We start from the raw sequence: 72089 nt of genomic DNA, 5'->3' as shown, positions 1-72089 counted from the left end.
CTTGATCTATATGCAATTACTCTTTTATATTGCATAAATACACATCCTAAACCTTCCTTTGTTGGATCAACACATTAAAATGTCCTTCTCCACATCATGAACTTTTCAGATTAGTGTGTTTCGTAGCAATTCACTGAGCTTCATAAAGGCCTCTTTATACTTATCCATGAAAATAATGTTCTTATTCTTCTTTTGAAGCTCAGTAATGGGTTTTCTATTTTAAAGAATTCCTAGAAAAATATGTAACATCCCTTAAAAATTATCTTAACATTTCTTACAAATTACTGAGAAATTTACCCCATGCAACACACATGGGACTGTAGTTCCACTCTTCATTCTTAAGTGAGACAACACAATGCTTGAATTCTCTAAGATGAGATAACTTACACTTCCTTTATTCTATTATGTTTGGGCTTCTCATCCATTGCAACTAGGACAATTCCCTAGCATGACATAGTCAAAGGCATTTGTCGTAAGATAGGACATCATATTTTTACCTTGGACATGAATCAACATGCACATACATTCTAGGAGTGAAGAGAGCATCATACTTTTACCTTGGACATGAATCAACATGCACATGCATTCTAGGAGTGAAGGTCTTCCCCTCATGCACTAGAGGTTCAGTAATGGAAAATGGGAAGACCTAGGGAAAATAGGGGATTCATAAACCTAGAGATAGGGGATCCATAAACCTGGAGCTCAAAAACCACCAATAACTTAAGTTTACCTTAACTACCCAACAAACAACTATAATAATGTAGAATTTTTGTTTATATTTTTCTAGTTTGAGCTTATTTTTATTTTGATATAGGGTTTATTTTCTTTTATTTTGACAAATGCAAAATGTTTACATGACATTACATTACAACATCTCTACCATATTAGACTACCTCTTACAACATCTCTACCATACTGGGCTAGCTCTTATGCAATTATATATAATTATTAGTTTGATGGGAGGGAGTAACCTCCGTGGAATATTCTATATGTTCCTTTTAGTATATATAAATCAAAGGTTGAGATTTATCTCCAAAATAGTTATGGCACTTTTGTTCTCTTAATTAAATTGATTATTTAAAAATTTCGTATGAAGTGAGATATGGTTTTTTGGGCATATATTATTGGCTAACTATGGTATTGTGACAAATCCTATTTAAAAATTAAGAGTTTTCATGGAAAATGGGGTAAATTTGCATGGATAGGAGTCTATCTTCACATTTTATTAAATGTATAAGTGTTTAACTTATATACTAATTACTTTAATAATTGATAATAATAATACTTCAAAATAAGATGAGATGTTTTATTAAGTAAGTTCTTTAATGTTTATTATGGATCGATGTCTATACACATTTGCAAGTCATTTAATTTATATGAGTATGCTATATAATTGATTAAAAATAATATTATTGATATAATTTTGGTCATGAATAAAATACTTCATTTTCCACCTTAATTTTACATCAACAAATATAGAGAGATAAAATAATTTTGACTAAAAGTTATTATTAATTTTCCATTATGTGTAATTGATTTTGCATGTACTATTTAAAAGAATAATATAAATATGTATATAGACACAACATAATTTTATATCAAGTTTACACATAGAAAAATAAAGTAATTCAAATTGTTAGTATTGTTATAATATTTTCAATTTTCATTGCGAGGGACATGAAATTAATATATGATATTTAAAATATACTAATAACAAAAAAAATCCTTTCTATATACATGTATAGACAAACATACATATAGATACATATAGATACATTTAAAAAAATAACAAAAATGGATATATGTTTTCTTTAGAATATTAGGTGTATATATTGATATTTATACAATATTTCATTTTCAACTATGTGTATGAAAATAAAAGAGTTTAAACATTTTATTCATGTGTTGATCAAAATTAACATAGATCCATCTTAATTCTAAATCTCACCAGAAATAAACTATTCCTCAATTTTTGCACTAAAAAGGAATTTCACATCTTGTGAAATTTTACTCCTCTTGAATCTTTGTAAATCCATAATTAAAAGAAAACTATGATAGTTTTAAATATTTAAATTTATAAATAACATAAATTTAAATTAATTTAGTCTTATAAACAAAAATTTCATAGTTATTAATATTAATATTATTAAAATAAATACAACAACCATATTTATTATAAACTATCAATGTCATATTATATTAAGAAAATATTTATTGAACTGAGACTTCTGTGATTCATATCAATTTTTTGGAGAATCTTCGGTGAAAATCACATAGAAAAACTTATGTCGACGCGTTTCGAACCATCCAGTGTGGTTCATCATCAGGACAAGTTGAATGAGCAGATCACATTTAGCACATTAAATAGATAGGGTAGAGAATCCATGACTCAATGGCTAAAAAATAACAGCTAGAAAATGATAACGGTTAGTTTGACCAAGATAAAGGGAAATTAATAATAATAATATTATTATTATTATTAAAAATATTTTCTTTTCAAATTAAAATTAATAATAAGTAAATAAAAAATTAATAATTTCAAATATGTTGAAAAAATCAAAATGAATTAAATTATATAGAATGAATTACTTTTAAAAAAAATTTAATAGTTAGTTATAATCATCAAACCTATTATTATTATTATTATTTTCTTTTAAAATTAAATTTTTTTTTTTCTCGGCAATACTAACTACTTTGTATTAATATGTACAGGTAAACTTTTACATCAAACAAACTAGCTGCCCAGGGCCAACTGTGGCTCCTTGGGTGGCGATATCAAACTTATATTTTTTGCCGCGCAGGGCACTAGTTCCAGATAGCTTGAAAAACATGACTCTGAGATTTTCCAGAATGACTTCAAAACAGCCCACGCAGGGGCATTCAAAAAAGACGCATAGCCCAAACAAACTATAGAGACCGATAACATTGCCGAGAACCGACAAGAAACAGGCAAAGACATAAAGCTTAGACCAGACATTAGACTCCGGACCCAGTGCAACTGTGGAAGCCGCGAGCCAGACTTAAGGACATAAAGGAAATAGACTATGATGCAGAACGAAAACTTGAAATTAGCCAGCACCCTGACCCCAACCTGAGAGAAGGAAGCAAAAACGAAGGAGTGCCGCTGGGAACTACTCCTCTGGTTCTTCTTCCACGATTCTGCTCCAACCTTGTCCCTCTGGAACCCCTTCCCACATAGCCATGGGATTCTGCGCGGGAGCTGGCAGCTCGGGTTCTTGAAGATGGGAGGGGGGTTGAGGCAACTCTCTTCCTGAATTGCTCGCTGCATTGGAGGGCTCCCCCATTGGGCGCTTTCCCCTCTCGCTTGCTGAACTATCCTCCGCAGGAACCAGTGACGAACTTTCTTCATTTTCCTCAGGGATTTTGGTGAAAAGCACAGAGATGTGGGCATTAACACCTGCATTGTCTCTGGAGCTACCCAGCGTAAAGGTGACGGAGCCAAATGCTGGGAGTATGGGCTCACCCTCAATAGAGCTACCCACTTCCAGAAATTGACCAGCTGAGAGTGGGGTGACTCCCGCCCTTCGATAACAGTAGCAACAGCAACAATGATGATGAACGTCAGCTGCAGGAGGACGAGAGGATTCTCCACGTCCTGGGCCTCTTTTGCTAGGCATCCTCTCGCGCAGCCGCACCATGGTATCCTCCAATTCTTTTTCCTGAACCAGAGCAGTGGAGGGCCGACAGTGGCTATGGTCCCTTCCTGTAGCTTGATGCATCCAAAATGGGTATGAACCGAATTTAACTGAGCGAAGACAGAGCCCAGAAAACACAAGAATGGCGCGGACCTCACCCAATCTTTCAATAACCAGATCGTGGTATTGGCACTCAGAATTCTGAGAATTCTTCCTGTCGCTCTGAGCTCTCTTACCCACCGATTCAGCATATTTAAGCTCCTGAACATTCCCTCTGAAATGACCTTCATTAAATGCGTCTTGCAGGATTGCCATCACCTCCCGCAGCTCCATTAAGATCGCCCTTATGCCTCTCGCGTCTTGAAGGATCGGCAGCTTGAGGCAATAAAGGCTCATGCTCATCACGTGTCAGCCCATGCCATGCATGTGGCCTCCCGTGGACAGGCTCGATGACACCCGCATCCGGGGCGACAGCCTCTTCTTGGATCAGTCTTTGACAATCCTGGAGTTGTTGCCTATTGGGGATGATATTTGTGTCTCCAGAAAGCAGAGGGTGATCAGTCTCTGTCCCAATGTTGGCTAGGAGGTCCGCAATTTTGTTGCCTTCCCGTTTAGTGTGAGTGAAGGAGAGGGCTCTAGAATTGCTGATCTTCTGAGCCAAATCATTTAACCTAGCTTCAAGCCTCCAACTGGGTGCTACTTTCCTTGCATTCGAGCCATTCTGAAGTCGGGTTGCCATGTTAATAAGAATCTGGGAGTCCCCTTCTACTATCAGTGGTTGAAGGTTGAGATTCCAAGCTAGCAAAAGGCCTTGCCATAGACCTTCCAGCTCTGCGGAGTTGTTGGTGTCCCACCCTAAGTTCCCAAAATAAATCAGGATGGGAGTTCCTTCAGAGTCCCTCAATATGCCTCCATAACCAGCTGCGCCAGGATTTCCTTTGGAAGCCCCATCAAAATTCAACTTGTATGAGTTTTGGGGAGGGGCTTTCCATTGACAGAGGTTCTTGCAATTGATGTTAGGAACACTGCTCTTAAGAGAATCCGGGGGTAACTGCAGCTGCCAATTATTTAGAATGTTGTACTCGTTATCAGTAGAAGGGAGATCATCCGCTGTCCATACCTAAAGTGCCATTGTCTCTTGTATGTTCTTGTGAATCTTGCTCCAGGTTTCTTCTAAGGGAGAGCGATTGTTTTTGAAAATGTGTTGATTACATTCCTTCCAGATGTTCCAGAGGACGATCCCTGGAAGAATAATCCATAAATGGTTGAGGATCTTGCTCTTGTAAGGAAACTTTGGCCAAAGTCTTAAGGAGTTGATTATGTCTCCCTCCCCCCTGCAATTTTTTTGACACCTGAAACTGACCTTGTCCCAAAGTTGACTGGCTAAAGGGCAGGTATCAAGGAGATGATGGAGAGTTTCTTCATTTTGAGAGCAATTAAGACAGATCGAGGGGCCATGAAAGCTCCGCTTTCTGAGCTTATCCCAGGTGAGGATTTTTTTATGACCCACCAGCCAGAGAAAGTAGGCAATTTTTGGCCATGGACCAAGCTCCCAAATTCTGCTCCATAAAGGGTCTGGGGGAGAAGGGAAGCTGCATAACAACTTATAAGCCTCTGAGGTTGTGTAGGATCCCTTGGGTAGGTACCCCCATCTGAGAATATCCCCTCCATTATCCTGCCTGATACTTCTTTTCTTTAGCTCGATCATTAGCTCCTCTTGCTGCTGCTCATTTGCGTGATTGAGTATTAGATTGCTCCGTTTCCAGATCCTGAAGCCATGCTCCATCTCCGATGACCAGAATTGGTAAACTTTTTCCTGCTGATGTTCTGGCCTTTCTGGAAGAATAGAAGGGTGAAGAATATTTTGGAGTTTAGGCAGTTGGTTCCAGGCATCGGTCCAAAATCTTGCGGTGCGTCCGTTCCTTATTTCCTAGAAGCTGTGCTTCTATATTATCTGATAGTGTTGTTTGGCCGCATTCCATATTGTGGATCCCTTTTCAGTGGGAATGAATCTGATGAGTTCCTCTTGAGGTCGATTTCCGGCATACTTGGCTGTCCATATTTTTCCCCAAGGCTTTTCTGGGCTAGTGATCCATTGCCACCAGATCTTGGCGTTCATGATGGAATTGCTGTGTTCAGGATCTCTTAATCCAATGCCTCCCTTTTCCTTGGGCATACATACATTAGTCCACTTTACCAGGGCCCATTTGCGATTGGTAGTCGCACTGCTCCACAGAAAATTGCGCTGAAGGTTTCTTATGCTTCTTAAAACCCATTTAGGCGCAGCTAAAATTGAAAACAAGTACAGAGGCATTGCCTGCAAAACCGATTTGATGAGAACGATTCGACTGGCTAGATTGAGAGATCTATATGTCCAGAGATTAAGACGGTTTTCCAGTTTCTCAAGCAAGGAACGCCAAGCGGGTTGTTTAAGAATTGAAGCCGAGAGGGGAGCACCCAGGTATTTGGAGGGTAGAGAAGCCGCGGTGAACCCCAGGATTTGAGAAACAGCAGATTTGACAGAGGGCGGAGTATGGAAGAAAAAAATCTGGGATTTAGAGCAATTGATGTGCATTCCAGAGGCCTCCGAGAAGTCCTGTAGGAGAGATTTTAGACGGCGAGCTTCTTGAGCAGAAGGATAACCATAAAGCATCGTGTCGTCGACAAACTGCTGGTGGGAGGTGGCTGGGGAGTTATGCACAGAGATGCCTTTGATCTGATGAGAGAGGAGGGCTTGTTTGATGTGCCTCCCTAACCCTTCCGCCATAATGACGAAGAGAAAGGGAGAGAGGGTGTCCCCTTGCCGAATACCCCTGGAGGGGTTGAAGGGGCGGGAGGGGATGCCATTGACGAGAATTGAGAAATGTGTGGAAGAGATCAGGTTCATGATCCAACGGATCCAAGGAGAGAAGAAGCCAAAAGCTGTTAGCATGTCATGAATATAAGTCCAGCTTAGTTTGTCAAATGCCTTGGAAAGGTCTAATTTGAGAAGCATACCTGATTGCTTTGAGTGATTGAGGGAATGAATGATTTCGTGAGAGAGCAGGATGCCATCCAATATGTGCCGTCCTTCCACGTACCCTGACTGCTCCGGGGAGATGAGTCCAGGTAACAGAGGTTTGAGACGATTTGCTATGACTTTTGATATAACTTTGTAAATGACATTGCAAAGCGCAATAGGCCTGAACTTGTCCGAGGTAATGGAGTCCTCCTCTTTGGGGATGAGAGTTATGAAGGTGGCGTTGAGAGAGGGAAGGAGCCATCGCGTAGCCCTGGATTCTTCAACTACCTGCCAGACTTCCTCTTTTAGCATGTCCCAGAAAGAGTGAAAGAAGGTGATGGAAAACCCATCTGGCCCCGGGGCTTTACCTTCTTTGAGCTGCTTCATTGCTTCATCCACTTCCTGTGGGTGAATAGGGTGCATTAGGAGGTCATTTTGTTCCTCCGTAATGATCTTAGGGATGTTGCTAGTGATTTTGCGAATGGCCTGTCTCCGCCCTTCTCTCTGCTCTTTATGGATCTGTTGGAAGTGGTTGAGGAGTTCCTCTTCAATTTCCTCATGTGTCTCTACTCTTTCCCCTGTCTGTTTTTGAATGAAGGGAATGTTGTTATGCATTCTTCTCTGAACTGTAGTTCTGTGGAAGAATTTTGTGTTACGCTCACCCTCCTTCAGCCATCTGACCCTTGACTTCTGCCTCCAATAGATTTCTTCCTGCTTCCTCCTGTCCTCCATTTGACTGTGGATGAGTCTCTCCTGCTCCAGGGTGGCTTCCGACTGCCCCTCCATGATAACCCTTTGGTGAAGGATTTCCAGGTCCTGAGTAAGTTTATGCTGCTCCTTGAAGATGTTACCAAAGGTTTCCCTATTCCACCTTTTTAGATGATCTTTGAGAAATCTTAACTTTTGCTGGAATTGATACATCTTTGATCCTTCTGGGGGAATAAACGAAGCCCACGTAGCCTTCACAAACTCCTTGAAAGTGGGATGCGTGAGCCAAAATCCTTCAAATCGGAAGGGCCATTTGATTAAGTTACCTGGTCTTTGCCATTGAAGTGTTATTGGCCAGTCGTCCGATCCAGTATGAGCAAGAATGGCTGCTGAGAAGTCTCCTCCTAAGTGGACCGCGTTGTCAGAGATGAGGAAGCGATCCAGTTTTGAGGCGATTTGGTGCTTTCCAGACCTGCGGTTACTCCAAGTATAGGTGCCATTGCAGAACGACATGTCAATAAGAGAGGTAGATTGGATGAAGTCCTTGAAGCGGCTGTCCTCATGCTCCATTCTGCGCCTACCTCCCAGCTTCTCTTCAGTTTTAGTTATCATGTTGAAATCCCCGGCAGCGATCCAGAGTGGGTATCTTCTGCTGTTTCTTAGTGCTTCAATCGTGTCGAGGAGCGCTATCTTACTTCCAGAATCTTGAGGGAAGTAGACATTTGACAGATTACTGTAAATGTTGGTGCCCAAGATGTGAAAGGTCGCCTGAATAAGGTGATGCGCCGCATGAAAATCAGAAAGGGATACCGCTTGGGTATTCCAAACTATCGCCAAACCCCCTGAGGCTCCGGAGGCGTCCACTGCTACCGAGCTGCAACCAGGCCAGGCTTTCGAAAGTATGCTACCTAGAGTAGTACTATTACACTTTGTTTCTTGGAGAAAGCACACTTGTGGCTTTTCCTTTTTTATCATATGTTTTAACATCCTGAGTTTTCCGGGGCTGTTAAGCCCTCTTATATTCCATGATACCAGCTTCATCAGTAACCGTTGATGGAGGGCTTGAAGTACTTTGTCAGCGTTGCGTATCTGCCTGAATCCACCAGGATTTTTCCAATCTCTATTGTTCTTTGCAGATCTGTCTTTCTGCCTCTTTTTTTTGTGTCTTTTGTGTGCAGGCTTCCATCCCATTGGCTGCCTGGCTGTATTCCAAGTTGGTTCTGATAGTAAGCCCGAGAGATGACCATTTCGAGCTTGTTGAGTTGGAGTGCTGGAATTGAATGATATGCTTTCTTTTTACAGGCCAGCTCCAGCTCTAGGATGTCTAAGCCATTCAGGTCGATACTCTCGGGCTCTTCCTCCATGATTTGCACTTGATCGCTTTCTTCAGTACTGATCTCCGGATTCTGGGGATGCTCTGATTTTCCATCGACTTCCATTTCTTTGATGATCTCTGGAGTGTCTTTCTGATCCCGCTTGAGGATGGAGGGAGAGATAATGGGGGTCGGAGATTTGGGAGGGGGTTGCGATGAAGAGGGAGGCGACGAGGAGGTCGGGTGATCAGGGTTGTCTTCATCGAGGGGTGGGAGATCCTCAGAGACCTGGCCAAGAATGCCAAAGCTGTTCTTGGTTACTCGGCCATGGGACTTGAGGGGCTGGGGTTTGGACCCATTTTGGGGCTTTTTGTGGGAACGCTTCCTACTAGTGACTTTAGTGAAGCCTTCCTGGGCAGGGGAATCAGGAGAGTCGGGGAAGCTATTTTGGACATTTTGAGGACAATCCCTAAAGAGATGACCTAGGGCATGGCATTTTCGGCATCGAAAAGGAACATGCTCATAATCGAGCGGTTGGATCCATTCCTCATCTCGATGGGCAAGAGTGACTGACTCAGGAAGGGCTTCATTGAGGCGAATGAAAACACAAATTCGAGCATAGGAGATATACTTACGAGACAGGGTTTCCTCCACCGTTCTGATGTATTCTCCTACCCCATTTCCAATCCCTTTGAGAATGTCCTCCTCCCAATATTCATCCGGGAGAGAATATAACCTAATCCAGATCGACGCCCAGGTTAAATCTTCCTTTTCTGGGTTAAATCTGGGGATCCAATCCCTCAGGTATAGACTAGCCGAATTGAAAAAGTAAGGCCCTCCTACTAATATTCTGTATTTGTCCTCCAAGCAGTAGAATATTGCTGTGAAAAAACCTTTCGGTCCTAGCTGTAGCGTGACATCCCCTTTTGGTTTCCATTTCGCCGCTATCCAACCCTTAAGGGCTCTCTCAGTAGGCCAGAACCCTATGAACTTTCCGATGAGAGCGTGATCTCTCATGAACTCGATCCTTCTGTCAATCTTGTCTCTTGGCAGCTCGATACGCGGTCTTTCCTTGGCAACTGGCCTGCATGTGGTTGAAGTTATCTTCGGACCTTCTTCAGGCTTTTCCGTTCCTTTCTGGGGATTACTGTTTTCCTCCTTACGCTTTCCAGTTCCCTTGTTGTCGTTCTGGGGTATCTTCCCCTTGTTCAGAATCTCTCTGTCAACTGACCCAAAGACGACGCTTTGTGCAGGATCTTGCTGCGACGGGGAGGGCTCTGACGCCCCCCCTGCGGATGAGCCATAGAGAGGCCCTGATGCGCTGCTGCTGTGTACCGCTTCTGCAATCTCTTTGCTTCAGACTGTGCTTGCCTGAGGTGCTGTCGGCGCCGTAGATGGAGCTCTCAGAACCCTAGCGCTCAGAACCCTCGTCCGTATCTCTCTTTTAAAATTAAAATTACTAATAAGTAAATCAATAATTTCAAATCTGCTGAAAAAAATAAAATGAATTAAATTAAAAATTATATAAAATGAATTACTTTAAAAAAAATAAAAATAAAAAAATTAATAGTTAGTTATAAACGTCAAACATGGTGTAATAAATGATCGAAAAAAAAAAAAGAAAAAAAAGTTAAAAAATAATAACCATTAATTTAAGGAACCCTTTTAAATTAATACAATAATAACAATAAAATAAAATGATCTTAAAAAATAATAAAATAAAATAAAATTATTAATTTAAGGAACCAAACGTATATTAGTTTTAAATTAAAATTAGATTAATTTTAAAATTAATTTTTATAAATTAAAATAAAATTAATACGCAAAGAGACTACATAAAAATAATAGGTAAAATACATAATTATAAATAAAACTAAATATATTAAGAACCATTAATAATTTAAATAAATTAACTAATATGAAATTAATTTTAGTGAAGAAAATATTTAACAAACTTAAAAAAAAAACTCATAAAATAAAACAATTATTATTAAATATCATAATCATCAGAATTAGCCTTTGGGTTAATTTTAGAAGATATTCTCCCTTTCCAATTTTCATCCTCTAATTGGATATTATTATTATATTATATTTATATTTATATTTATATTATATTTATTTTGTCCGATAATTATTAAAATTAAAATTCTTCTAATTTGATGTACAAAATTAAGATATTGTTACTCTTATCTATTAATTTTATTTTAAAATATCGTTATTATATACTAATTATGTTTAATAGTTTGGTGTTATCATCGTTTTTTATAGTTTGGTGTGATTTAAAAAATGTGAATACCATATTCAATTTAATATTTAAAGATCAAAGCTAATTTTTAGTGAACTATTAACTTCATTAACAACCAATGCCCACCAACATTTAACAACAAAAATTTGCACCTAATTTAAATTAGACTGACACTTAATATATCACACTACATTTCAACCACATCAACACTTAAGAAGACTTCCATTTTAAATGTGTCTTCCCAAATATCCTTGTATATAACCAAACCCTTAAATACAAATATGGTAACCAGATTTTACTATTATTTCTTCATTAAAATATATAAATTGAAATTTAATAAAAAAAATTAAAAAATCAATTTTAATAAGTTTTTTTTTTCAGAACGAAAAAAGCTTTATATTATATGAGAGATATAAGAGTCCAATAGAAAATACATCTGAGATGGCCTAAAATGGCCATTGGTCAAGAAACATATGCTCATAGGATCTGCAAGTGGGGATATCTATCAGCAGCAAATCAAAATTAAACTCATAAAGCCCTGTAAACTATCATGATTCACATAATATAGAGAGGCTATATGCAAAATATATAAGTAACATATGCAGATTGACATGAAGATCATCAGAAACTAGAAGTCCGAGAATGCAAAATTGTGGATCTGGAAGGTTTCTCCCTCAGAGAAAATCTGTAAATACCATAAACCTGGTGAAGAAACATATGCTCATAAGATCTGCAAGTGGGGATATCTATCAGCAGCAAATCAAAACTAAACTCATAAAGTCCTGTAAACTATCATGATTCACATAATATAGAGAGGCTATATGCAAAATACATAAGTAACATATGCAGATTGACATGAAGATCATCAGAAACTAGAAATCCGGGAATGCAAAATCGTGGATCTGGAAGGTTTCTCCCTCAGAAAAAATCTGTAATAAATTTATTGTTATGTATGACAAACTTCGTGAGTCGTAAACGATTAAAGTTATCTAACATCAAATTTAACCAGCAACCATTTACTAACGTGAAAATGCTCGGAAATAATACAAAATCTAAATTATTGGATTGTACCAACAATTTTTATTAACGGTTGATAATTATAAAGGAGCGCACTGAAGTTTGAACAGGCGACTTTCCTAAAGTAGTCGACTGAATAAAAGTCGATCCAATAACTCAAAAATGTACTAAATCTGACAAGGTTATTGTTGGAGATACATGGTTCGTCAAAACGTGGACGACACGCGTACTTGTAATTGGCTTTGCCATCTAACAGGTAACTCTCTATTCCCCGTCCGAACCAACAATCGTGTTTTCATGGGAAAATCGTGCAAAACTGTACCGCATGTAATAAATTTGAAAATAAATAAAAATTGCATGCGCAAGAAACGCTAAAGCATATTTGTAAAAGTTAAGCTAAAAGTAAGTAACTTGTTAACGGAGGGAGAGCTAGAGGTGTATATGTCTATAGTTGGATTTTGGCAAGTTTAATCTCAAAATTTAATGATGAGCATATACATAAATTTGAAAATAAATAGAAATCGCATGCCCAAGAAATGCTAAAGTATACTTGTAGAAGTTAAGCTAAAAGTAAGTAACTTGTTAATGGATATTAAAAAAGGGAGAGCAAGAGTTGTATAGGTCTATTGTTGAATTTTGACAGGTTTAATCGCAAAATTTAATAGTGAGCATATACAGCTTCTCTCATTTAATGTCCATTAGTACATTGTATATTTATTGGGTAAACGTTGTAGCAAAGGAAAAAGTCAAGATAGTATGTCCTATAAAACTTTACCATAATTAAAATTCATTAAATCTAGACTCTATAAAAAAATTGGAATTTCAAAATAGAACTTTCACACCCTAACTTAGTTTTATAAAATTTTTAACTTTATTTAACAGTCAAATCACCCCCTTGACAAACAAATTCCATCTCTGGACAGTCAAATCACCCCCTTGACAAACAAATTCCATCTCTGGATACTATAACCTTTAGAAAATAAAACCACCATGTCGTGTCCACCAAATAAGTATTTCAAATCTAAAATACCCGTCAAATTAAAGTATCTCTACAACTCTAGTGCATGTTTTGATAATTTTAACAAAGAATATTGACGGCCTGAGAAAATTACCCTCAAATTACATCCCTGCATGTCCATCAAAATTTGAGGAACAAAGTCCGACGCCTGATAATGATGCTGACGTAGAGCAAACCAGAGCCACGAAAACAGTTGCCGACTTTTCGGCTTTTTTGCTTTTCATCGCGTGTCACTGCAAAAAGTTTATCAACTCATTCTCCACATGTAAAAATCTTATCAACTTATTCCTCACATTCTATTTAAAATTTCTGGTTGTGTAGCTTTAAAAATATTTCCAAAATCTGCCATTTAAATGTTTTGATTCATTCCACTCACTCTTTTCTATACATAGTGTTTTAATATTCTTCTTTTCGTCCAATTAAAACGGTCATATCACCCCTAACTACCGATCCATACTTCTGTTTCTTTTCTTTTCATTCAAAAGTCGGCTGGTTTTCTATAGGTTGACGTCTGATTCATTTGTTGTTAAAGTCGTTTCCCCACCATGGACATAAATACTATAATGTAGTATAATGCAGTTTAAATTCGTTTAATAATGAAAGAATATGTATTTTCTTAAATTCATTCCATTGGTTCCGGTGCTTTCAGGGGCTTTGGCATTGTAAGAGAACGTTTTCTTTTCAGCGGGAGGTGTAATGGGAGTTCGGGAAAGTTCCAAGAGTTTTGAAAAATATTTTTTTTGGAGTTCCAACATTCGCTAGGGTTGGGGAATACAAATCTTGTAGAGAAATATGTTGAACTACTCACAAAACATGAGCCTATGTTGAAACCTTTGCAGGAAGAAAGGCCAGAGACATCCTTAAACCGATATCCTTAATTGAGAAGCTCGAGCAATATCTTGATGGGTTAAGGAAGCTTGTGACACCTCGATGTAAGGTCACACTGATGACATCCTTAAACCGATATCCTTAAGTGAGAAACTGGAGCTATATCTTGATGGGTTAAAGAAGCGTGTGGCACCTCGATGTAAGGGCGATCTCTGGGATGTCACACTGATGAGTAGTTCTTTAGTTGTTTATGTATATATATCGCAAAAAATTGTGTGTCAATATTGTATGTGGCAATGAATGCTTAAACATTAAAGTTGCTTTACTTTTTCTCTTAAGAATAACAAGAGAAACATATGTAAAACTGTTTGTTTGTATTTTTAAGCCAAATTGTTTCAAAGGCTGGTCATGTATCAAAGAACTAATAATGAACTTGACATTTTAATGATGATGATGATGATGGTTAACGTCCGCTGAGACCAAATAATGGTCTATCGGACCTAAAGAAACAAATTATCTATTTTGATTTAAGATTTTATTCCTATGCTCAAAAAGCTTGGAGAGAAGCCTCCCGAGCTCACTATGATTTTGACATTGTAAAAGGCTAGGAAGGTCAGTATTGTAACAAAGATTGTGAAACTGAGATCTAATGTGGTTATACACGGGGCACTCTAAGAGGAAGTGGTTTTCATCCTCGATGTTCCTATTCTCACATATATGGCAAATCCTTTCCGTCCATGGCGTTTTAGGAACTGCCCAACGACCTGTTTCACTATGGAGCTCATGAGAATTCGTTCTAATCTTTGCTATATTAATTTTCTTCTTTGAGCTAGTTAAAATAGAGAGATACTTTTGATCTTCTAGAGTGGGGTTGATGACTTTCTTATAATAACTTAATTTTCTTTTAGCCGCTAAGTCTTTCTCACACCACATTTTTTCTTTGAACTTAGAAGTAACAATATCTTTAATGTTATTTATGTTTTGCAATGCATCATTTTCGTTGATCTCCCAATAGTTTAACTAGGCCCTTGTGTCTTTATGCCACCCTCGATTGAGCCTTAGGTGGTTTTGGCTAGAATTTAAAGCTAGCTTAGGAAGTCTATGATCGTCTATGTTACTGATTTTGTTCTTGTACAACAGAAACCTAAGCATAGCTAGGCTCTCAATAGGGGAAAGACCTGCTTCTATAAGGAGAATAGGATAGGGTGTATTACTTTTAATTTTCAGGTTATAAGTTATAAAACGCTTCTGGATTTGCTCAATCTTTATCCATGATTCTCTGGAGATTCTGCAACCCCAAACCTCATAGCCATATAAGATAACAGGAGTGACTAAAGTTTCAAAGAGGAACTTCTTTTTATCCCACATTACAAGGTTTGCTATTTTACAATTATTTTCAAGACCAAAGTAAGCTTATCAACTACTGATGAATTATGGGTTATGCTGATTGTGAAATATATTAAGTAATATGAATATTCAAATATACCATTTAAGATTAATATTGAACTCATTTAAAAAAAAATTAGCGCTCTCCAAAGTGAAAAGATAATATTTTCTTTATATAAATTTGATATTTATAGTTGAAAGTGATATTTTTTTGTTATTATTCTAATTTTTTTAAATACAAAATTTCAACTACAATTTAAAAATTGAAGGAATTACATATTTTTTTGACACTTTGTTGTATTATCAACAATGAAACTAATAAAGACAATATCACTGAAAGTATTGATGTTTTATAATTCTTTTTATTAAAACAAACCAAGCATGCATATTTATTTTTGTTGTTGATTATATAGACATTGGTTTTTATTTGATGAACATTTTTCTTTTATTTGAAACAAACCAAATATGTATATTTACTTATTTTTTTCATTATAGTTACATTAATTTATTATTTAATGAATATTTTATTTTCATTTTAAACAAATTTATGTCAATTTCTAATTAAGAATGGGATGAATTACACATCTTCCTTATGCTAAGTTATAAAATATGGCTCTTTTCAATTCTTTTGTGATTAAACCAGCATAGATACATCTTAAGTATGGATCTAACATTAGTTGAGAGGGATCAAATTTCTTGACGTTCAAACATTTTTAAAGCCCAAAATATAATGTTATTTCTCATTGATTAAATTTTATTTAGAGTATATATAAGATCAAATACAATTTGTAACCATTAAACTTACAATTTTCATGATTTATACATAAAAAATAAATAAATGATATATAATATATACATAATTGATATTAAAATATTTTACATAACATGTACATCTAGACATTTTATCATTATTATAATGCAAATTGAAATGAATTTTTTATTATTAATGTCTTTTTAAGTATATGCCAATATTAATTCATATTAAAATGTTTTATTGATAACACATATTAACAAAAAAAAATTATATACAACATTAAAATATTTTGTTTAAACAATTATTTTCTATATATAGATATATATGAAGTCGATATAACATACACATTGTTTTTACTTCTACTTAATTTAAGTCATATTCATATTTTTTTTGTTATAGATGACAATATTTTCTATTTAAAATATATTTTTTTAAATTTTTACTTTTATTTGAAAAGGGGACTGATGGATGGACTGATGAACATACATACACATCCCCCCATACTTACATATCCCCACATATTGTGTTGTAAAATGACCCTCTACTCAATATCATACACATATTTATTTATATACCTACTACCCTTTCAAGCTTTCCAATTCAATTAGAGATTCCTTACAACTCATTTGTTAATATTTTTATCTATAAAATGCTTTCATACAATATGATTATCCAAAAACATATCTTATTAAAATCTTTTAACATTATTTCATATTTATATATCAAATCAATCATCCAACAAAAATCAGTAAATATAATCTATAAAAATTCAAAATTTACATTGTCAAAGGTATGAAAATGCAAAATTTTCATTCCAAAAACATGAAACATTGTCTAGATAAAGATCGAAAGCCTTCCATAGAAGAATGCAATCCTTCCAGTAACCGAACACATGCAATAATATACCTAATATTTTCATTCAATTTTTACAATTAAAATTTTATATTCTATTTAAAAATAAACAATAATTAAAATAATTGGGACAATCTAAAATTTATTGCACCAAGAGGCACTCGAAACAGGCTATCGAAGAAATAAAATATAATGAAAATTCAAATTAATTTGTTTCTTGGATTCTTCATTCGAAGAGAAGAAAAAAAACCACAGAGAATGCATGTGATGTCCCCAATAAATTCTAAATATTTAATTACTATAGGAAAAAAAATTGAATATTATTATTGAAGTCTATATTTTTATTATTTTGATTAAAAATGTGCATGAGACAAATGTCTTAATAATGATGATTATTTAACTCTCACATGTCAGGTGGATGGGATGGGAAGTTACCCAACCCTAACTATATCCTTGTAGATTTATTCTCAAGGGAGGAAATTAAGAGGGTAATGTGTACTTGAGATAAGGAAGAGAGAAAGAAAGGAAAAGGGGATTTTTTGTACTCATATGTCAGACAAAGTTCCAGGTGCTATGTCTAGTTAAGATCAGATAGATATAAACATAAGATTGTTAGTCTACAAGAGATCACCTTGCATGTGGTCACAAATAGGGGGGAGACTTCGCCTGAAAGCGAGTCTCATGGTTGGGAGGTAAATCAACGTTTCTATTTAAAAAGACAATGCATTCATTTAATTTATCGTCTAATACAGAGGAGAAATAGGAGAAGTCTTGTTCTGTATTTTTTTAAAACTTATGCTATCTTAATTTCTCATACCCCTTATATAGTACCTTCAAGCTTACTTCTAATACGAAGAAATCTATTAAACTACAAATTCTCTCTTCTCTATCTAACCTCTGTTTTGGGTGGGCGAAGGTATATATTTTGCGGATCCGTGAATACAACACATAATGATTTGATTTAAGTGTATTTAGTTCTCTCATTTGCTTTTGTGTGATAGTTTAAGGAATAAAATTAATCCCATTATTCTAATTCAAGCATGTCATAGTTGTTGAAGATGAATTTTTTTTTATTCCTTGCCCAAACCAACTTCCTTTTCCATGTTTGTATTTTTGCAATCATCATTTCAATTAGTCACTCTCAGTTATGCTATTGCCTTTCTTTATTTTAGCGAACGTTTGTTAGTATTGGATATGTGATCCCCTTTGACTCAGCTCCTGGCTTTAACCAAGATCTTTTACTTTCATGATGTGATTAGAATAGCCTTTAAAATAGCATAATTGTACACATGCGCATGTTGTAAAGAAGAAGGAATAGGACAAGAATCAACAACATAAAACTTAAGACGTTGATAACGGAGTTCGTCCAGGAGGGACTATGTCTTTGGGCCCTGGTGTCAAGATGTTGTAGGTCGCTACATTAAGTGTTGTCAATAGTGATGATGTACATAAGAGGTGATGTCTCTATCATGTAAGGAAAATTCCCTCACGTAGTAGTGGCTCCAAGGGATATTCTGCTATAGGAACTCTCAATCAAAAAGGACTCCTATTAGTATGACATAAACTCATGTATGATGATAATGAGCATCCTTCCAATATGGCATAAAAGGGATCCTAATGCAAACATACATGGTGACACATGAGTATCCCATCAACATAACGACAAAGGGATCTCAAAAAAAACATGACGAATCATGACAACAAGTACATTCCACAAATGATTCCGCATCACATCAAGTAGGAATCATGAAACAAGTAAAAAAACAAGATCGCACATCAAATATCAAACAAGGATGTATGTAGCACAATGCATCACATAGAAAGAAGAAGTACATGAACATACTGCATATACCTCACAACATAGGGCCATTTGAAGCAAAGGATGTCAAACTTCTGAAGCTAGTCATACCATCAATCTCGTTGCGTTGAATCTCATGGAATGACTACTCGCACATTGAGTGCTAACACTTGCACTCCACTTTGGAAAGTGGCTGAAAAATGAAATGAGAAAATGGAAGATCTGAATGCATTATCAGATTTTTGTTGTCGAATACGGTAAAATATACTGTCAAATTTCTAAATTCTGAGAAAGTGAAAATCTGGAGCTTAAGGAATCTTTTAGATTCCCCATAGATTCCTCAAAGATTCCCTCCTCCAGGTCATCTGAACATATGTTGCTCAAATTAGGAAACTGATAGTGCCATTAGGTTCATGCCGCTGAGGGGTGTAAGATCGACATAAAATTTTTCCAATTTGGATGCTGCAAAAATTTTACACTCTTGAGAATTTCACCCAATCTTCTCTGGGCTCATGGTTCCACCTGCAATAAATTAATAAAAAATTGTCTTGATTTCTGTGCGCACTCTTGGCTGCTAGGGCACACTGGTGAACTAAGTTTAAATATAAAAAGGTTGGCAGATTTTTCAAAAAATCCATTGGGCGAAGTGGTTAGAGATCCAATTATTGTGGAGGGTGTCGGGCGATCAAACCCCACCCCCTCCCATTTTACATAATAGAATTTATGTTTCTGGAAGGGAGGTTGGGTTGGGCCCGCCTTGGGCAGCCCGCCCACCTCACTACCGCTCTAACGGTAGCCCATATCTCTATCAACGTGGGTGGTGTTTGTTTTAATGGGGGTTGTTGTTGGGTCTGTGCCCCAAGGGCCACCGCACCACCTACTCCTCCACGTGCAATGGGTTCCACCAGGTATGGGGGGAGGGGTCAAGGGTAGTGGCCCACCCCTCCATAATACATATATGACAAGATTTGGGGTGGTAGAGTTGATGGCCTGCCACCCCCTTTTTTTAATAATTTTTTAGTTATAAAACAATATGGCCATTTTTAAAAATTTGGAATTTGGAACAAAGGAGATGATTTAACAAGGCTACAATTTCGCCTGGAATCCGGCTGGAGTTGGCCGGATTCCGTCCTCCATAAAACTTCCAAATTGTGTCTCCATTAAGCCTACTGAGTGAGCAAAAGTCAACCAAAACTTTGACTACCTCTATCTTCCTCATCTGGACTCGGATTGGAGTGTCGTTCACACCGTTGGAAATAGGGCGACGAGCACTTCGATCTGATGTCAAGTTAATCCACTTTCCACCACTTTGAATTTTGAGCCTTTTCCATTCCATTGGTGTCTAGAGATCCACTTGGATCAATCTGTGAAGCACTAAGAGGGATAAAATCTCTTGAGGTGCAAACTTCTTTTAGAGTGAAAAGAGATTTGATTCCTCTCGGTGCTAGCTCAATTGTTGATCTCAAATGGGTTAGAATTTAATCCTATCTTTATATCACTTTGGAGCATAGCGTTATAAATCTAGTTGAATGAAGAATTATAAAGAAAACCTAACGGAAGGAGAAAGACACATTACATTTGCAAGTAATTTGTAGATTTGAGAGACATTTCATCAAGCGAGTAGTGAGTGACTGAAAGGTTAAAGAGAAAGAAAATTTTGTAGCTAGAAGATTCTAGAGAAAGAAACTCAGTGGAGGCTAAGACCATATGAGTTGTTGAACACCAGATTCATAGATGTCCAAGATCTAAGACTAAGAGAGTCGTATGGGCTAACTTGTGTAGGAAGGTAGCATGTGCCGATAGTACTACTCACATTCTGCATTTGTGGATAGGTCTACACATGGGACACACGTATGATGGTTAGGATGGAGGGAGGTTGTGTGGGTGCAGTTTAGTTTTTCAAGGACCCTTCCTTATTGAAAAACCCCCTTTTACTTATGACACTTTGGGAAACATAGGCCTGGTTCCCCTGAAACATACCTCCTTTAACCGAAGGCTAGAAAAAGTAGGTGGAAATACGTAGAGAGATTATGTTATGAAATAAGCTTTTTTTCCCCTTTATTATGTAGGGGCAATAAAGTCACAAGAAGGAGCATAACCCATTTCATACCCAGTTAACTGAGTAAAAGTAGTTGATATCCTAGAGTCAACAACAGAAATAACCCTCGCCATGACATCATCTGAAGTGGAGCTCGTCATCCCCGCGTTGTGAGAAGTCGCCCCCTATCCTAGTCAAAGTACATATCCAGGTCAGATTCGTATTTCACATGCGTGATTCTTATCCTTCCTTTTCTTAATCTTTGGGTCATCATCGTATTATGGCTGCCTCCTCTTCTCCTTTTTGAGACCATCGGCTTATAGATGTAATATGTGCGCTTGACGTCATAATATGACATTATGTATATAACAACAACTCACAATGAAGTTATCTATATAATATACCTCTGGACAAGGAATCACTATGTAGTTATCATTCGAATGGACCTCGGGAACCTCGAACATGGATAGTTTGATAACCCTGACCCACCCGTTGCTCTATAGATTTCATCATACAATCTTTCTATAAACAAAATTGCACTATGGGCCTTGGGTAGTTGACCCCTTCACCACCTCCCACTAAGGCTAAGTAGTACTCCATCCACACCTAGACCATTACTAGTACCAAATATATACTACTGGAAAACATGGATGAACTCTAGCCTCTATATAGGCTGTTACTCTAACAAGAAAGCACAAATAAGGGAATTACTGTACGAATTCTAATGTTACTAGTCATGTTTCGGGATATGTTCCAAAATTTGGTTATGCTATTACTTATGGTGTCCCATGTTTTTCTTACAAGTGATGTGCTATTGGAAATGTTCTTATAATTTGTGTGTGATTAGTTGTTTTCGTACAGTGGAATGGAATTGGCTACAAGAAAAAACATAGTTGTCGACGTTGATATCTTTTTATATATTATTTTTGAAGGATTAAATGCGTAAAATCTAGAAAATATCAAAGATTTCACTCCTTTCATTAGGGTGATCATTGATCATTTTCTTCATTTCTATCTACTATAAAGTGAAATATGTGTAGCGGCTCCCCCAAGCACAGTGAAGGAAGATGCAGGTTTGTAAAACCTTCTAACTTCCCTCTCCTTTTAGATCGGAGTTTGAAAGGGTAGGAAAGGCATAACATTTAAGGATATAATTGATTTACTCATACCTACCACACCTTTGGCCATCAGATCGGCACAAAAACCACCACTCATAACCCATTCGCACCACCTTCTACCAGTTCGTACCATGCCTAGGAAGTCACAAGGGTTGGTCCCACCAAGGTAGGGAAGGATAGGTTCTTCTTTAGCATGCCTAGCCCCAAGGGTGAAAGGCAAGGAAGGATATATCTATGTGTTCTTCATGATTGGTGCTATGATGATGATAAATTCATGTTGGTTACAGTTTGATTGGTTTCATGATGTCATGGATTATCATGTGATGAGAAGGCTATTGATATATAGTTTATGCTTCAGTTTCTTTTGATTGCTTATGGTGATTGAGCATTGGAATTATTATGGTTTATGATCCTCATACTTATTATACTCCTTTCTTGAGCTAACGTTTGTGTTCTTGAAACAAAAACCACACAATGTTAATACATCATTATTATACCTAAAGACTAGCACTAACATGGTTCCAAGCATATAAATATTTGGTAGGCCTACATGTGAACAAAATGAAATGCAAATGCCTATCAAAGCACATATGTAGAAGGCATATAATCACTCATGTCCACCAATCAAGGTTGGTAACTGCAACCTCAATCCTTGGTAAGGGAATAAACCTTGAGATTTCATAGCCAAAGTTTGCTTGGAATTCAGTGTGGATATGACAATCTTGTACATGTTCTGAGCATCTCCATCCTCCACCATTGATTTTTGATCTAAAGGCTGAGGGTTTAGAGAGGCATCACATGGTGGTGACTAGCCTCATTTGGCATTTATTTGAGTTGCAGGTTTCCATTGTTGTGGAGGAGCGACCTGCACTTCGCCATCATCCTTACCTTTGTAACACCCATACCACACCTCTTCTCGCACCATTGGATACCCATTTTTGTGGTGGTTTCTTTAGGCATAGGCGCATTTCTTGAAAGGTCTCAGCTATGAAGAGAACATGCCATGTTTTCTTTGTTTAGCTCGGCCCTCTCTTGTTTTATCCCAAAACCAGAAGTTAGTTGAGGGTTTATTTCACGCACATAAATGAAACCTCTTGGGTATCAATTTCATAGTTGAAGGTAGTGGACACCATGGCAAGCTCATCAAATAAGGGGAAATCAATCTAGCCACCTCTGGAAGAAAAGAAGGTAGGCTATGTGGCCCTTAAACTACTCTTTATCTCTTGAATTTTGAATGTTTTGTTGCATGAGTTTGAAGTGTTTGCTAGGTTCCTTGTTTCCCTCAGTCGGCCTGTTTATTCTCAGATCTTCTTCCAAAAATTTGACCTCTTATAATTTTATTAAAGTTTATTTGAAAACCCATGAGCTAATCCATACCTTAAGGCCTCCACCTAGCCATCTTGCATGGGAATTATATGATGGGTATAGTGTCCATTTGCTTGCATGAAAATTTGGCATCCATGGGTCAAACCATATGTGGAAATTGATCGTTCCCTAGCCTTTTATATTTTCCTTTGTTTTGACTGGGAAACCTTCATTCCACTTATCATTAGAACTGTTGGCTTATCCTTTAGCCCATGCACATACCCACAACCTTGAGATTGCTGAAATCCTTGAACCATTTTATTTCACACATGTTTTGGATGGAAATAGGGAAATAACCTTTATATGGTTGTAGTTTCCATACCCACAGTCTTGAACACTCTGGCAGCCATGTGAACCATTTTTATGCTTACGTTTTTAGGGTGATGGAGTAATTATTGTATTGGTTGTAGCTTCTCTGTTTGTATATGTATATATCCAATTGGTTGGGCATACTTCTAAATAACTATCATGGCAGAATTCGGCCTTGGTATTGAGTTGGCGGCCATGACAAGATTTATACGAGTCTGTGTTGTTTGTTGAAGTATGGTGGAAATGGGTTATTGATTAAGTTTATATGCTTGGCATACAATTCCTTCAGATCTTTGTCATTGCCAATATCAATCTGAATGGCCACATGTAGGATGAAATCTGTTGAGTACATGAATTCTTGAGTGTATGGTTAAGTTGTTGGAAGTGACCATCAGTCTACTCGTTTTCCATATTTGGATGGGTGGAATTACAATCCAATCCATTCTTTCCTTGGATTGCATGCTATATTTGAATATATTATGTGTTGGAGATGTATTTCCTGTAGCATGCATTGGAATTAAATTTTCTATTTTTCTATTTGGTGCCATACAACTCTTATGTAATTCATTGTATATACTTGCATAGATATTTTAAGGTTTGTTATAGAAGCCATATTTTCTTTTTATGATGCGATATAAGCATATATTTGAGACTCAGCAACCTAGTTATGGCTTGTTGTAATTTGATCTAAAATAACCAATCATGCCTTGAATAAAATGATGTAGCTTGTCATGCTCAAACAAAATATACATGCATGCTCATATTTAGATTTTGTATATAGAGTTATAGGGGCAACAAGTAGTTTTGATGTCAGTGTTTTAGATGCCTGGAAGCGTCGTGTTGCTATGAGTCTCCATTACCCTGTAGATGTCCTTCACTCTTGTATTTTGACATGTTGATTGCATCATTATTCCAAGCATTGTTTTAGGAATGTCAAATTTTGAAAGTGGGATGTTGTGTTCTAGTTTCATTTGCAGAATGGTTATTTATGTAGATTTGGTTTCATTGGCCAGCCAACAATCTTTCTCCCGTGAATGCCCATAATTGTCAACTTCAACCTTGTGTCCTTATACTTATCTTATGCACTCAGCTGCATTTTAATCCATGTAGGCATGCATTATAGTTGTAAGCAGACATGGTATGTTGATGATTACATGAGTATTTTATTATGCGAAGTTTGAGGTATGAAATGAATGTACAGGAAGAAACATCATTAGCTCTAGTCACTTATACTCTTAAATAGCCAATCGGCCATGATTTTAGTAAAGTTATAACTAGTTAACCTCCTCTTATGCACGGTGTCCCAGAGAGGGCACAGATCTTGAATCCTAACAAATATTTTGACTATTTTCATAGGAAAACTCTAATAGATTGCAAGTTTTACCTAAGAAATGATGAGGTTCTTATTGTTATAGATTGAGGCATATCTATTTCTCTGATGCTACTTTTAGCACTAACATATCTGCAGGGACTTTATTTATTTTTTAGCATGTATAAATAGGATCAGTGACAATGATGTGCATAGTATGAGACAATTTGTCCAGGTTCCATTTGTTGTAAAAAAAATTGTAATCCTAGCTATATATCACTTTAGAGATTAGGTTTATGGATCTAGTGGAATGGAGAATGATAAAGATAGCCTAAGGGAAGGGGAAATAAACATTACAATTGAAAGTAATTTTCAGAATTGAGAGACATTTCATCAAGTGACAAGTGAGGGACTGAAAGGCTGAAGAGAAAGAAAAGTTTGTAGTTGGAAAATTCTAGAGAAGGAAACTCAGTGGAGGCTAAGACAATATGAGTTGTTGAGCACCATATTCACAGATGGCCGAGATCTATCTCTAGGAGAGTCACACATGTTGACTTGTGTAGGGAGGCAGCACATGTAGATAGTACTTCTCACAATCCACATGTGTGGATATTACTACACACAGGCCACATATATGATGTATAAGAGGGAGGGAGGCAGTGTGGGTACAATTTTTTTCAGGGAACCAAATTTATAGGTTCCATTTGTTGTAAAAATTATGTATTTCTATGTGCACCATATTCTTATTTATTCTGAGAAACAAAAGTGAAGGATAAATTACAGCATTTATAGTTTTTTGCATGTGATTGATTTGATATTTGTGCTTTTGTTGTCAATTTTATTGTTAAAATATGAGAGTATTTTTATTCAAAAAATTCAGAAAACATTTTCTGGGTAACTTAAATTTCTAGGTTATAAAAAATTGCTTCGGACACAATTCAGATACTGTAATTAGAAATTAACATTGAATTCATGTTATAGGAGGTATTTTCAGTGAGAATTATGCTTAAGGGGTAGCACCTTGCAAAGAAACAAGACAAATTTGGTTTTCTTACTATAGATAAGTCCTATAGAAGGCATGCATGATGTGATTCACTAAACAAACATTGGAATCAACTATGGTTTTTGTAATTTATAGCACATAAAAACACAAAATGATCTGGACATTCAGGTTGCCAAATAAAAAATATGCACAAATATTGTACCCCCATTGAAGATGATGATCAGTCTCAGTATACAATTGGTCATAACAAGCTTGAAGATTTTTTTTTTATCAGGAGAATTGGTAGACCTCCTACCTATATCTAAGAAGACCTAAGATCAAGTTAGTGGGACTTCCAACTGCCCACAAGCCTTGCTAGACATATAAACCAAGTTTCAAACCTTGGAAGGGCCCCTATATTGGTTGTAAAACACTTCCTGGTGCAGGATGCCCAACTTCGGGATTCTTATGCTATTGTGTAGTTGTATACGAACTATCCTAGGGTGTGGATATGGTCAACCTAAAGTTTTAGAATAGGGGTTGTTATGGTGCAATTCATTTGAATTTCAAATAAGATTTGTAGATATTCTCTTGAATACCTCTATTAGCATATGTCCTAATGAGACCATGGGAATTAATAGAGAACCAAAGAGGTGGGGAGAGAGGGTTCTCAATGTCCAGGTTTAGATGTTGGAGGAGAAGTGTAACCTTGACCTACCAACTAGTTCCAGTGCCTTGACCATAACTAATGGCATTGATGATTGAAGTGCTAGGTATCGATGTTTGTTGTGATTCAAGTAAGAGTTGGTGATGCATTGTATCCTATGTAGTATGGTCATTGTGGAAAATCATTGATGTGAAGAGAAGGTGGGAACTGAACTTGGCTAAGATGATGGTGTAGAACTGTTTCCTCTACGAAAATATGCTTCGATAAGAAAGTATTGCTTAAATATATTTTCCACACATGGGCTCCACACCTCAATCATAAAGATGTGTCCCCAAAGTGTGTAAGAGGGGACATTCATTTTTGTAGGTGGCAATATCTGATTAGAATAATTTTTCTACTTCAAAAAAAGGTGAAAGGAATTTCACTAGTATAGTTTATATGCTTTTTCATAGAGGGACTTTTAATACATGATATTTTCAATAACGTATGTTGGAGAGCTAACATGAAAACTTTGTCACTCCAACCATATTTTGGGTTTAGATGAAATCTCTTATATTTGCGACTCTTCATTGCTGGATTTATATTCTTTCATTGTTATTGTTTCTCTTTGCCTTGATCCACCACATATTGTGTTAGTTAAAAATAATTTCACATTTCGATAGTTTGAAGGTTTGTATTTAAAATTACTACTTATAGTACTCAGCATCATACATTTGGAGATTAATGAATCTTATTAATTGAATATTAGTATAAATTTCATTAATTATATATTATTTAATGTCAGTTCTTTTGTTGTTTCTGTTTATAAAATGAGCAATATATGTGTAATTGATCTTGCTTCGTCTTCAAGATTTGTCCATCCATGACATGTTTGTGTTTTTTCTATGTTGAATTCTCATTATACAAGAACTGTTGACTTTGTTGATAGATTGTTTTCATTTTTTTCTCTTTAGAATAGATATTAGTTGAGAATCTAGCATTCAATTGATCTCTTTCTCATTCATAAAATTGACAGATTTGCTTGATAATTATTTTTTGACATGAAAGGATTAACTGTATTTAATGGATCTTCCTTATCATTTAATTTTATCTCTTTCTTGTGCATAACACTGCGAGTTTTTCTAGGAAATTATTTTGTGACATGCAAGCATTAAATGTATTTAATGGATATTACTTCTCATTGATGTAGGTAGAGTAACTCCTAAAAGTGTAGTATATAGCTATGAGATAGTTCTATTGGACATTCTTAGTGTGAAACACATCCCACCTAGTCATGTATATGACTACTCTATCTCTATCTTCGTGACAACCACAAACACACTTAGTTTTTATCTACTTTTATGTTTTATTATGGGTCAACACTACAATTTTTGAAATCTCTTTCACACAAACATCCTATCAACTAGAAGTTTTTCTAGGAAATTATTTTGTGACATGCAAGCATTAAATGTATTTAATGGATATTATTTCTCATTGATGCAGGCATAGGAACTCCTAAAGGTGTAATATATAGCTATTGGATAGTTCTATTGGACCTTCTTAGTGGGAAAAGCATCCCGCCTAGTCATGTATATGCTCTCTCTCTCTCTCTCTCTATCTCTGTGACAACAACAAAAACACTTGTTATTTATCTACATTCATGTTGTATTGTGGGTCAATGCTACAATTTTTCAAATCTCTTTCACATAAACATCCTCTCAAATTTTCCCTTCGTGTAGGAAAAAGTAAAGTAGAAGATACAATCACGTAGCATAAATAGATCCAACTCTCATTTTCACATCTCGATTGAAGGAAAAGGAACCAGCTTCATTAAACAACAAAATCCTTGAGTCACTGCTCTTTTAAATTTGATCATTTTTCCTTGTAACTTGTTTAACTCGATCAATTATTGTGTTATGTGCATTGTATTCTCATCATATAGGATACTGTAGGTTTGCAAATGTTGAATGAATTTGGATTTAATCCTACTTTGATTAGTCACCTCTATCCTCTTATGAAGCTAAGACGAAAAACAAAAATTAGGGAAAATAAATATGTAAGATTTTATAATTTGTTATTAACTTTTAAAGTTAATATGGTGGATAGAATTGCATATGAAATTTGAATCCATAAATTTGTGTTCTTTTTATTTAGTTGTAGTTTCCATATTACAACCCTACTATTCCCAATGAACTAGTACTTTCCAGCATATGTTATACATTTACTGTTCATGTCATCACCATTACAAGAGAATCAAAGATTACAATTATAAATTGTTTCTCTGATAATTTTCTAAACTCTCCTTACTGCTACTAGTATGGTAGCATAGTAATTTATAATCATAATGGATATGAAACATTTTAGATAGATTATAAATCCTATATTCATTTATAATCATAATGGATATGAAACATTTTACATAGACTATAATTCCTAGATGCTTTGATTTATTATGTTTTGTGTTCAAGAGCTTTTCAACATCTATTTCATCTTAATATACGATTTTCACTAGATTTAAAAGCAACAGTGCATTCTGGGAACTGTTTATGGCCAGTACTGAAAGTATTTTGGTTTCTGAAATACATCTAGATGCGAGAAATCATTTCCAAGATCTGGAGATGTCTCAATGGTTTCTTACAATTTTTTGGCAGCTTCTAATGTTTTTGCATTAATTTTTTAGAAGTTGTAGTTGATAAAATAGAAAGAAGGAAATAAATCATTTTCTAATCCTTCCCTAGCTCACTTGATGCAAGAGCATGAGGCTTAAAGGCAAAATACTTCGTATTATTCCAAAAATCCAAAAAAAGTTACAAGCAAAGGAGTGGGGTCCTTTAGCTATCAATTTTCAAAGCTTTCTAGATAGAATTTAGACGAGAATCTAGGATATAGATTATCATATAATAAATTCAAGTAGTTAGATGTAGTGGAGATTCTCGAGAAGAATATCATGTAGATTAGATAGGATTAGTTAGTTCGGTCCTTTGATTTGGGATTTGGTTGTTAATTGAAATAGTACTTATGTAAGTCCCAAATCATAATAATGAGATTTTGACTGATTTTGCCAAATAGTCTTGCAATTGTGATTTTGCAGAGGTTTAACAGATTTATAAGGCTCATCCTGTTGGGGAAATTTTAAGCAGTTTCACTAAGTTAGTGGAATATATAACTTAGAGATAGATGAGCGATACCCCACAGGAAAGTGAAGAAGGGTTCCAACCTGAATTAGAAGAGATTGTGTCTGGTTTTGAACGTTTGTCAATAATGCCTGCAAACTAGCCACCATTTGTGGTATCAAAGCCGCTTAAAGACATTGAATAGGATCTCAGGGATCAGAGAAGAAAATCCACTATGGCTTTCAGAGTTGGAAGAGGACGTGGTAGGACGTGGCAACAGATGCAGGCTAGATTAGAAGCAATGGACACAGGGAGAGATGCAGATGCTGGAGATGCCAGTGATCTTGAAGTGGAGGCTGCAGAAGAGGAGCAACCTGTAGAAGTTACTCTTGCGATGAGATTCTTTCAGTCAGTGTTGAGATCCACATCTAGGCCCAAAACTGAAGTTTCAATTTATGCAGGAGGATTAAATCCTGAGGAGTTGATAGACTGGATTAATGACATGGAGAAATTCTTCGATTATGAAGAAATAGAGGATGGAAAGAAGGTAAAGTTTTTTGTCACAAAGTTGAGAGGATATGCAACACTTTTTTGGGATGGAGTGCAGGCAGAAAGAAGAATACTTGGAAAACAACTAATTAAGAATTGGAATAGAATGGCGGCAAACTGAAAAGTAAGTTTCTACCAAGTAACTATCAAAAAACATTATTCAGACAAATGCATAATCTTAGCCATAGGTCTATGACAGTAAAGGCATACACATAGGAATTCTATAAAGTGAGTATAAGAGCAGGACAAGTCCAAGATACAGATGAGAAAGTTGCCAAATATGTGAATGGTCTTAGAATGGACATTCAAGATGAGATAAGTGTATTGTCTCCTAAAACTATGAAAGAGGCTTATCAGATGGTACTGAAAGCCGAAGAAAAGCTCTTGAGAAAACAATCTGCCAGAAATAGAGGTACTTTCCGAGGAAGGAGAAGACAAGGTTCTAGAGGAAGATCTACAACACCTGGAGATGGAGCTAGTAGCAGTTCAAGTCAGCATACACCCACAGGAGGTGATGCAAGTGGCAGAGGGAGTTTTTCCAGAGGAAGAGGAGGTAGAGGCAGAGGAAGAGAAGTTAGATGTTACAGATGTAACAAGCTGGGACATCGAGCTTATGAGTGCCCAGAAAATATAGGAATACCTCATAGAAATGAAATTGTTGCACAGACTGAAGAGGAAGCAGCAATGGTGGTAGAAGAAGAAAATGTACGAGAGAGAGGAGAATCTTTGGTAGTTAACAAAATATTGCTAAAGCCAGAAAAGCAAGTTGTTGAACTAACACAAAGGAAGACCTTGTTCAAGATTGTGTGCAAGGTTCAAGGGAAATGCTACTAGATGATAATTGATAGTGGCAAAACTGATAATTTGGTCTCTACAAAAGTGGTGGAGAAATTGAAATTGAAAAAAAAGAAACATCCAACACCTTACAAGGTATCATGGTTACAGAAGGGACATCAGTTGTTAGTAAATGAACAATGTGAAGTAGACTTGCAATTGGCCAAGTATAAAGATAAAATTTTGTGTGATGTGATGCCTATGGATGTGTGTCATATATTGTTGGGTAGACCATGGCAGTATGATAGAGGAGCTATGTATGATGGAAAGAAGAACACCTACAAATTCAGCAAATATGGTGTCAATCATACATTGCTACCAATAGAAGAAGAAGATACATCGAAGAAACTTGAAGCAAAGGCCCTTTTGATGAGTGGAAAGGAATACTTACAGTAGATGGAGGAAGATGTGCTAAGTTTTGCATTGGTTTTTAAACCCAAAGTAATAATTACTTCCACAAAATTTTCTGATTTACCAATTGAGATTCAAGAGATGTTGGACATTTATTGTGATATCATTGTAGATTACTTGCCTAATGAGTTACCACCCACTAGAAAAATAAGTCATCATATAGATTTGATTCCAGGAGAAAATCTACCAAATAAAGAAGCTTACAGGATGACTCCCATAGAGAATGAAGAAGTCAGAAAATAGGTGCATGAACTATTGGATAAATGACTAATTAGAGAAAGTTTGAGTCCTTGTGTAGTGCCAACAGTGTTGAGCCCAAAGAAAGATGGAGGCTGGAGAATATGCACTGATTCAAGAGTAATCAATAAAATAACCATCATGTATAGCTTTTCTTTACCTAGAATTGAAGATTTGATGGATTGTCTGAGTGGAGCAAGATATTTTACAAAGCTAGATTTAAAGAGTGTGTATCATCAAATAAGGATTAGAGAAGGGGATGAATGGAAAACTGCTTTTAAAACAAATGAAGGGTTGTATGAATGTATGGTAATGCCTTTTGGGTTTTTGAATGCACCTAGTACTTTCATGAGGCTTATGAATGAAGTTTTGAAGGAATTTATTAGTAAATTTGTAATAGTATATCTGGACGATATATTAGTTTACAACAGGTCTAAGGAGGAACACATGAGACATTTGAATTATGTCTTACAAAGGTTGCAGCAAGAGAAGTTACTAATAAACTTAAAGAAGTTAGGCCCCTATACTACTAGTGTAACCCCTTATTGTTATTAGTACAACCCACTTATTATATTGATGTACCCATGTAGTGCCCATATTGTTACTATTGTGCCACATAGAAGCCCACTATTGTTATTGTTGTGCCCTACAATATTATTGTTATGTAGGCTTTGATTCTATTAGGACCACTTAGACTCCTATATATAGAAAGGAGGTATTTTCATTTGTATCATCGAAGAATTGTTCATTTATGTAATGTAAAGGAGGTTGCCCCCTCGAAGAGGCTGAATTCTAAGGTGTTGATCTTTCTTTTCTATCTTTTCTTGAGCTGGTTTCATAACATTTGGTATCAGAGCTTTGGATTCTAGGGTTTCGCTGCTCCAAACAGGTCATCGTGGCATTTTCACTATAAATTTTTTTCTGTGACGTTTCAGAAGTCGCAAAAAAAACCCATTTGCGAAAAACTCGCGCTGAACCTTGGGTCCGAATTTCAGAGCTTTTTGCGCGATATTTTCGGAGATATGATCTGAGGAAGTTGGTCTTTTTGCAGACTCCTGAATTACACTCAAAACAGGTGACCTGGGGAAAATCGTCATAACTTTCTTTCTGAGCATTGGATTGAAATTTCGTAAGAAGGTACAGAAATAGGATGGACTGTAGCTTTCTTTTATATATTTTTCAGAGTCAAAGGTTGAAACAGTGACACGTGGCACTTCATACAAGTTCGCCCTACTGAACCAGTCTATAATCAGGTCACTGCAGGAGATTGTGCATAACTATTTCTTAGAGAATCCAATTTGGATCAGACTGGTGGCATTGGAAAGAGGACACAGAGGGCTACTACAAATCTCAATTTTAGAACTTAAAGATCTGAAAGTACAGAGTTACAGTCGTTTCAAGGTCAAGCTCCTAAAATCAAGAAAAAGCAAGATGAGGAAGTTTGATGGCAAGGATCCGGTAAATTGGATACTTCAGATGGAGCAATATTTTGATCTACATGGTATACAACTGTTACAAAAGGTATGTATTGCATCTTCATATTTAGAAGCAGATCAATTTTTATGGTACAAAGGGCTTTGTTCTCGTAAACAGCTTGTTACGTGGTCAATTTTCACGGAAGAAATGATAGCACATTATGAGGATAAAAAGAGCAATACCTTCTTTAGAGCAACACCACAACAATCGGAAAGAGTAAAAGGGCTTTGTGACATAGTGGAAGGAAAAATTATGGAAACCAAGAAGCGTACCCCTCACAACTATAAAGATGGAAGTGTTGTTTCTCCTAGCCTTCCACAACCTACAAGGGTTACACCACAACAATTGGAAGAAAAAAGAGAAAAAGGGCTTTGTTACAATTGTGATAGCAAATGCACCAAAGGTCATAAGTGTGCTGAGAAGAAATTATTTTACATAGAATATGAAGAGGAGGAAGAAAAGGATCAAGAAACATCAAAAGAAGAAGATATACGCCAGAACCTCCCCACAGAGAAAGAAGAAATGAATGAAACCATATCTTGTAAAGCTTTGGCAAGAATTACCACTCCTCAAACTCCCAAGACAGAAGGACATATCAAGAAGAAAAATGTGCAAGAAGTGAAATATCACATCGAGAAAGAAGAAATAAATCCAACCATATCTTTTAATTCATTGTTCGAAATTACCACTCCTCAAACTATCAAGATAGAAGGACATATATTCAAGAAGAAAAATGTTCAAGAAGTGAAAGATCACATCGAGCATCAAGAAATGAATCTGACCATATCTTGTAAAGGATTGGAAAGAAGCAAGTAAATCAGATGAATGGAGGGCTGCAATGTATGAGAAAATTGATTCATTTTTTATACAGCATGGTTTTCATAGGAGCCTCAATGATCCAAACCTATATACCAAGATAAATAAACAGAGGCAGATTATTTTGATTTCTTTGTATGTGGATGACATGATCATAACAGGAAATGCAAATAATTTGATCAAAGAAATCAAGCAACAAATGTCACGGGTATTTGAAATGAAAGACCTTGGAGATCTTCATTATTGCCTAGGTTTGGAGGTATGGAAAGATTGTGGTCAAACTTTTCTAACTCAAGGAAAGTATGCCAGAACCCTGTTGGAAAGATTCAGAATGGAACTGTGCAAAACAGCAACAACACCATTGCAGCAGAATCTCAAGTTAAGCAGTGATGATGGCACAAAACAGGTGGATGCCACTTTGTATATACAACTAGTGGGAAGTTTGATATATCTCACGACAACTAGACCTGATCTGGCATATTTTGTTAGTGTGATGAGCCAATATATGTCCAAACCACTTGAAAGTCACTGGATTGCAACAAAATGTGTGTTGAGGTACCTTAGTGGTACTTTTAATTATGGTATTTTATACACTGACATTTCTGATGTTACTTTAGCAGGTTATTCAGATTCTGATTGAGCAGGTGACCTGGATGATCGTAGATCTATCACAGGTTACGCATTTAGTATTGGATCTGAGGTTATTTCGTGGAGTAGCAAAAAGCAAAGCACTGTAGCATTATCATCATGTGAAGCTGAGTACCAGGCGTTGTGTGCAGCTACATGCGAAGCCATCTGGTTGAGGAGATTGCTTAGCGATGCAGGCGAAGGACAGAAAGAAGCAACCAACATCAAAACTGACAACCAGAGCACAATAAAGCTTGCATACAATCCCGTTTTTCATAAAAATACTAAACATATTGACACTCAGTTTCATTTTGTTCGAGAAAAGATACAGTCAAAAGAAATATGTGTGGAGTATTGTAACACTTGTGATAATTTAGCTGATATTTTTACTAAGCCTCTAGGGCGAGTAAAGTTTGAGTTATTTAGAGGGATGTTAGGAGTGCAGAATAACCCTTTCCTCATTAAGGGGGGGAGTTAAAAATAATGGAGAAATGGTTATATGGTTGTTACGCATCTCCTTAGTTTAGGATTAGTTCCTAGAGTTTAGGAGGTTTTTCACCACTACCTAATTTTCAGTCATGTATTTAATATTGTAATATTCATTTGATGTAATGTAGAGTGAAAGAGAGAGAGAGTCTCCTCTTTGTTTGAGTGCAGTCTCCAAGTGCTGTACACACCTGTGAGCTGCAACTCCTTCATTTAATTCAAAGTCTGATTTTTATCTGTTTGTTTTTGAACCAGGGCTTTGTGTGAGTTTGGATAGGAAACGTGAAACAATGGAGAAACCAAAACGTTGCACGGAAAACCGTAGAAAGTTTTGCATCAGGGCACTCTAAGGAACGGATATTTTCTGAAAAACCCGTTTCTCAACGATAAAAACGAGAACGGCCGTAGAAAATGATGTTGTCGGTGTTGTTGCATTTCTATTGCATTTTTTAACGGGAACGGTGGCTACAGTCCCTTTTCTGTTAATATTGGGGTCAACTACACTAGAAAGAAACGAACAATCGGTAACTTGATCTACAGTCGGGGACCAAGGTATAACTCAAACATCAAAACCTACTAAAATCTTGATCTACTGTTGGGGTGTAATACAAATTTTTCTAAAATCTTGATCTATTGTTGGGGTCTATTACAAACTTGAAAAATTAGGATAGTGGTTTTATTATGACAACCTACTTTGTTTTTCAGAGAGTCAGAAATGTTTGGTGTTTTTCTTATTGAGTGGATTGGAAAATGACAACCAGAGAAAGTTGACAAGTCCATGTCACTCTATTTTCAAAACCATTTTTCTGTTTCTGGTCGATGTTATTGACCTACGACATTTATGTATATAGAGAACTTGAATTCAAAGAAACTTTGCTAGTGGAAAAAAAATAAATTGTATCGCTTTTATAACTGCTATAGCATATTAATCTGATAATGCAAAACTATATTATACTCTATTTTCAAAACCATTTTTCCATTTGTAGATTGGCATTTGTAGTCGATCTTATTGACCTATGGCATTTATGTATATAAAGAACTTGAATCCGAAGAAACTTTGCTAGTGGAAAAAAAATGTATTTCTTTTGTAATTGCTATATAATATTAATCTGGTAATGAAAAACTATTTATAATATAGCTAAAAAAAAAGCATGGTTGTAACATAGCAGACCTAAAAAAATATAGCAGCATGAAAGTTTACAGGAGAGGAGCTTACCTTTAGTTGCGGATTTGCGACTCCCAGATTTTTTCTTTTACAAGCTCTGCGATATCATATATTCCATCTATGAAAATGAGAAACCTCCACTCTGCAATATCATGTATTCCTTCTACGAAAATGATTGCATAATCTTCCAACATCCAACTTCCACTGCATACGATATGAGAATCGATATTATGATAAAATTGGGACGAAATCTGTTGGAAATCGAAAATCATCATTGGATGGAAAAACAGTTAGAATAGTACAATATGAGTGATTCATCAACACAAAGATAATTTTCATAAATATTTGAACTCCATAATCAATGCCTTACCAAACCAAATGTTCAATTGCAAATGTTGACAATGTTGTGTCAATTAATATGTTAAATATTTAACTGGTGAGGTTCGTCATTTTAATTGTATGCCTTAAATGATATTGAAATCTAGATTTGTTGTCGACACAAGATGGATATGGACTTTGGACTCTCGAGTCCCGTCGCATTGATAATTACATAAATTTACATAATCGTTGGCTTTATGATACAAGCATAGGCACGTCCAATCCGACTCAGGTAGCCTGCTAGTGGGTACTTACTCCTGAACTGATTTAAAATTTAAAATTTAAACACATATAAATTATTAAGATATATATGTTTGTCTATCTATATATAAAATAATACTTTTAAATTTATTACATGCCCGTAATTATGATAGTTTTAGATATTATTAGCAAGTTAATAATAACGTGTATATTTTGAAATAGCATGTATTTGACAGTTAAAAAGGTCAAAACTGCATAATGACGACAATTCCAACCCCTGACTTATCACTTAACTCTTGTGAAAATGAGTATTATACTATTAAATTATTAATACGACAAGCGTTTTTAGTATTTAATGGGATGTTCAATAGGATGAAGTTCATCCTGGCAATCAGTAATGGGGATGTCACAACGCGCTGATGTCATCATTTCTAAATAGATAAAAAACAATAATTAACGAATTCGAAAACGGACTAAAACTTTCCGGGTAATAGGTTGAAGACAGTCATATAAATGTGAAGCAGTGAGATAATAATTAAATTAAATCTACGGTAGGGATAAAATTCATAGTAACCGTTTCCCACCTCTGTACGTATGGTGCTTTATTATTACTCAACTATAATGGGCACACTATCAACTAATACTGATATTACAAATTTTTATTATAATGTTTCTATGCATTCTATTTGCATCGGAGTCTAAGTTAATACAGACAGTCAGCAATACAGATGACAGTACAACCATAATGGGAGGGGTTCCAACAACAGTGAGATCATGTGCTCTGCACACTGTGATTCCAAACCTTTCAGACATATCCAGTTCCTGTCCATTCATCTTATCGGGCAGTGTCTAATCAAAACAGTGCAATAGCTATGCCAATGGAAACTCAACAAGAAGCATTCCCAGCCGCTCTCCCAGGCATCCTCTCCTCCCTGCTCCGAACGGAATCCGCTCACAGTTATGAACTTTTTCATCTGGCGAGCAGCCATTCATGAATCTCTCAAGCACAAACATTTCAGAATCCTCCCATGACGTTGGGTTCCTTCCGATTGCCCAAAGATTCACCAAAACACGAGTGTTCTTGGGAATTTCATACCCCAACACATTGCAAGCTTCCACAGATAAGTGGGAAATGGCAAGGGGTGCCGCCGCGTGGAGTCTAAGAGTTTCTTTCACCACAGCTTGTAAGTAAGGGAGGGAGCGGAGATCAGATTCACGCACCATTCGGCTCTTTCCAACTACACGTTCTAGTTTGCCCTGAACCTTCTTCAACACTAGCGGGTTCCTCAACAATTCGGACACTGCCCACTCCATGGTTGTGGATGACGTGTCCGTTCCTGTGGCCAACATATCCTGACATCATCATTATCATTAAGACATCAATACAATATCAAAGGATCATAATCACTGCAACACTATATCATAATCACTATACTGCATCATATTTACTTATTTAAAAGCTACCATTCAGATACAATACGTGCAATTTTTACATACATATAGGATGGCCTTTATATTATCTCGTGTAATTTGTGGCTCCATATCTTTATCTGGAGAAGCTGCAAGCAAAACATCCACCATATCTCGTTCGACGTTGGGGTCATTCTGGGCAACGTGTTCCTCTATTACTTTCTATAGGAACTCGTCTTGTATGCCATGTATTTCCTTGAAGCGTCGGTTAACACCTTACAGATCCATCAAGCCCGCATATGGTATATCATATCCAACATTAAAGGCATCGGCTACCACAAAACTTTCCTTCATCATCGAGTTGATTCCTTTACCGCCAATAGAGTCTTGGTTGTTGGGAATTTCTGATAATTCCAGAACAGATAAACAGAGAATAATGCTCTGTTTTTTAACGCAGGAAACAGAGTTTTTTACACACAAACAAAAAAAAACTTTGTATTCATTAATAAAACTGGCTGTTACAAAAACGATATTCCTCTAACAGAGGGATTACAGTAGGAATGCTTTAGATGCAGTTCCAAAAAAAAAAACTTCACTGTCTCTTCTGAAAATTTTACACACTGTTGTCTTTGCACTGTTGTGCATTACCAAAAAAAAAACAATACTCTGTCTCAGCTTAAAAAAAATTTACACTGCTATGTAAAATTTCTTCATTCGCGCACTACAACCTTTTTTTGCCCTCTTTCATTACATATTCACGTTGCTCAAAAAAAAATTTCTTACATTCGCTGCGGCGGTTTTTTTTTTTTACATACTCCCGAAAAAAACCATTACATAGTCAACGGGCAACATAAAACAAAACTACACCCATGAATAATAAAAAAGTAATAAAATTAAAATCTTTCACCTACATTCTACGACCACAGTAAATTTTTCATTAATTGGTTTAGCGATAAACCTGGCGGTCAAGGAAAAATTTTACTTCACGTCACGTAATATGGTGCAGGCTTGTACATCAACCGTTGATTTAATCGGACGACTGAGATTTGATCAAAGAGAGAACAGGCTTAATGCTGTGGGAACCGTTGGATTATGCGATTTGCGATTTGATCGCATCACGAAATCGCATTCGGTGCAAAAACAAAGGGGCGCCTTGACACTCATGAATGCAATTTGCGATATGCGATCAAATCGCATCGCAAAATCCTAATCAGAATACATAGGCGTGCAATGGGTTAATGTGCAATAGCGATCAAATCGCATCGCAAAGGGAAGGAAATGGAAGTAGCGGAGAATCCTCAGGTGGTTTTCCAAAAATAAAGAACTGTTTGCAGTCGTTGTTTGATGGCGGGTTCCGGCAAGTGCTGCAGTTGAAATTATCATTTCAACACTCCCCTTTAATTTCAACTATTGGGTTATTAGTCATACCCAGACATTTCCTCAAAAACTCAACTTTTCTGCCCCAATGGTTTGGTCAGAATGTCTGCAACCTCCTCCTGAGTTCTGCAGTGTTCTAAAACAATTTCTCAATTGTTTACCAATTCCCTGATGTAATGAAACTTTATGTCAATGTGTTTCGCTCTCTTATGAAACATGGAATTCTTGGATAATGCAATAGCTGAACTATTATCACAAAAAATCACAGTTCGTTTTTCTTGTTCTTGGCATAAACTCCTTAACATCCTTCTCATCCAAATTGCTTGACACAATGCTGCTGTAGCTGCCACATATTCTGCCTCTGCTGTAGACAATGCTACAATAGGCTGTCTTTTAGAAGCCCATGAAATGGCTCCTGAACCCATGTGAAAAACATAACCGGATGTGTTTTTCCGATAATCTACACTTCCAGCCCAATCACTATCAGTGTATCCAATTAAATCCAAACATTCTGAAACAGTATATAAAATGCCAAACCTTTTAGTAGCTTTAACATACCTTAGAATCATTTTTGTTGCCTGCCAATGTGCTTCTTTTGTCATCTCCATGAATCTGGAAATTAAACTAACAGCATGCATTATATTCGGCCTAGTTGCAATCAAATACATGAGGCTGCCAACTATGCTCTTGTACAACCTAGGATCAAAATCCTTGTTGTTGTCATCTTTGCGAAGTTTTAATCCCATCACTGTGGGAGTGATTGCTGCTTTGCTCTCCTGCATATTAAATCTTTCCAACACTTCATTAACGTATCTCGCCTGTGAGATAAAAATCCCATTTCCATTTTGTTCTACTTCTATTCTTAAGAAGTATCTCAGCAAACCCATGTCAGTCATTTCAAATTCTTCTTTCATGACTGTTTTGAAATTTTCAATAAAATAATCATCATTACCTGTGAAAATAACATCATCAACATATAAAACAACAATTAGTAATTTACCATCCTTTTCTTTGATGTAGAGAGTGGGTTCTCCCTCACATTTTTCAAATCCATTTTCCAGTAGATAGGATTGTATTCTACTGTACCACGTTCTTGGTGCTTGCTTCAGCCCATAAAGAGCTTTCTTCAATCTGCACACTTTGTGCTCTTGGTCTTTCTTTTCATAGCCTAGAGGTTATTCAATGTAAACCTCTTCCATTAACACTCCATTTAGGAATGCTGACTTCACATCCATTTGGTAAACTTTCCACTTGTTTTGTGCCGCTATGGACAACACTACTCTCACGGTTTCCATTCTAGCAACCGGTGCAAAAGTTTCCTCATAATCTCTCCCATACTGCTGCTTATATCCTTTGACAACAAGTCTTGCCTTGTGTCTTTCTATTTTGCCTTCAGCATTACTCTTGGTCTTGTAGACCCATTTAACTCAAATGACTTCTTTTCCTTTTGGTAGTTCAACTAAATCTCATGTCTTGTTTCTTTCTATGGCATTGATCTCCTCATCCATAGTTTCTATTTGTTTTCTATCCTTAATTTCTTCTTCGAAATGAACAGGGTCATCAACATGACAATATAGAGCAAACAAAGAGTTCATACCTTCATTCGCTGCCTCTTGTTCATAAATGTCACTTAAATTTTTGAACTTCTTACCTCTTTCATTTGGTGTACAAGTGCTTGAAGAAGCACTTGAATTTCCTCCTTATGGTGTGCTTGGAGAAGCACTTTCATTTCTTCTCAATGGTGTCTCTTGTTGTCCTTGTGTTGGTGCTGTTGTTTGGGGATGTATTTGAGCCATCTCCTCATCATCTTCATCATGTGACAAAGAGTTTTTAACATTCACTGTCTTCTCTATGCTTCCATCCCAAGCTTCCTCCTCAATGAATTGAACATCTCTACTCACAATAAGCTTCTTGCTGGATGGGTTATACAACCTATAAGCTTTGGATTCCTCACTGTATCCAATGAAAATACATTTCTCCCCTTTGCTGTCCAACTTGTTCCTTAGTTGATCTAGAATGTGTGCATAAGCCACACATCCAAAAACTTTCATGTGGGTGACTCCTTGCTTTGTTCCACTCCATGCTTTTTTCAGCAATATGTTCATGACTGCTTTTGTAGGGCATCTATTCAAAATGTACGTTGCACAGTGTACAGCTTCAGCCCAATAATCATTTGGCAAATGCTTTGTCTTTAACATACTCCTCGGCATATCCATGATTGTCCTATTCTTCCTTTTGGCAAATCCATTTTTCTGCGGAATGTACCTAGTGGTAAACTGCTTTTGAATTCCATTTTCTCTACAAAAACATAGAAATTCCTTGGAGATATACTCACCTCCTCTATCAGTTCTTAGAACTTTGATATGCAGCCCACTTTGGTTTTCCACAAGTGCTTTGAAATAGCAAAATCTTTCAAACACTTTACTTTTGTTCTTAAGGAAATAAACCAAAGTTTTTCTAGTAAAATCATCAATGAATGTTAACATATAGTGGCTGCCTGCAAGTGATGGAATTTGCATCGGTCCACATAAATCTGAGTGGACAATCTCTAAGGGTGCTTTTTCCCTTATGCTTTTCCCAAATGGAAAACTTTCTCTGTGTTGTTTCCCCAAGATACAACCTTCACAAAGGCTATCTGGTTTCTCTATCAATGGTAATCCTCTTACCATTCCTTTTCTATTCAACAAGTTAAGACCTCGAAAGTTGAGATGTCCAAATCTCAAGTGACACAACCAATTTTCATCTTTTGGTTCACTTTGGAAAGCCTCTTGTGTCACTACTGCTATTTCTTCTCCATTTTTCAAATCTGCTTTCATTCTAAGAGGGAACATCCTGTTCCTTGTCATCTTCACTTCAGCAATACATTGTTTGCTGGGTGTTTTATCCATGATGGTGCATACATCATCTTAAAAAAAAAAAATTGTACCCCTTTTAAACAAGTTGTCCAATACTTAAGAGGTTACATTTCATTCCAGGAACATAATAAACATCTGCTATGGTTTTATTTTCACCTTTCTTTGTTAAGACATTTACTTCTCCTTTTCTCATAATAGAAACTTTATTATCAGTCCCTAGTGTGACTTGTGACTTCACACTCTGATCTAACATAGAAAACAGGGCTATGTTTCCTATCATATGGTTACTGCAACCGGAGTCTAGAAACCATACATCTTCACTCTTTTCTTCAGCGATATTACAAGCTAAAAACAAATTATTTTGGCTGATATTTTCTTTAGTGAAATTTGCATTAGTTCTATTACTCATATCATGTTGCTTCTTCCTACATTCATTTGCATAATGCCCATATTTTTTACAATAGTGACATTGGACATTGGATTTATCATACCTTTTTCCTTGAGCATGATGTTGTCCACTTTGTTGGCTGCTGCCTTGGCCTTGGTTCTGATTTGGATTGCTGCCTCTTCCTTGAGAATTTGCTGGACTGTTTCTTCCACCTCTGTTTTGGCTTCTGCCTCTTTCTCTCTTGTTTCCTCTGCCTTGACCTCTTCCTCTTCCAAAGAACATCTGGGTCTTACTCTAGAGATGAGTTTTCATTTCTACTCAATCTCTGCTCATGTGTTATCAGTGATGCATGTAGTTCATCAACTGAGAAGTTTGTGAGATCTTTTGTCTCTTCTATGGTGGTGACAATCACATCGAACCTTGAGGGTAGGATCCTCAACAGTTTCTCCACAATCCTCCTTTCTTCAAGAATCTCTCCATGAGACCTTATCTATGTGACCAAACCAATCACATGTGTGAAGAATGAGTCAATATTATCTGACTCCTTCATGCAAAGATTCTCAAAATCTCTCCTCAGCGACTGTAGTTTCGCTATCTTCACTTTCTCCATGCCTTGATAGGTCATCTTGAGAGTTTCCCATACTTCTTTGGATCTCTTGGCTGCTGCTATCCTTGGAAATGCACTCTCATGCTCTGCTTGATACAAAAATTAGAGGGCTTTAGAATCCTTCTTCTTATTGCTCTTCAACAGATCTTTCTCTGCCTCAGTTAAATTATTAAACTCATTTTTATCTGCCGATTCTTCAAAACCATCCTCAACAAATTCCCATAAGTCTTGGGAAGCAAGTAAAGCTCTCATAGTTATTGCCCAATAGTCATAGTTTTTCCCATTAAATTGTGGGAGCTGAGTATTACAGATACCCATGCTAGTGCTGGCTCCAGCCATTCTTGCACTCTTAACTACCCTTTAAAATACTTCACTGTGTATTTAAAATAACTAATTGTCCTCAGCTGTAACAAAAAAACTATCTTGAGAAATACCTTGGATTTTTCTTGACTGAGACTTCACTCTGCTAGAGAAGTTGCTCCAGCAAGAAATCCTTCCTTCAGCTTCTTTGACACCTTCAAAAAGCCTGGACAAGCTTTGATACCATGTTGGGAATTTCTGATAATTCCAAAACAAATAAACAGAGAATAATGCTCTGTTCTTTAACGTAGGAAACAGAGATTTTTACACACACAAAAAAAACTTTGTATTCATTAATAAAATTGGTTGTTACATAAAGGATCTTCCTCTAACAGATGGATTACAACAAGAACGTTTTAGATGCAGTTCCAAAAAAAAACTTCATTGTCTCTTCTGAAAAATTAACGCACTGTTGTCTTTGCACTGCTATGCATTACCAAAAAAAAACAATACTCTGTCTCAGCTTAAAAAAAATTTACACTGTTGTGTAAATTTTCTTCATTCGCGCACTACAACATTTTTTTGCCCTCTTTCATTACATATTCATGCTGCTCAAAAAAAAATTTCTTACATTCGCTGCGGCGATTTTTTTTTTTTACATAGTCCCAATCAAAAACATTACATAGTCAACGGGCAACATAAAACAAAACTACACCCGTGAATAATTAAAAAGTAATAAAATTAAAATCTTTCACCTACATTCTACGACCACAGTAAATTTTTCATTAATTGCTTTATTGATAAACCTGGCGCTCAGGGAAAATTTCACTTCACGTCACGTAATATGGTGCAGGCTTGTACATCAACCGTTGATTTAATCGGACGGCTGAGATTTGATCAAAGAGAGAACAGGTTTAACGCTGCGAGAACCATTGGATTATGATATTTGCGATTTGATTGCATCGCGAAATCGCATTCGACGCAAAAAATAGGAGGAGCCTTGACACTCATGAATTCGATTTGCGATATGTGATCAGATCGCATCGCGAAATCGAAATCAAAATACATAGGATTGCAACGGGTTAATGTGCGATAACGATCAAATCACATCGCAAAGGGAAGGAAACGGAAGTAGCGGGGAATCCTCAAGCGGTTTTCCAAAAATAAAGCACTGTTTGCAGTCTTTGTTTTATGGCGGGTTCCAGCCAGCGCTGCAGTTGAAATTATCATTTCAACATTGGTCAGAGTACTTTCTACCGAAGGTCATCCTGCACAAAATATCATTCACAAGGGTTGAGACTATTTTGCTAATTTCAACATTGGTCAGAGTACTTTCTACCGAAGGTCATCCTGCACAAAATATCATTCACAAGGGTTGAGACTATTTTGCTAATGTTTAGGGGATGATCTGAATTAGCAATAGAACGAATCATAGCAGAGACCTCCTCTACTCTTACGAAGCAGAAGTAATCCAAGCGTCTTGTGCTCAACAACTGTAAACGCAAACCTTACTCACTTGCCTCCAATAAGCGCCATACGGAGCAAAATCGATATCGGTACAATTATACCAAAAATAATTAGTGGCCGCTGAGGGAGGACTGCTAGCAAAAAGCATCATGTGTCTTGAGAAATTCCTAGGCCATATCAAGTGAAGAAACTATTAAGGTAATTGCAGAGCCGAGGCGGAACGACATAAGAGGCCCGAATTTCAGAGAAAAAACTGCCAGTGCTCGGTGTGGAAGCTGTCCCAGCAGGTGGAGATTTCCGATGATGGGCAACGGGAACGGCCCAGTGGGTAGCCTCTTATTTCTTTCATGGACAAGGAAGCTACTTGCCCCCACCAATGCAACTAGAGTAATATCGAGTTTCATATAAAACTCATGGCATTCCAGAAGGGACCTCTCCGATCCTAACTCGTTCGCCATTCTAATCCAAAATACTATGTGGTCTCGTTTCAGGTCGAATGAAAATGCATACTTGCGTTGAAGGCACATGCCATTAAAACCCTGTTACCTAGCCTTACTCACGAACCACTGCCTCGTCAACGTATGTCATGAAAGACCCTATCACGTAGATTCATCACAATCCATCCTGTCATCGATTTTCCAAAAGACGTTACAATCTACCTTGTACCCTGTCCACATACCATTTGTCGTTTTTTTAATTAAAATTTCGTGACGAAACAGAAGACGTTACAATCTACCTTGTACCCTGTCCACATACCATTTGTCGTTTTTTTAATTAAAATTTCGTGACGAGACAGAGCCAAGACGTGTGTCCGGTACTTTTTATTTCCATGTGAGCCAAATATCACATTTCAACGGTTACTTTTAATTTGATGTATATGTAAAAGATTCCTTTACAATGTGGAGTCATCACATTGGAAGGGTTACTTTTAATTTCAATGAGATTTGTTTATATAAAATTCGATGATAATACCCATTCTTTTAATATAATATAATATAATATATATATATATATATATATATATTAGTTTTAATGTTGGATAGATAAATAAATTTTATATATATATATATATCCATGTGTAACAATTGAACAATGCACCCAGTGACAGAAATTCTCCGGGTAAGGCACTAATAGAAAAATTACGTGCTTTTTAAAATAGTATGAGAACCACTCTAAAAATTAGACCAAGAAACGCAAAGAACTTAGTATATTCGGAACTAAATACAGAAACCAGAACGGAGCCCACAACTCCCAATTCCTTCATTAGATCTTAAAAATAATAATAAGTATACACAATGCCCTTAGGGTCTTGTTGCGGAAGCCATGAACCGCGTACAAATATAAGAATATTTTCAAGAACTAAGTCTGTGCCAAAAAAGACAAGTTATACTAACCCTAAGAACCTAGCTGAGGTCACAAAAACCTACAGAACTTTCGCAAGATGGCGATAGTAGCCTCTTAGGAGACGAAAAGCACCGTATATCCAATTTTATCACGATAAGGGGAAATATCTTGATAATCCTTCGTGCAGAGGTATAAAATAATAAACCTGAAAAATGTAAAAACCAGTGTGAGAGCATTGATATTCTCAACCGAACCATAAGTTTTGAGGACAAATAGCCACATAGGAAGGCTTCATGTCATACTTGCAAAATATCATAGGTAGGGTTAACTTTAAAAACAAAAAGAAAACAAAACCCAAATCGAAATGACATCCCCATAACGGGTGTGGGTAATTGGACTCATCTCACCTGAGAAGATTTTTTGAACCTGAAACTAAGTAGAAACCTCATGAAAAGCCATAAATGGAAGCGTTAGCACCGAGATATTACAATTATGTAGCTTACGAGCACTATATAGAAATTATGTATCTGAAACCGGGATGTTGCGGTCTGCAGAGGCAGGGATCCTCTATAGCACCATCGCATGGCCAAACCCTCGAGGAAATTAAACCTGCAAACACAAAAGGTCTATGTCAGAGGAATTTCCCCCCAGTGTCAACACCTGAATCAAACCCTAGAAGGAATACAAAAGTAGAGGTTCCTGTAGGTAGGAAAATGTTGGTTCTTCCAGAGGGTCGCACACTGGTTTCCTGGCGAAAACAGGACAGAATGATCGCTCGGAGCCGAGGCTAGCGCAAGAGTAGTTACCGTAACTACGCTCAAGCAATTTGCACCATTGGATCTGTCGGTGTGAAGCTGACGACCTAGATGAGACCATATGTTCGAGAAGCCTTGATGGGTTTTATGATATAGTGCAAGTGAACTAGGTAATTGATCCGGTAAGGTAGTATAGATAATATTAGTTCCAACCCTATACCCACCTAGTCCAAGGTCTTCCAAAGCATTAGAATAATGCACAATTATATACAAGGTATTATAACAGACTCCACCCTCGCTTGTTAGTCAACGGATAATAAATTTCACAGAAAGTTAAAATGAATAATAATAAAGTGATGATGGGTTAATTCACGGTAAACAAAAGTAAATATTTATATTTATATAGAGTGCTTTTTTGTTATTGATGCGTATGCATGTTACACTTTTGGAGCGCAATATAATAATTTTTATTTTTTAAACTGCATTTTTAATGTATAAATTGATTAAATTTTTTTCAAAATTCTTTGAGCACTTAGATTATGTAAACTATACAATTTAAACTTATAATTCTAACAAATTTTTGTTAGATTTCAAAATAATGATAAATGTACATAAAAAGATATAATATACCAAAAAGGAGACAAAATATAGAATGTTGAGACTGCTGGAAATATATGGTTTCTAACTTGGCTATGACCTTAAAATCAAATTATTCATATTATTATTATTATTATTATTATTTATTACTGTTTTAATTACAAAAAAGTTATGAAAGATGTATAAACTATTTAAAAAAATATTAAAAATGATTAGAGTTACTTTGTCAAAATTAGCTGTTTGATGTTTACATACTTAAAATATTAAATAATATATGTATACATTTAAATATCAATGTTTTTCATAGATTTGTTAGGAAATATATAAAATAGTTGATATATTCTCAATGCAAAAATAGTTTTCATATGCACCAGTATAGATTCATTTTACCCATAGATCTATCAAACCTCCAAGGGGATTAAATCTCTTCAGGTTTGAATTTATTTTAGAATGCAATATAAAATTCTTCAATGTTTAAATTGTATTTTTCCATGTATAAATGGATTTAATCCCTTGAAAATCTTGGTGGACACTTGGATTTTGTAAACTACACAACTTAACTTACAATTCCAACATATCTTTGTTAGATTTCAAATGGCCAAAAAATATACCTAAAAAGATCTAAAATGTAGAATAGTAAGACTACTTGAAATATTTTAATCATTTTATTTATTAAAATATTTTATTGATAACAATTTTTTTTTTATTAATATTTTTTAAATTTTATATATTAATTTTATATTAAGAATGGAATGAATTACATATCCTCCCTTTTAGTATTCTTATTAGGAAATAATTATTTTTTTTACATTCAATTTTTTTTCTCTTTGTTCATTGAAATATTTTTCTTTTGTCGGGTGTGCGCACACACACACATAAGTTAGTATGGATATTTAAATAGTTTACCTAAATCTTAAATATTTTAAAAAAGTATAACAAATATCTTTCTCTCTATATATGTATGTTTATTTTTTTTTGAAAGCTGATATAAACCTACGTACTTTCACACTAACATCTAAATAAATTGTTTATGTTTGAGAGTGAGTGTAAAATATTTTTACCACATTTTTTGAGTTGTAATGTCTACAACAAGCTAGTAGAGTATGATTATTGATATTTTAGAATTCTTTTAATTAAAATTAACTCCATAAATATATTGATTTTTGCTTTTAATTATGGCTTTATTGTCCTTTTATTTAGAAAATATTCCATTTTTATTTTAAAAGCAATACATGCGAATTTGATACTGGTATCCTTCAAATTGCACTATAAAATGCACCTCTCCATACAATAGTTGTATTTTGTTTATTTGATTTTTTTTTTAGCTTTTATCTTTTAAAAGTTGATATAACATTATGTTATTTCACATGAACATCGAGATATTTTATTTATAGTTGAAGTGAGTGAAAGTTTCTCAACACAACTTTTGAATTATAATATCAACAACAAACTTTATGAGCATAGTGAGAATAAAGTTATTGATATTCACTTTTATTTTTAATTATAGTTAACAATAATTTTTATTTAGAAAATATTTAAATTAAGCACTGAAATTGCACATTTCCTTCATACTTGAAAATAAAGTGAAAAACAACAATATTTTTTAGAAATTTGATAGAAAAATTAATATTCAAAATAATATTAATTTTTAAATTTAATAATTTTTTGAAACTTTATGAAAACATTTTTTTAAATTAAAATTCCAAACTAATTTTTAACAACAATCTCACCTATTAATAACATTAAATTTATAATTTATATTAATATTAATATTAATTTTTTTACTTTTAAATCCAATTTTTCTGTAAATCAATATTAATGTTCTTCAAATTTTGAATAAAACTTGGGGTGACTGAGTGTGGGGAAGACAATCACTGAGAGTGATAACTAATTACGTACCTAAAATTAAGTAGCAATTGCGAACGTCGTAAAGCTGGAGTGCAGAAAAGTGTAACATAGAAGATATAAATAAAAAATTCTTGTGATTTTATTTATTTTATATTCACGAAGTGTTATTTTTGTATAGAAATATCGTATTTTTATATAAAGTTTAGAAATAAAAGTATTGTGGTCTCTATAGCGGTTTATAAGAAAATTTGCTATAAACATATTCATTAATAAATTGTTAACGTTAAAAAGTTTTGATGAAAGTTCGAAATATATTTTATATTACTTTTATTTTTTTAATTACCTTTAGTTACATAATTCTGTAATATATATATATATATATATTTTAAAAATTAAAAAATTATATTTTTAATATATTTTCTCATTTTTTTTTGCTAATTATTTCTATTGGGAATATTTCACATTGTAATAAAAAAGTTAAAATATGATATTATTTTTTCTCAACTTAATTTTTTGAGAATATTTTACATCTTAATCAAAAACATTAAATATGACACTACTTTCAATATTTAACATAACTTTAATATGTAACTTTATGTTTTAGAAATAAAATAAACAATATGATTAAAAAATTTAAAATTATGTTTTAATTATAGATAAAAGACTCAAAGAAAAATCATATTTACTTTCATAACAATATACTATAAATTTGTTATATAATTGTTAATTTAATATAGTTAATCAACATAACATTATCATTAAGTGTATAATAAAAAATAAAAATAAAAAAGTGACTTTTATATTTAAGCCAATAATATAACATTAAAATTATGTTGTTTTTTCCATTAAGAAATCTGTGTAGTATGTATTTTAAAGACTGGCTAATCCACAATAAGAACGAAGTTGGTACTTTGAAAAACCTTAACATCATCAATAACCATGAGAAATTTTAACATCACTAATAACCATGAAACAGGTAATAAGAAATTAGAAATTTATCCCAATAATGGACAATTTTGAATAATTGATACTCGACCATTTTGAATTTTATGATACTGGAATAATTGATACTTTTGACAAAGTTATATAGTTGATAGTTTCTACATGTCCACGACAGTTAGTGTCCAATAAAACATATGAGAAATTTTCTTTTTGCATCTGCACTTATAAATAGTTGTTGCAGATCTATGTCTCTGGGTTGATAGAAGGTTGATCTACTTCCATTGGATCCTTGGACTGCTGCTCAATATCCTCCTCTTTTACTTTCCTCCAGATGTCTTAAATTAGGCTCGGACGTGAACACCTTAATTTGTGATCTTGAAGGTTGAACTTAGGGGACAATGGAAGAGTACGTAACCCCATTGGCCAAACCATCTGTATTGCCATTATCCTCCCCTAGGACATGAAATAATAGATTTTGGCTAACTTTTGATTGAGATTTGAGAGATATGGGATTATAGAGAATATTGAGGCTAACCGGAAGTTCTTGATGTGTTAAATATTTTATTACCATCCTGGAGTCTCCAATGATTACCAATTCTTGTATTCCCAAGCTGGCGATATTTAAACCATGGTAAACCCCGACTAAACTGACTAGTAAACCCCTGTCGTTGAATGCACCGGTGTTCTAATCCTTTTCTCTTTTACATCTCTGAAAACAGAATCAAAGAAGCTACTTACAAAAATTAACTATGAAACTGCTGCACAAATATAAATGTGCAATTCTTTGGTCCTACCTATGTATGAGAGATATCGGTTACAAAAGGTTTCAGCATTGGTGTTTACAATCCCGGGTTGGGTAGACATCTCTATACAGGAGCATGTAATTCTGAAATATCACATTTTGGTAGTAATTGAATACTTAGATCAGCTTCCATTTGAAGCATGGATTTTTGAAATATCATTTTTCAGGGTTAACTGTGAATATTATTCAAAATCAGCTTTCAAGTTTTTACGAAGCATGGGCTTCTGACATATAAGTTTTTGCGATTAATTGAGTATTCAAAATGTCATCATTCTTTATGATTAATGGAGTATTGAAAATCAACCTCGCAATATGTAGTGAAGCATGGACTTACGAAATATCATATTTTTGGGATTAACTAAGTATTTAAAATGAACCTTCCTTGAAATTAAAAGAAAAAATACAATTCCTTCAAATTTATAGATTCTCTAAACCTCGAGAAAAGGGTACATGAATCTGCATCTCTATACCGGGAGAAAAACGTACATCTATATCAGATGAAAAATATCTCTAGATGACGCTGTGCTCAATTTAAGTGTAATGCTCTGTTTTTAATTTGGAGGTGTATGTCTGGCTGCTTGGTGCGATGGTTTTGAATCTTGATATTACTGTTTCTTTAACTCCGTCCTGGTCTACATCCTTTTGAGAAAAGCAAGCAGGGTGTGCAGTTGCACATGTAGACCCTTCTCAAATATAAACGAATTCTGAGGAAATACACATATTGCAGGCAGAGGATATAAAATTTGGAGTCTAAATACCTTGTAGATTCATTGGTTCATTCACAGGGTACATACTGAGAGGAACTGCGCCAAGGATCGCCATGTTTTATTCAGTGATTCAAACTTCGAAGTTCGCTGTTAATGTTACTGCTGACTTCATATTAGGTCGGGGTCGCGCTTCTTTGTTTTCATACCACTTAACGCTGGCGAAAATGAGTAATGTACTGTTAAATTATTAATATTGAAGGGTTTTGCAGTATTTAATTGAGTTGCCTACTTAATATTACAGGGGTTTGCAGTATTTAATGGAGTTGTCTGGAGTAGTAATTGTTTTGATCCTTAAAAGTGGTCATAATTTTCGCAAAAAAGTTTTAGAAAAAATTTGAATTATATTTTTCATTGTGAAAATAGATTCAGCTATTGGAAATAATAATCCCAACCACCGCAATAAACGGGCAACAACCATACATGTGAGACACTTTTGCAGCCATACATGTTAGACACTTTTGCATGTTGTGTTTCTTCTTGAAGATATTTTTGCAAGTTGCGTCTCAGCATGAAGATGGAAGGACCGAAGCCAGACCCGAACCATTCAGAAACTCAGAAAAGGCATTTAGAGAATTTATGTACTTAGGTAAACTGATATGGGTAAAGTATTAATTCAACAACCTTGCGCTATTCTGATCACACTCAACAATAACATCAGAATTAGAAAAGGCATTTAGAGAATTTATGTACTTAGGTATACTGATATGGGTAAGCATTAATTCAACAACCTTGGGCTATTCTGATCACACTCAACAATAACATCAAAATTAATTTCACTCTATCATGAATTAAATGTAAAATTGTATGTTGAGTCATATATGAATGTAAAAGTCATTTTGTAAAAAGACACTGTGTAGATAGGTTAGAGAGTAAGAAGTAAGAAAAGAGCGCAAGTCTTTGTGGAGAAAATTGTGGAGCAATTTTTGGTGGGCGCGTAAAACAACGTTTTACTGTGTAGTGTTGCGCGTATGTTTAAATCTGTGTAAAATTTTATTTTAATTTGTAAATGAGCCGTAGTCTATGTAGATGTATTTTTCATGTTCAAGAAATGAATATTAAGTTTTAGTGTGTTGCTCCAAACTTATAGTGTTATATTTCCTATGAGTATTCATTAAGTCTCTGGAATAGTTCCATGGTGCGCAAAATTCAACACTGGGAAATAGTCTCGTGTTGTGCAAAGGTAGCTCCACGAAATTGGCTTGTCGATGCGAGAACTTAGTTTCCCGAAAGTTATAACTCTCTGCCTCTTTCGTCCGCAAAAACAAAATCTAAATTCGCAAAATATTTCTAACATGGTATCAAAGCGGGTTAAACCATGTTCATGGAAAAACAAGTGCTTTTACTAATAGTCAAAATTGTTTTTGAGTGCACAATGTTTTTTAGCATATTTACCAGAAGGTAGAAAGTTTGCTTTTACCCTAAAAAATTGCAGCATCAAGTACAAGCTTCACTAACCCTCAAATACATCAGTTTAATGGCAAAAATTATGATTATTGGGCTATTACAATGAAAGCCCTGTTTTCTTCTCAAGACATTTTGGATTTGGTGGAGAATGGTTTTCAAGAACCAGCAGATGCAGCAGCATAAAATGCCTTATCTCAACAAGAAAGGGATGTGCTAAGGGACAACAGGAAGAATGATTCAAAAGCCCTGTTTTATTTTTTTCAAGCAGTTCATGAAAGTATTTTCCCAAGGGCTGCAGCAGCAACGAAGGCCAAGCAAGCATGGAACATCCTCCAGAGAACCTACCAAGGCATGGCAAAAGTCATGTCAACGAAGCTACAAATGTTGAGGAGAGATTTCGAAACACTTTGTATGAAAGAGTGTGATAATATAGACTCATTTTTTACACACGTAAGTGGGTTGGTTACTCAAATCAAGTCTCATCATGAGACACTTGAAGAAAGAAGAATAGTTGAAAAAGTTTTGAGAAGTCTGCCAACAAGGTTTGAGGCCATTGTTGTGGCCATAGAATAGACAAAGGATTTCTCACAGTTCACATTGGATGAGCTTAATGCATCATTATTCTCTCATGAACATAGACTGAATAGAACAGCAAGCTCCTCATTGGAGCATGCCTTCAAGACACAAGTATCATTTAGTCAAAGTCGAGGCAGAGGAAGATGATATGCTAAAGGAAGAGGAAGAAGCCCACACAATGGTGGAAGAAGCACCCCTTCAAGCTCAAATGGAAGAGGCAGCAATCAAAATCCAACTCAAGGCCCAATCCAAAATCAAACACAAGGTCAGAGGTATGATAAATCTCAAGTTCAATTTCATTACTATAAGAAGTATGGTCACTATGCAAATGAATGTAGAAAGAAGCAATATGATATTAGTAACAAACCAAGTGTAAATTTCACAACAAAAAATCAGAACCATGATTGCATATTTTTAGCTTGTGATGTAGCACAAGAAAAACAGAGTGATATTTGGTATCTAGATTCAGGGTACAACAGTGACATGTGAGGAAACATAGAAATGTTTTCTGATCTAGGTGAAAGTGTGAAATTTGAAGTGACATTAGGGACTGATAGCAAAGTCTCTGTCATAGGAAAAGGAAGAGTTAATATCCTAACAAAGAAGGGGGAGAAGAAAGACATCTCCGATGTTTACTTTGTCCCCAATCTGAAACATAATCTCATGAGCGTTGGACAGCTCATGCGGAAGGCTACAATGTCTTCTTCAAAAATGATGTGTGCACAATTTTGGATAGGCCTCCAAACAGACAGTTGATTGAAAAGGTTCAGATGATAGACAATAGAATGTTTCCCCTAAAAATAATATTAGATTTGCAGAAAGAAGGTGCACAAGCGCAACTATCTATGAACTCACAAGAAAATGGAAGAAAATGGGCAACTGTCACACAAGTAAACTTTCAAGCAGAAGTAAAAGATGAAAACTGGTTATGGCACTTGAGATTTGGACATCTCAACTTTGGAGGTTTGAATCTGCTGCATAGGAAAGGCATGGTGAAGGGTCCACCACTCATAGAAAAGCTAGATAACAGTTGTGAAGGATGTATCTTGGGCAAGCAACATAGAGAGATATTTCTAGCAGGAAAGACAGTGAGGGCAAAGGCACCTTTGGAGATTGTCCACTCAGATTTATGTGGACCAATGCAGACACCATCAATTGGTGGCAGTCACTATGTATTGACCTTCATAGATGACTACACAAGGAAAACATGGTTCTTTCTCCTAAAACAGAAAAGTGAAGTATTCGAGCGCTTTTGCCAATACAAAGCTCTTGTTGAAAAGCAAAGCGGAAATTTCATCAAGGTCTTTAGGACAGAGAGAGGTGGAGAATACATCTCAAATAACTTCCTTCAATTTTGCAGGGAGCATGGAATTCACAAGCAGTTTACAACAAGATATACACCACAGCGAAATGGTGTGGCATAAATCAATAATAGAACCATTATGGAGATGGCAAGGAGAATGTTGAAGGCAAAGCATTTGCCAAATGACTATTGGGCTGACGATGTCGCTTGTGCAGCATATATATTGAATAGATGTCCAACCAAAAGCATCCAGAACATCGTTCCTGAAGAGGTATGGAGTGGAAGAAAACAAAATGTCACTCACATGAGAGTTTTTGGATGTGTGGCTTATGCACATGTCCCAGATGAGTTGAGAAAGGAATTGGACAGCAAGGGGGAGAAATACATATTTGTTGGATATAGTGATGAATCCAAGGCATACAAACTCTACAATCCATTAACTAAAAAGGTAATAATCAAAAGAGATGTGCAGTTCATAGAAGAGGAAGCATGGGATGGAAGTTTAGAAAAGACAGTCAATGTCAAAGCATACATACCACATGAGGACAGAGAGGAATTAACAGCAGCAAGTAATTCCTCAACTGTGACTCCTCTACTCCTATTCAAGCGCAACAAAGCAAGCAGCAAGCAACGCCATCAACAAATAATAGGATAGTTTCATGCAGTCAAGCAAGTGCTTCTCCAAGCACACTTCGAAGCGTGACACCAAGTGACATATCAAGCCCATCTTCAGCAAGCACAAGAAGGTCAAAATTCATAAATTTAAATGAAATTTATGAGCAAGATGAAGTTGATAGTGGCACAGGTCTGAATTCCTTATTTGCATTATTTTGTCATGTAGATGACCCAATCCACTTTGAAGATGCAGTCAAAGAAGAAAAATGGATTGTGGCAATGGAGAAAAAAATAGAAGCAATAGAAAGAAATGACACATGGGAGTTAGTGAGCCTTCCGAAAGGAAAACATGTCATTGGAGTGAAGTGGGTCTATAAGACCAAAAGTAACATTGAGGGAAAGATTAAAAGGCACAAAGAAAAGCTAGTTATCAAAGGACACAAGCAGCAACATGGAAGATATTATGCAGAGACGTTTGCGCCAGTCGCGTGGATGGAGACAATGCGCGCAATTGTGGCGTTTACCGTGCAGCATAAATGGATAGTGTATCAGATGGACGTAAAGTCACCATTCTTGAATGGAGTGCTGAAAGAAAAAGTGTATGTCGCGCAACCGCCTGGTTATGAGATTGAAGGACAAGAAGACAAAGTATATCGATTGAAGAAAGCTCTTTATGAGTTGAAGCAAGCACCGCGCACATGGTACCGCAAGATAGATGCTTACTTGTTAGACAATGGTTTCGACAAATGTGACGGTGAGCCTATTCTCTACATCAAAGAGAGCAAAGGTAAGATTCTCATTGTCGTCTTATATGTAGATGATTTGATCTTTACAGGTAGTGATGATTTCCTCATTGCTGATTTTAAACAAGTAATAAAAAGTGAGTTTGAAATGACTGACTTGGGGTTGCTAAGATAGTTTTTGGGCATAGAAGTGAAGGAAACAAAATGACATTTTTATCTCTCAAGCAAAGTATGTGGCAGAAATTTTGGAGAGGTTTAAAATGTAGAATAGCGAGTCCACACCAACTCCAACTGTCATAGGGTTGAAATTGAGCAAAGAAAATTGCAGCAGCAATGTCATTTCGACATTATACAAAAGCAAGATAGGCAGCCTGATGTATTTAACTACCACTAGGCCGGATATAATGTATGTAGTAAGTTTGGTGTTAAGGTTCATGGAGACACCCAAGGAGACACATTGGCAAGCAGCGAAAAGGATTCTGAGGTATGTCAATGGGACAAAACAGTATAGTGTTTTGAACACAACAACCAGTGATTTCAGGCTGGTTGGTTACATTGACAGTGATTGGGCAAGCAGTGTCAATGATAGAAAGAACACGTTAGGATATGTTTTTCATTTGGCTTCCAGAGCCATTTCATGGGCCTTGAAGAAGCAACCAATAGTGTTACTGTCAATAGCAGAAGCTGAATATGTCGCAGTAGCAGCAGCAGCGTGCCAGGCAGTTTGGATGAGAAGGATGTTGAGGGATCTTCGTCATGACCAATAGGGCGCGACAACTATTTTAGGTGACGACACCTCAGCAATTGCATTTCAAAGAATTTTGTCATCCACAAAAGGACCAAGCATATTGATGTTAAATATTATTTTATTAGAGAGTTGATTAACAATGATGAAATTGTGTTGTAGCGCTGCAGGTCATAGGAACAACTTGTTGATATTTTCACAAAGCCATTGGCAGGAGAAAATTTTGCTTATTTCAGAAACTGTTTGGGAATTGTTAATGGCGACAGTTATGATTAAAGGGGAGTGTTGGAAATAATAATCCCAACCACCGCAATAAATAGCCGGACAACAGCCATACATGTCAGACACTTTTGCAGCCATACATGTCAGACACTTTTGCTGGTTGCGTCTCTGCTTGAAGACATTTTTGGAGGTTGCATCTTAACGTGAAGACGCGAACCATTCAGAAACTCAGAAAAGATATTTAAAGAATTTATGTACTTAAGTAAACTGATATGGGCAAACATTAATTCAACAACCTTGCCCACACTCCAGAAACACCTGCGAGACTATGATCACACTCAACAACAACATCAAAATTAATTTCGCTCTGTCATGAATTAAATGTAAAATTGTATGTTGAGTCATATATGAATGTAAAAGTCATTTTGTAAAAAAGACTGTATAGAGAGGTTAGAGCGTAAGAAGTAAGAAAAGAGTGCAAGTCTCTGTAGAGAAAATTGTGGAGAAATTTTTGGTGGGCACGTAAAACAACAGTTACTGTTGAGCCTAAGTTTAAATCTCTGTAAAATTTTATTTTACTTTGTAAATGAGCCGCAGTGTCATGTAGATGTATTTTTCATATGTATTTTTCATATTCAAGAAATGAATATTAAGTATTAGTGTGTTGCTCCAAACTTATCGTGTTATATTTCCTGTGATTATTCATTAAGTCTCTGGAATAGTTTCAAGACTAGGAAATAGTCTCGCATTGTGGGATGGTAGCTCGGCATCCACAAAAACTAAAATTAATTCGCGAAATATTTCCAATATCAACATCATCAAAAACCACCCAAGCAATTTTTTCAAAATATAACAGAAATTTCTATAACTTTAAGAGAAAAAAACATAATCGTTAGATGGCTGCTTATTTAATGACTACTGCGTATTTAATGGGATGCTCTATAAAATAGGTTCATCCTCGAAATCAGTGATCTAGATGTCGCAACGCGCTGATGTCATCATTTCTAAAAGATAAAAAACAGTAGTTAACAAATTCGAAAACGGACTGAAACTTTCAAGGTAATAGTCTGAAGACAATCATATAAATGTCAAGCAGTGAGATAATAATTAAGTTAGACTCCAAAAACCATATTATAATTAATCTCCAAAAACCATATTCTGACCATATACCAGAACAGACACAACCATAGTTAAAAATCTACGGGAGGGATAAAATTCATGGTAAATGTTTCCCACCTCTGTACGTACGCTGCTTTATTATTACTCAACAATAATACGCACGCTATCACGAATTATTCTATGACATTGTCCAGACTAACACTGATATTACAACTTTTTATTATAATGTTTCTACGCGCTCTGTTTGCATCGGAGTCTAAGTTAATAAAGAGAGTCAGCAATATAGATTACAGTACCACCATAACGCGAGGGGTCCCAACAGCAGTGAGATCATGTGCTCTGCGCACTGTGATTCCAAACCTTTCAGACATATCCAGTTCCTGTCCATTCATCTTATCGGGCAGTGTCCAGTCAAAACAGTGCAATAGCTGTGCCAATGGAAACTCAACAAGAAGCATTCCCAGCTGCTCTCCCGGGCATCCTCTCCTCCCTGCTCCGAACGGAATCCACTCACAGTTACGAACTTTTTCATCTAGCAAGCAGCCATTCATGAATCTCTCAGGCACAAACCTTTCGGAATTCTCCCATGCGGTTGGGTTCCTTCCGATTGCCCAAAGATTCACCAAAACGCGAGTGTTTTTGGGAATTTCATACCCCAACACATTGCAGGCTTCCACAGATAAGTGGGGAAGGGCAAGGGGTGCCGCCGCGTGGAGTCTAAGAGTTTCTTTCACCACAGCTTGTAAATAAGGGAGAGAAGGAAGATCAGATTCACGCACCATTCGGCCCTTTCCAACTACACGTTCCAGCTCGTCCTGAACCTTCTTCAACACTGGCGGGTTCCTCAATAATTCAGACATTGCCCACTCCATAGTTGTAGATGACGTGTCCGTGCCTGCGGCCAACGTACCCTGCCATTATCATACCATAAAGACATCAATAAAATATCAAAGGATCACAATCAGAATCACGGGATCATAATCACTATCAGGGGATCATAATTTAAAAGCTGCCATTCAGATACAATACGCGCAATTTTTACATACATATAGGATGGCCTTTATATTCTCTCGTGTAATTTGTGGTTCCATATCTTTATCTGCAGAAGCTGCAAGCAAAACATCTACCAGATCTTGCGTGACGTTGGGGTCATTCTGGGCAACATGTTCCTCTATCACTTTCTCTAGGAACTCGTCTTGTATGCGATGTATTTCCTTGAAGCGTCGGTTGAGACCTTGCAGATCCATCCAGCCCATGTATGGTATATGATCTCCAACATTAAAGGCACCGGCGACCATAAAACTTTCCTTCATCATCGAATTGATTCCCTTACCGCCAATACAGTCTTGGTCAGAGTACTTTCTACCGAAGGTCATCCTGCACAAAATATCATTCACAAGGGTTGAGACTGTTTTGCTAATGTTTAGGGGATGATCTGAATTAGCAATAGAACGAATCATAGCAGAGACCTCCTCTTCTCTTATGAAGCGGAAGTAATCCAAGCGTCTTGAGCTCAACAACTGTAAAACGCAGACCTTACGCACTTGCCTCCAGTAAGCGCCATACGGAGCAAAACCGATATCGGTGCAATTATACCAAAAATAATTCGCGGCTGCGGAGGGAGGTCTGCTAGCAAAAAGCAGATCATGCGTCTTGAGAAATTCCTTGGCCATATCAGGTGAAGAAACTACTATGGTAAGAGCAGAGCCGAGGCGGAACGACATAAGAGGCCCGAATTTCAGAGATAGAGCAGCCAGTGCTTGGTGTGGAAGCTGTCCCAGCAGGTGGAGATTTCCGATGATGGGCAACGGGAACGGCCCAGGGGGTAGCCTCTTATTTCTTCCCTGGACAAAGAAGCTACATGCCCCCACCAACGCAACTAGAGCAATAGCGAGTTGAGTTTTTCTTCCCTGGACAAAGAAGCTACATGCCCCCACCAACGCAACTAGAGCAATAGCGAGTTTCATATAAAACTCAACGCATTCCAGAAGGGGCCTCTCCGACCCTAACTCGTTCGCCATTCTCATCCAAAATACTATGTGGTCTCGTTGTAGGTCGAACGAAAATACATACTTGCGTTGAAGGCGCATGCCATTAAAACCCTGTTACCTAGCCTTCCTCACAAACCACCGTTGAAGCGTTGAAGGCGCATGCCATTAAAACCCTGTTACCTAGGCTTCCTCACAAACCACCGTCTCGTCAACGAATGTCATCAAATACCCTATCATGTACGATTCATCACAATCGACCGTGTCATCGATTTGCCAAAAGACGTTACCGTCCACCTTGTAACCTCTCCACCAGGACATTTGCCGTCTTTTTAATTAAAATTCGAGTACAAGAGAGAGCCATGATGTCTGCCTGGTTACTTTTTATCACATTTCAATGGTTACTTTTTATTGATGTATATATAAAAGATTCCGTTACGATGCGGAGTTATCAATGTGATTTTAATGTGATTTCTTTATATAGAATTCGATGACAATACCGAGTGTTTTCATATATATATAGTTTTAATCCTGGATAGAAGAATAAATTTGTTATGGGTTATTTATATATATAAAATTAGGTTGTTTTTAGGTTAGTATAGCTCTCAATGTTGGATAGAACTTCTACTAATAGCATGTTATCAATATGACCATGATTTTTCTAAGCTCTAGGAAGTTTGGAGGGTCATTTGGATAGTTTAATTCCGGAAGGTGGCTCCCATAATCAACTTCTCCCTATGAGGTTTAACCCTAAGATCTATTTTTTTCCATCCCAGTGAGATTTGAACCAATGACCTGATAAGCAATAAACTTCACACCTAATGGGTTGGAAAGAGATATAATTATTCAACTTTTCCATGAAAAATGGAAAAAATATTATCATTTCAATGCACTAAGAGTAAATAAATATACACTTTAAACAAAATTCTAAAAAAAATATTCTCCTTTTAATAATTTAACATGGTAAAAACTTAACTAACAACTAAATAGAGAATAGAAAAGAAATTTCAATTACAAATAATAAGTATAATTTGGAATTTCAAATATAGCAATTTGATGATTTATATATTTCAAGACTCTCCTCACTATAGTGGACTAGATGTCATAGAAGATGGTGGTGATTTCTTATCTCTAGTGCACCTAAATTTGTCCGACTAGGCTGAGTGGGTTGGATATCTCACAGTATTGTGATACTCTTCTAGTTCAATGACTTTCTTCTCTCATTTTGTTTTTCTCTCGTGGAAGCTTAATGGTTATGTTTTTAGTTCTTCTTGGGTGACTTGTGACTTACATTACATTTGTCTCCTAGCAAGCGACTGGTCATGTGAGGAGTCTTTCATATTCCTTATTGTTTCATTGGTTCTCCATTGTTTGATAGCTTTCGCTACTCATAATTATTATAAATCATTGGTTTTCCCTTCTATTTGGTCTTCCCACACCCATTACTCTCAATTATAGATTTTTTTGGGACAACCTTCTTGTTTGGACAATTTTCTTCTCATGTGACATGCTTAGTAATGAATGTGCAATTATGCGCAAGTTAGGGGTAGAGGACCCAAGGGTAGGTTGTGTGCCTAAGCTCATTCCGAAGAAGCTACAACCATATTCCATTTTGTTAATCCCTCCCAACTACAATTCATGAAGAAATTTGCCAACTTGAATCCCTCACCACTAGTGACTCTCAAGCCTATTTTGATTCTGAAATTCTAGAGGAGGTAACCAATTCGGTTCCTGACACTGGTCATACAAGGGGAAGACAGAGCTAGTACTTCAACTCCATCGCCCTCAATTGGTATATGAAATCTCTTCTTGGTAGGGTCGTGAAGGAGAATCATGAACACTGTAATGATATCATCTCTTTTTTGAATGAAATCAAGTAAGTGTTGCGATCCTATCTGGCTAGTTTGGATGCTCAACTAGCTTACCTTGAAATGCATCTATAGAGTGAACATAGGGAGAAATTTGACAAAAACAGTTGGACGAAGAGAAAACATGCATGTGGAAATTTCACATGTTGACCTTCATGGTCCCATGAGAATTTAGTAATGGGCAAATCCAAAATATTTTATGACATCCATCAATGCCCTACAAAGAAAAAATTAGTTGTTCTTTCTCAAGTACAAGTCATTAGCTCTGAAGTCAAAACCATATTATTATACATCATAAAATCAAGCAGATATTAACTCAAAGCATGCATAATATCCAAACCATTCTCAAAACATTTTTAAGCTAAACAAAATCTAGAATCTCATCGTTTACAGTCAATCAATAAGTTGTCCCAAGTGAACCCATAAAAATGTACACTGGCAGTCATGTCATGAATATGCAACTTGGTATGTTCTTTGTATATACAACATAATTTGGTGCATTTGAGGGTTAACAAGACATTTAGAGTTAATATCAAGTCCAACACATTTAATCTAAACTCATAATATATAAAAGGTATCTCTAGAGATTCACATTCATTACTAACCGAGAAGACACTCCAAGACACTCCAAATTCACAAAATATCAAAAGAATCTCAAATATCAATCACCTTTGCTAATCAACCTAAAGAGATATTTCCCTTTCTGAAATAAAAAGGGAAAAATGTTAACATTTAAAGAAATTTCTCCAAAGAAATATGAACAAAGATAAATCTCCAAATCATGAGAGAATTGACTTCCTACCAGTGCCAAGAGATCAATCACTTTTTATGTGCCCCATGGTTAATTGAACTTGTGGCAACAATCTCTGAGTCCTTGGTGATATAGAATTGGGTTTCCCATTAGGAGTTGCTGGAAGAGAATGTCTCCATATTATAGGAGTTCCCTTCTCATAAACATCTAGACTCGACCTTGGAGAATGACCATGAAGATTTTCTTTTTCCAACTCAATAGCAATCATGTAACTTGGAATCGATGGAATACCTTGAGAAGCATGTTTAGTATGCTCAATTTTAATAGATCCAAATGAACTGCATGTTCTAGGCTTTTGCTTCTATAACCTTATTTCACCTCTCTTCATGCCTTAATAGTAATTTATTCCTAATAATAGAAGCACTGTGAGTTATACCAAACAAAGAATTTAAATGCCCTTACTGTTTAAAAAGCATTCTCAGTTCTTGTACCACCCACCTCAGCATCCACTTTATACATCCTAGGTTATTCTTAATTGATCAAGAGTTTATAGTTTTTAGGGTGGTGTTCTATGTGCACTATGTATGAGGGTTCATTCGAGCCTTGGATATATTTTGTGAGTTGATGTGATGTTTTACTTATGGCTACAACTTAGTTTTGTTTGTCACCTAGTTATCATGATTCAAAACGCAATCATCATCTCAGATCATTGCAACATTAGATATATCTATGAGCTAATGTGATGTTTTGTTTGTCACAATGATTCAGAACTCAGTTATTATATCTGAATATTTACTTTATCATTATTTGTTCTGTATATGAACCCTTTAAAAAAACTGAAAGAACATTTGATTTTACATTGTGATCTCCCCAGCATGCATGGGGGTTTCAGAAATTGTAGAGCAACTTGAGTGGTTATTTCTAGAAATTGTTGTATAATATGAGAAAGTTGGATGGATTCCATAATTGATATGTATTTTGAAATTTCAAAGTTAATATAGATGCCAAAATTACAAAACTTTGTGGTTGATTCTCCAATATAAGGAATCTAAGGATGTCATTGTATGATAAAAAATAAGGATAAGGATCTTATCTATTACTATGAATAGATTTGTGTGATTGGAAAATTCTAAAATGTAATCCCTTTCAAAGTTTTATCGACTGTCTTCTTATGTTTATGCATAAGAGATATGTATTTTGAATTTTCAAAGTTAATCTAGATGCCAAAATTACAAAGTTAATCAACTTTGTGGTTGGTCCTCCAATAGGAGGAATCTATAAGGATAATGATCTTATCTATTATTATGAATAGATTTGTTTGATTGGAAAAATTCTAAAATACAATCCCATTCAAAATTTTTATTGATTGTCTTCTTATGTTTATGCATAAGAGATATGTATTTTGAATTTTCAAAGTTAATCTAGATGTCAAAATTGCAAAGTTAATCAACTTTGTGGTTGATCCTCCAATAGGAGGAATGTAAGGATGTCACTATATGAGACAAAAAAAAGATAAGGATATTATCTATTACTATGAATATATTTGTGTGATTGGAAAATTCTAAAATGTAATCTCTTTCAAAGTTTTATTGATTGTCTTCTTATGTTGATGATTTGTTGTAGTCCATGCTATTGGTTATCTTCTTATGTATATGATTTATTGTAGTCGATTGGTTATCGAATATTCACTACATCTAATAATTTTGTTTAATTTTTCAGAATAATTTATAAGAATATAAAATTACTAATTAATTCTTTGTATGGTCTAATATTTAAGAAAATAGAAAAAAAACCTAAGATATTTAATAAATTATTGTCTCATAACAACATGATTTTTTTGTTAAAATTGTAAAAAATAATAATTAAAGTATAATATCTATAATTAAAAAAATAAGATAAAATTAAGAATAAAGATCTTATCTATTACTATGAATAGATTTGTGTGATTGGGAAATTCTAAAGTGAAATCCCTTTCAAGGTTTTTTGGAGTGTCTTCTTATGTTTATGATTTGTTGTAGGCCATGCTAAGTAGGGTGAACATGAAATGATAAACTGATTTTATTATTTTGATTAATGGGAAAAAAAATAAGTCTTGAAACTATTGGAAATACCTTAATGAATTCTAAACAACTTCCAAACAGTTATGGCATTTAATTTCTCTCTTTCTTCCTTAGAGATAAAAATATCTCAGAAGGAAGGGGAAGGGGTTCTTTTCTTTTTTTGGTTTCACCAAGAATAAGGAGAAAACACCAGGATAGGAAAAAGAAAATACACCTGAACAGGAAGTTGTGCAGATATGGCAAGACATTGCCTAAAGAGTATTTTTGGAGCTATATTGGGGCCAACGGAAAACAATAACACAGATGGAGGTTTGTGGGTCTTAGGCTGGGTGAACCATGATTCTTGTAGACTGATCTGGCTAGGGATCACTACGGAACTAACTAATCTGAGAAGTCTAGAGCTCAAGGGGAGAACTGGACGTAATTTTCATTATAGCAAGGAGTGGTCTTTCCTATCTGAGTTTCTGGGCAAGTCCAATTGGGTACAAATAAGTATTTTCTATAGTTTTTTGTCCTTTTTGTGAAAAAAATGTGTTCACTAATCTTTTGACATAACTGGCAAAGTGATATTGTAAATATAAGGGAATAAAATACAGAAGAAGAAGTAAGTATAGGAATAGTGTTATATTTATTTCATGTTGTATTTGTGAAGAATATGTACAATCAGACATTTGTTTCATAGGTTCTAGTTACATAGAAAAGAATGTGACACCTAGTTAAGGAATCTAGTTTGGTTGCTGGAAGAACAGTCAAATAAGATGAACCATTTCACTTTAAAAAAAGAATGTAACAACCCTTGATGTTGTGTCATAATGATATCTATTTAACTGGCACAAAACAATTAGAATTCGCACCAGGTTAAGTTCCAACCAGCAAACATGGGGTTTCGGCATGGAACAATCTGTGACACTATGTAAGAAAAATGTTTCGAGTAGTTACCCCATGGGTACAGAGTTAGGTTCTCCGTAGTTGAGGACCCTATCCTTTGTTGGAAACTAGAGAACTAAATAAAAAGGAATAGAACAAAGTAATCAAAACCATGTACTTTTAAACTTAGTTGTGGCATCATAATATATTTATATATCCATAAATATGGAAATTAATAAGCCAAACTCTGGAACTAGACTAATTACTCCATGTGTAACAATTGAACAATGCACCGAGTGACAAATTCTCCATGGTAAGGCACGAATAGAAAATTACATGCTTTTAAAAATAGTCTGAGAACCACTCTTAAAATTAGACCAAGAAATACAAAGAATTTAGTATACTCTGAACTAAATACAGAAACTAGAACAGAGCCCACAACTCCTAATTCCTTCATTAGATCTTAAAAATAATATTAAGTTTACACAATGTCCTTAGGGTCTTGGTGCAGAAGCCATGAACCGCGTACAAATATAAGAATATTTTCAACAACAGAGTACGTGCCAAAATAGAAAAGTTATACTAAACCCTAAGAACCTAGCTGAGGTAAAAAAAAACTACAGAACTTCATAATATGGCAATAGTAGCCTCTTAGGAGACGAAAAGTACTGTATATACAATTTTATCATGATAAGGGAAAATATATTGATAAACCTTCGTGCAAAAGTACAAAATAAGAAACCTGAAAAAGTAAAAACCAGTGTGAGAGCATGGATATCCTGAACTGAACCATAAGTGTTAAGGACAAATAGCCACATAGGAAGGCTTCATGTCATACTTGCAAAATATCATAGGGAGGGTTAACTTTAAAAATAAAAAGAAAACAAAACCCAACTTGAAATGACATCCCCATAACAGGTGTGGGTAATTCAACTCATCTCAATTGAGAAGATTACTTGAACCTGAACCTAAGTAGAAACCCCCTACAAAACCATAGATGGAAGCGTTAGCACCGAGATATTACAATTATGTAGCTTACAAGCACTCTATAGAGGTTATGTACATGAAACCAAGATGTTGCGGTCTGCAGAGGTAGGGATCCTCTATAGCACCATTTCCATGGCCAAACCCTCGAGGAAATTAAACCTGCAAACACAAAAGGTCGATGTCAAAGGAATTTCTCCCCAGTGTCAACACCTAAATCAAACCCAAGAAATAAAACAAAAGTAGAGGTGCCTGTCGGTAGGAAAATGTTGGTTCTTCGAGAGGGTTGCAGACTCATTTCCTGGCAAAAACATGACAGAATGACCAGTCAGAGCCGAGGCTGGGCAAGAGCAGTTACTGTAATTACGCTCAAGCAATTTCCACCATTGGCGCTGTCAGTGTCAAGCAGACGACCGAGATGAGACCATATGTCAGATTAATCATGAACATAATTAATGGAAGGGTTTCAGAAGCCTCGATGCATTTTATGATATAGTGCAAGTGAACTAGGTAATTGATTGGGTAATGTAATATAGATAATATTAGTCCCAAACCTATACCCACCTAGTCCAAGGTCCTCCACAACATTAGAATAATTCACCCTTGCTTGTTAGTCAATAGATAATACATTACACATAGACTTAAAATGAATAATAAAGTGATGATGAGTTAATTCAGGGTAACCAAAAGTAAATATTTATATTTATATAGAATTTTATTTTCCTGTTGGTTTTTATGCATGTTACACTTTTAGAGCGCAATATAACAATTTTCATTTTTTAAATTACATTTTTAATGTATAAATTGATTCAACCCCTTGCGAAACTCCTTGAGGACTTGGATTGTATAGACTATACAACTTAAACTTACAATTCCAACAAATCTTTGTTAGATTTCAAAATAGTGAAAAATGTACATAAAAGGAGATAATACACCTAAAAGAAGGCAAAATATAGAATGTTGAGACTACTTGAAATATATGGTCTCTAACTTGGCTATGACCTTAAAATTAGATGATTAGTATTATTATTATTACTTATTACCATTTTAACTAGAGAAAAGTTATGAAAGATGTATAAACTATTTAAAAAAATATTAAAAATGATTAGAGTTACATTGTCAAAATTAGGTGTTTGATGTTTACATACTTACAATACTAAATAATATATGTATACATTTAAATATCAATGTTTTTCATGCATTCTTTAGGAAATATAGAAAATAGTTTATATATTCTCCATGAAAAAGTAGTTTTCATATTCACCAGTATAGATTCATTTTAGCTATGGATCTATCAAACCTCCAAAAGGATTAAATCTCTTGAGGTTTGAATTTATTTTAGAGTGCAATATAAAATTCTTCAATGTTTAAATTGTATTTTTCAATGTATAAATGGAATTAATCCCTGAAAATCTTGGACACTTGGATTGTGTAAACTACACAACTTTACTTATAATTCCAACATATCTTTGTTAGATTTCAAATGGCTAGAAAATATACCTAAAAAGATCTAAAATGTAGAATAGTAAGACTACTTGAAATATTTTAACCATTTTTTTTATTAGAATATTTTATTTATAACGCTTTTTTTTATTAATATTTTTTAAATTTTATATATTAATTTTATATTAAGAATGGAATGAATTACATATCCTCCCTTTTACTATTCTTATTAGGAAATAATTGATTTTTTCTTTTTTTACATCCAATTTTTTTTCTCTGTGTTCATTGAAATATTTTGCTTTTGCCTAGGTACCCACCCACCCACACAAATATAAGTTAGTATGGATATTTAAATAGTTTACCTAAATCTTAAATGTTTTTAAAAGGTATAAAAAATATCTCTCTATATATGTATGTTTATTTCTTTTAAAGCTAATATAAAACTACGTACTTTCACACTGACATATAAATATATTGTTTATGGTTGAGAGTGAGAGTAAAAAAAATTTGCCACATCTTTTGAGTTGTAATGTCTACAACAAACCAATAGAGTAGGATTATTGATATTTTATAATTCTTTTAATTAAAATTAATTGAAGATATATATTGACTTTTGCGTTTAATTATGACTTTATTGTCTTTTTATTTAGAAAATATTCAATTTTTGTTTTGAAAAGGACACATGTCAACTTGATACTCATCTCCTTCATATTGCACTAGAAAATGCACCCCTCCATACAATAGTTGTTGTTTTTTTATTTGATTTTTCTTTTTCAACTTTTATCTTTTAAAAAATGATATAAAATTATGTTATTTCACATGAACATCTTAATATCTTATTTATAGTGGAGTGAAATTTTCTCAACACGACTTTTGAATTATAATATCAAAAACAAACTTAATGAGCATAGTGAGAATAAGATTATTGATATTCACTTTTATTTTTAATTATAGTTAACAATGTTTTTTATTTAAAAAATATTTAAGTTAAGCACTGAAATTTCACATTTCCTTCATACTCTAAAATAAAGTGAAAAAAAAAACAATATTTTTTAGAAATTTAATGAAATAATTCAAATTCTACCCAAAAAAAATATTCAAAATAATATTATTATTTTAATTTAATAATTCTTTGCAAACTTTAAAAATACCTTTGTTTTTCAAATTAAAATTCTAAACTAATTATTAACAACACTCACCTATTAATAACAATTAATATTTATTTTTATAACTTTTAAATCCATTTTTTAAATCAATATTAATGTTTGTTTGTTTGTTTTTTTTTTTAATAAAACGTTTACGCGCCTAAAATTAACTAGCAATTGTACCATATATTGCAAATGGAACGTTGTAAGGCTGGAGCGTAGAAAAGTGTAAGATAGAAGATATAAGTAAAAAATTTAGGCAATTTTATTTATTTTATATTCACAAAGTATTATTTTTTTAGAAATATTGTATTTTTATATAAAGTTTAGAAATAAAAGTATTGTTATCTATAGAGTGGTTTATAAGAAAATTGTCATAAACATATTCATTAATAAATTGTTATTATTAAAAATGTTTTATGGTCACTTTGTGTAAGTTTTGCTGAAAGATTGAAATATATTTTATATCTATTTTTATTTTTTTTAATTACCTTTAATTATATATATATATATATATATATAATTTTCTTTATATATATATTTTTTGAAAAAAAAAAAATAAAAAATTATATTTTTAAAATACTTTCTCAATTATTTTTTTGCTAATTATTTTTATTTGGAATATTTCACATCGTAATAAAAAAGTTAAAATATGATACTATTTTTTCTCAACTTAATTTTCTTTGGAATATTTCACATCTTAAAAAAAAAAAAAGTTAAATCTGATACTACATTTTCTGAACTTGATAATAACCAATGCATCAAGCTAAAATTAACTCCAACTTATTCACTTAAAAAATGTATATTATCTCTATATTGAACATAACTTTAATATGTAGCTTATGTTTTAGAAATAAAATAAACATTATGAATAAAATATTTAGAATTAAGTTTTAATTATAGATAAAAGACTTAAGAAAAAATCATATTTACTTTCATAACAATACCTTATAAATTTGTTATATAATTGTCAATTTAATATAGTTAATCAACATAATATTAATAAAAATTTAAGATAGTTAATCAACATAACATTAATAAAAATAAAAATAAAAAATGTGACTTTTATATTTAAGCCAATAATATAACATTAAAATTATATTGTTTTTCCATTAAGAAATCTATGTATTTTAAGGACTTGATTATCCACAATGAGAACGAGTCCACATTAAGAACGAAGTTGGTACTTTGAAAACCCTTAACATTATCCATAACTATAAAGAATTTTAACATCACTACTAACCATGGAACTAGTAATAAAAAATTAGAAATTTGTCTCAATAATGGACAATTTTGAATAATTGATACTTTTGACAAAGTTATGTAGTTGATACTTTCTACATCTCCAAGACAGTTAGTGTCCAATAAAACATATGAGAAATTTTCCTTTTTGCATCTGCAGTTACAAATAGTTGTTACTGACCACAAGTTAGCATGTAATAAAACATATTAGAAATTTGTTGTCTTTTCAATTGCCATATTTGTATGCTTGGTACGTTGACAAAGTTGTATAGTTGGCACTTTGAAGACTTCCAAGAGCATGGCTTTATGCGTGCATGAGGAAAATAATTTTATAAAATATGAAAATTCTTTACGGATTCCATTGGCAGAATTGTACAGTTGGTATATTGAAAATCTCTCAGTACCAAACAAGCATGAACATGGTCTTATGTTCCTATCTTCTAAAACTTTTCAACGCTGTTCCAGTCTTGCCGCTATTACATAAAAGCTAGTGTTGCAGGTATATTGCCTGTGAAAAGAATTCCAAATACATATTAATTTACAAAACTTTGTTGTTGCACATCTGTGTCTCTGGGTTGATAGAAGGTTGATCTACTTCCATTGGATCCTTGGACTGCTGCTCAATATCCTCCTCTTTTACTTTCCTCCAAATGTCTTAAATTACGCTCGGACGTGAAGTCTGAAAAAGGTTATGTTCTTTGCTTATATGTTGACTAGAACACCTTAACCTGTGAGCTTGAAGGTTGAACTTAGGGGACAATGGAAGAATACGTAACCCCATCTTTTTTCTTTCAAAATTCCTCGAGACAAATCAGGGACTTCATTGGGCCAAACCTTCTGCATTGGCATTCTCCTCCCCTAGGACATGAAATGATAGATTTTGGCTAACTTTTGAGTGAGATTTGGGAGATTTGGGATT

At 35.2% G+C, this 72089-nt stretch overlaps 1 protein-coding gene and 1 pseudogene across 1 annotated transcript; both read right to left on the bottom strand.

Moving 5' to 3' along the window:
- Nucleotides 1-37506: 37506 nt before the first annotated feature.
- LOC149214558 (cytochrome P450 71AU50 pseudogene) lies at nt 37507-38217 on the bottom strand (annotated as a pseudogene).
- Nucleotides 38218-58834: 20617 nt separating this feature from the next.
- LOC149214557 (cytochrome P450 71AU50-like) lies at nt 58835-61012 on the bottom strand. The gene is made up of 2 exons (XM_089390925.1): nt 59869-61012; nt 58835-59733 (listed from the first exon to the last, which is right to left on the bottom strand). Exons 1-2 carry the CDS (start codon nt 60910-60912, stop codon nt 59110-59112), a joined length of 1668 nt encoding a protein of 555 aa, XP_089247051.1. The 5' UTR covers nt 60913-61012; the 3' UTR covers nt 58835-59109.
- Between the last annotated feature and the right edge of the window lie 11077 nt (nt 61013-72089).

The sequence above is a fragment of the Pinus tabuliformis genome, chromosome 1_1 (genome assembly GCF_031772625.1).
Source record: "Pinus tabuliformis cultivar Carrire ecotype Pingquan chromosome 1_1, CPIR1, whole genome shotgun sequence".
In the NCBI taxonomy this organism is placed as follows: Eukaryota; Viridiplantae; Streptophyta; class Pinopsida; order Pinales; family Pinaceae; genus Pinus; species Pinus tabuliformis.
Note: the sequence above shows the minus strand (reverse complement) of the source record. Positions and strands in the feature narration are given on the sequence as shown.

Coding starts and splice junctions, on each gene's coding strand:
- LOC149214557 (XM_089390925.1), bottom strand. CDS start 60,912: ATGCGCCTTCAACGCAAGTATGTATTTTCGTTCGACCTACAACGAGAC. Junction 59,734..59,868: donor ATATAAAGGCCATCCTATAT/GTATGTAAAAAT, acceptor TGATAATGGCAG/GGTACGTTGGCCGCAGGCAC.